At 36.1% G+C, this 59,703-nt stretch overlaps 4 protein-coding genes across 12 annotated transcripts; 1 reads left to right on the forward strand and 3 right to left on the reverse strand.

The window, feature by feature from the left end:
- Positions 1–4,538: 4,538 nt before the first annotated feature.
- Positions 4,539–15,591, reverse strand: LOC143031402 (uncharacterized). Of its 3 annotated transcripts, XM_076195173.1 has the most exons (3): positions 15,450–15,465; positions 15,277–15,327; positions 4,539–6,252 (listed from the first exon to the last, which is right to left on the reverse strand). In XM_076195173.1, exon 3 carries the CDS (start codon positions 5,867–5,869, stop codon positions 5,003–5,005), a length of 867 nt encoding a protein of 288 aa, XP_076051288.1. In that variant the 5' UTR covers positions 5,870–6,252; positions 15,277–15,327; positions 15,450–15,465; the 3' UTR covers positions 4,539–5,002. The 3 variants fall into 3 exon arrangements, with proteins under 3 accessions (XP_076051288.1, XP_076051287.1, XP_076051289.1); XM_076195172.1 differs by lacking the exon at positions 15,277–15,327 and having other exon boundaries at positions 15,450–15,591; XM_076195174.1 differs by lacking the exons at positions 15,277–15,327; positions 15,450–15,465 and adding an exon at positions 15,328–15,346.
- Positions 15,592–21,893: 6,302 nt separating this feature from the next.
- On the reverse strand, positions 21,894–43,917 carry LOC143031404 (uncharacterized). Of its 7 annotated transcripts, none has more exons than XM_076195176.1 (4): positions 43,756–43,917; positions 34,196–34,274; positions 33,900–34,042; positions 21,894–23,387 (listed from the first exon to the last, which is right to left on the reverse strand). In XM_076195176.1, exon 4 carries the CDS (start codon positions 23,366–23,368, stop codon positions 22,187–22,189), a length of 1,182 nt encoding a protein of 393 aa, XP_076051291.1. In that variant the 5' UTR covers positions 23,369–23,387; positions 33,900–34,042; positions 34,196–34,274; positions 43,756–43,917; the 3' UTR covers positions 21,894–22,186. The 7 variants fall into 7 exon arrangements, with proteins under 7 accessions (XP_076051291.1, XP_076051290.1, XP_076051295.1 ...); XM_076195175.1 differs by having other exon boundaries at positions 43,752–43,917; XM_076195180.1 differs by having other exon boundaries at positions 43,880–43,905.
- A 4,192-nt stretch (positions 43,918–48,109) lies between these two features.
- On the reverse strand, positions 48,110–49,023 carry LOC143031405 (uncharacterized). The gene has a single exon (XM_076195183.1). It carries the CDS (start codon positions 48,871–48,873, stop codon positions 48,364–48,366), a length of 510 nt encoding a protein of 169 aa, XP_076051298.1. The 5' UTR covers positions 48,874–49,023; the 3' UTR covers positions 48,110–48,363.
- A 4,374-nt stretch (positions 49,024–53,397) lies between these two features.
- LOC143031406 (uncharacterized) lies at positions 53,398–56,354 on the forward strand. Its single transcript, XM_076195184.1, has 2 exons — positions 53,398–54,305; positions 56,046–56,354. The coding sequence occupies exons 1-2, from the start codon at positions 54,267–54,269 to the stop codon at positions 56,352–56,354; spliced, it is 348 nt and encodes a 115-aa protein (XP_076051299.1). The 5' UTR covers positions 53,398–54,266.
- The last annotated feature ends 3,349 nt before the right edge of the window (positions 56,355–59,703 follow it).

Genomic DNA, 59,703 nt, shown 5'->3' on the forward strand with positions numbered 1-59,703 from the left:
CTTTTCAGTAGTTTTGCATCATCTGCAAAGAAGCTCATATAGCTTTCTATTCCTTCATCCATATCATTAATATATATAGCAAACATTATTGGGGCCAGTACTGTTCCCTGCGGAACACCGCTTATTACTTCATCCCATTTTGAGTGCTGGTTTCTTATCACCACTCTCATTTTTCTTTCTTGCAAAAAGTCTTCCATCCAATTTAGTGGTTTTCCCTGTATTCCTCCTTGAGTTTCTAATTTCTTAAGCAACTTCTTATGTGGTACTTTGTCAAAAGCTTTCTTTAGGTCTAGAAATGCACAGTCCGCCCATCCATCTCTTTCTTGTATTATATCTATTAGCCTTGAATAGAAACATATTAAATTGGTGACGCATGATCGTCCTTGTCTGAATCCAAATTGCCTTGGATTTAACACTTTGTTTTTTTTTCTAAATATTTTACCCATCTAATTTTGATAATTCTTTCACAAATTTTTGCTATTGTACTTGTTAGAGAGACTGGTCCATAGTTTGTAGGTTCTTCTTTATTTCCTCCTTTATATATAGGTACTATATTTGCTTTTTTTCCAATCTTCTGGAACTTTTCCTTCTTTCAAGGAACTGTTTAGTATGCTATGTATTTTGTCTGCCAGTTCATTCCTGCATTCTTTCAGAATCCAGTTTGCTATATCATCTGGTCCATGCGATTTTCTGACATCAAGATTACTCAAGTGTGTTAATATTTCATTCTTTGTTACTTCTATTTCTTCCATAGGGGGGACTTTCTCTTTCCATTCAATCTCTTCAGGTTGTATGTTCTCCCTTGTAAACACTGATTTAAAATGTTTGTTCATAATTTCCGCCATTTCCATTTCCTCAGTGTATTCAACTCCCTCTTGTCTTAATTTCTCCAAGTCTTGTTTGTTTTTCAGTTTATTATTTACAAATCTGTAGAATAGTTTTGGTTGATCTTTACATTTTTCTATGACATCTTTTTCATATTTTCTCTTTTCCTTTCTGCACGTTTGTACATATTCATTTCTATAACCGGTATATATTTTCCATTTTTCAGGTCTTCTGTCTTTTTTCCATCTGGTCCAGGCTTTGTCTTTGTCTTTTAGCTCCCTACAACTTTTGTTGTACCAGCATTTTACATATTCTTTTTCTTGTTTTTGTCTTGGGACATACTTTTCCACTCCTTTTTTGTTCATTTTTATCAAAATATTCCATTTCTCTTCCACTGTTGTTTCTTCTTTGTATATTTCTTCCCAGTTTTCTTGTTGAAAGAATTCTCTTATTTTATCAAAGTTTGTTTTCTCATACATCATTCTTCCTTTTCTATATTGCTCATTTCTTTTCATTAAGTTCCAGTTCAATCAATATGTGGTCACTTTTACTTATTAGTGTTTTATATTCAATTTTGTCCACTATTCTAGGTTCAGATGTAATTATTAAGTCTAGTCTCGATGGTTCTTCTTCATTTCTATACCTGGTGTTCTCCTGTATCCATTGTGTCATTGTATGGTCAGTAATCATCTCAAGTAGAGCGTTTCCCCATGAGCCGTCTCCACCCTTTACTGTCATTTCTTCCCAGCAGATTTCTTTGCAATTAAAGTCTCCCATTATAACTATTCTTCCTCCATCTTCCATTATTTTATTTAATGTTATCTTTGTGTCCTCTAACATACTTTTATGTTCACTCTCCTCCCATGAGGCTGTTTTCGGAGGCACATAATTTATCACAAATTTTCTGCTCTTCTTATCTCTGTCTTCCACTTCTATCATAATCATCTCTACTGTATTCTTTCCATATATGACACCCTTCACGTTTATATCCTTCTTAGTCAGGAACATAACTCCACCCCCTTGCTTTTTCTCTCTGTTTTTAATCCAATAATTATATGCATCCTGTCCTACACTGTTGGGTGGTAGTGGACCTTTTAATTTTGTTTCTACAATTCCCATTATGTCCGGTTCTTTTTCCTTCAAATAATCATTCAGTTCATTCAATCCTGTTATTAATCCATCTATATTTGTGTAAGACACTCTTAGTTTTCTGTCACTTTCATTGTGTTCTCTGTTTCCCTTTTGTTTTTCTCTTGTATGTCGAACTGCCTTAGTTTCATATTCACTACTCTCCAATAGAATCTCTCTTTCTCTGACTCCATTCTGTTCTCGTTTTTTGTCTTAGCTTCAAGTCTTTTCTGCTTTTCTTCCTCTCTTTTCTCTTTATTCATTTCCCTTTTTATCCATACCTTTTTATATTGTTCACTTGTTGCTAGTTTCCCTGTTTTGGATAAGATATTCTCTGCCGTCGTTTGTGACCTGAATTTAATCTTAATTGGTCTGGTCTTATCTTTACTATACTTTCCGAGCCTGAATTTTTCCTCAATTTCCTTCATAATTTCTGGTTCATCTTCCTGAACTAATTTTAGTAAACTGCTTACTTTTTCATTTTCCTCATTGGTTCTTGAGGTTCTATCTGGGTTATGTTTCTCTTCCATTCCTAATATAATTATACATTTCTTTTTGTCAGCTAAGTCTCTTACTATATTCTCCTTCTGTCTCATCACTTTAATAACTGAGTCTTCAATTTGTTCTCTCATTTGCTGTTTAATGATATCAGTAAATGCAACTTTACTGTTTTCTTTTATCGACTTCCATCCCTCTCTGTTTTCTTTACTATTCCTTTTCAATTCCTCATTTTCCACCTTTACTTCTTTTAACTGTCTTTTCAGGTTTTCTATTTCATCAGTTCGCCTTCTCTAGTTCTTCCAATTTTTCAATCCTTCGTATAATATTGTTAACATGACCGAACCTACGCTCCAAGTCCTCGATCATCTTATCGACCTTCTCTTCTAGTCTTGTCAGTCGGGGGGGGGGGGTTTGTGTCCCCCCCACCCTCTTTAAATCCCTGGAAAATATTATCATCACTTTCTACTGTATTGCTCTTATCTATACTTCTGATCTTTACATTTTTATTAGACATTTCATCGTCGTCGGGGGGCCTTTTGTTTACCTTTCGCCTGTCTGTCTGGGCCAAGTCTACTCCTTTCTCATTTCCTTCCATTTCCCTCAGTAATCCCTCCCCTTCTCCTCTTTCCCTACTTTCCTACTACCCCACGAGCAATTTCCCCCCACCCTGTAAATACAATAGGCACTTCTCTTTGCGTTGGGATCCACAATATTTCATTTTTCTTCAGAACGTCTTCTAAGCCGTCCGTTCGTTGAAGTGTGTGTGTGTGTGTATTTATCTAGTTGTATTTACCTAGTGTGTATTTACCTAGTTGTATTACATGGGAAGGGAGCTATGGTCGTAGTGACCCGTCTTTGTATCTTTCAGCATCAAGTTTTTTCTTAAAATCTTGAATAGTATTTGCACACACTGTTACTTTGTCTAAGTTATTCCATATATCCAGCACTCTGTGTGGGAAGCTATTCTTTTTCCAATCTCTTCTATAGTTATCCTTTTTGAGTTTCTTTTCATGACCTCTTGTTTTTCCATTGTCATTGTTTAGTAAATCATTCCTATTAAGGATTTCCATTTCTTTCATGATTGTATATATAGTCAGTAGATCACCTCTTTCTCTTCTCTGCTCTAGTGTTGGTAGTTCCAATGTCGATAATCTTTGTTCGTATGTCAAATTGGAAAGAGCTGGTGCCAACTTTGTTGTTGCTCTCTGTATTCTTTCTAGTTTCCTTATATTCTTTTTAGTACTGGGTGTCCATAGTGTCACTGCATATTCCAGCTTTGGTCTAATTAATGTAACTAATATATTTTTAAAATAATTTCTTCATCCAAGTAGTCAAATGCCACTTTCATTGACCTTAATAGGTTGTAGGTTTCACCAACTATTTTGTTTATATGTTTATCCGGTGTCATGTCTTTGCTGATTAATACTCCAAGGTCCCTTTCTGAGTGCACTTTTTTATTTCTCCTTTGCCAATTTTGTAATTTTTTGAAATTCTGTTTTTGCTTTTTCCAAACTCCTTTATGCTACACTTCTTGATATTGAAGTTCACTTCCCACTTTTGAGTCCATTTCCAGATTTTGTCTAGGTCTGTTGTAAATATCCTCACGGCTTTACCAAAATTTCCTCCTTCAGCATTAATAAAAGTTTGTCACTTCATCTGAGCCATATAACTACACTGTAGACTGGTATTCCAAGTACATACCTATTTTAATCCTCAGTCTCAACTGTTTTCATATGTGTTGTTGGTCATCATGTTGTACTTTCTCATTTGACTTCAAATACTTATTTGCAAGATCAAGAGTAACCTATGGCACACTGTGGAAATAGCGTGTTATTCTGATAAAGAATCTTAAGAATGATTTCTTCACCTCATGCCTCTATCTAAACTTCCTCAGTATCAAACTAGAAATTCAAAGTTAGTGCATCATCCAAAATATGTAACCACACCACAGATTAATATTTGATGGATATACCTCTTGGTCTCACTCCCCATTTTCATTTGTCCTTGGTAATGTTAATGGCCACCATCACCATGATGTTATGGTCTCTCAAGGTAAGAACACATACAACTGGGTTTAATTTTTGGATATTTTTATTGTCTACTATTATAATATAACCATATAACCCTTTTTTTTTTTCTTATACAAAGTATCATATTTTCTGAAATGCCACAAAGTGACACTGATAGGTGACTGAGCATACATGTAGCCACCTATATCGCTATCATGGGTATTACTTAATGATTTAGGTGGTGTCTAATAATATATTCATATACTTCATGTAATGAAACTACAGAGATCATATTCATTAGGTTTCTCCTGTGGAATTCTTTAGTGCTTTCTCCATTTCATACTAGGAAAACAAAGATTCACAAAAGCCACATACATGAGGCTTATCCCCTCTATGAATTTGCATAAAAGGAATTGCAGATTACAAACTGGGAAAATAAAGCTTCACAAAGAGCACATTTCTTCTCAAGTGCATACAAATCATCAGTGCAGCAGGAGAATGAGAATAGTAAGCTTTGCAGAGTATATTTATGATGTTTCTTATGTGTGTGTTTGCATATGAGATTTTAGATGAGCAGATTGAGAAAATGAAGTCTCACACACGTCACATTTATACGGCTTTTCCCCTGTGTGAGTCCGAGTATGTCGAGTCAGACCACCAGAATCGGAAAATGATTTTTCGCATAAATCGCACTTGTAAGGCTTTTCCCCTGTGTGATTGAACATGTGCGTCTTCAGGTAACGAGACTCGGAAAACGAAGCGATGCAAAGTGTGCACTTGTACGGCTTCTCCCCTGTGTGAATCCTTCTGTGCCTTCTGAGTGTTTCGTGGCGGGTGAACGAAACTTCGCACAGATCACATTTGTGCGGCTTCTCTCCCGTATGAGTTCTCATGTGGATTCGTAGATGACAAGCTTGCGGGAATGCAAACTTACACAGACTGCATTTGTACGGCTTCTCTCCCGTGTGAGTCCGCATGTGGATTTTCAGCGTGTAAGACAGCGGAAAGGAAGCCTCGCACAGGCTACATTTATACGGCTTCTCCCCCGTGTGGGTGCGTAGGTGCCGATTCAGAATCCCGGAACTAGAGAATGACGCCACGCACACTTCGCATTTGTATGGCTTTTCCCCTGTGTGAGTGCGCATGTGCTTTTTAAGAATCCCAGAATTAGAAAATGCCGAATCACATAAATCACATTTATAAGGTCTCTCCCCTGTGTGAATACGCATGTGCCTATGCAGAGCCTTAGTTGTCGCAAATGAAGCTTTACAAAGGGCACACTGATGAGGCTTCTCAGCAGTGTGAAAATGCATATTATCATTCAACTGAGTCACACAAGTACATGCAGCATCCCCACATTGAGTACATGTAGAGGATTTTTCCCCTGTATAGCTTTGCGTCTCCATTTTTTTTACACCAGAATTATGAAAAGGATCGATCAAGGTTACATTTCTGAAGCTTCTCTGTAAATAAAAACGATAATTCAAACTATCAGTCTGATCATAAGGTTAACAAAGACCTCACTTTTTATAAGTTCTCATCTTTGTAGATTAGTAAGTATATTTGTTTTTTCACATTTGCAAGTTTGTCCTTACACATACGGACATAGGAGTAAGAAAGTTTTGTATTTTCTGAATCTTGGTGCTTTCTCTACACTACTCTCACAAAAGAAAATAAGATGATGAGTCAGTCTTTCTTGTCCTCAACTGCCTTGGTTTCATCTTTCCCATTCCATATTTGGAATAATCCTTGTAGGAGAATCCAGCATTGCTATGCATCTTCTTTCATCCTGAAGAATACATGAATATATATAAATTCAAATTTATGAAAAGACATATGGTATTTAAAAAAATAATAGTCAATCAAATTTTTAATAGATAATGGTTTCCATTTATTAGAAAAAATATTTGGTGTGGGCAATTAGCTACGTTTCTGTAATTAATCTTGGATATTGTGTATACTGATAAGGCTGCTCTGTAGGATGTATTTACCTAACTGTAGTATACAAAACAGGAACAATGCTCATTGCATCCCATCTCCTATTCTCTAATATTCTGACATACCTAGATTCAAATTCATGTACACTTCCAACTTTATCTATACCTTTGATTTCAAATTATATTTAGATCTGAACTCATGTATTGTTTGAGCTTGGGCTATATCACCTTCTAAGCTATTCCACATATTTTTACATCTATATGAAAAACTGTATTTCTTCACATCTTTTCAACATGCAGTGTTTCTAAATTTACTTTCATGACCTCTTAAAGCCCTCCCATCTTTCATAAGGAGATCTTTTCTATCAATACAATCTATCCCCTTTTGTGACCTCTTTCTCTTTGATCTTTTAAAGTTGGTAGACCCAGTACTTTTAGTCTTTCCTCATATGATTTATCTGCCAGGCTGGGGACCAGCTTGGTTGCTGCCCTTTGTATTTTCTCAATCTTGCTTACGTCCTTCACTCTGTGTGGGGATTGTACTACTGATGAATATTCCAGTCTTGGTCGTATCAGGGTTTTGATGACTTTTTTCATCATCTCTTCATCCATGTAATGGAAAGCCACTTTAACCTTCTGAAGTAGTCCATATTCTCTACCACAACCCTCCTGATATGTCTGTAAGGTGATATGTTGTCTTGTATCAACACTCCCAAGTCTTTCTCCTCTTGATTTTGTATTGGGTTTGCTTCCCGAGGAATAGTTTAAGGATGGTCTTTTGCAGCTACCAACAATTTCCAGTATTTTGCATTTTTTTTTTCGTACTGAACTTTGCAAAAATAATATCTAGATCTTTTTTGCAATGTTCTACTGTTCCTCCTTGTTTTCACTTTTCTCGTGATTTTTTGCATCATCTGCACATATTTTGACATAGCTTCTTGTTCCTTCCATTACGTCATTAACATTGACAAAAAACATTATTGGTGCAAGCACTGAACCTTGTGGAACTCCTCTCCAGTTAGACATCTTGTCCTTACTGGTGTTCCCATGTACCTTTCTTTCAAAAAGTCTTTAATGCATTCTAGTAGTTTGCCTCTCAGTCCTCCAACATGCTCTAATTTGTACATAAGTTGACTGTGAGGTACTTCATCAAATGCCTTCTCTAGATTGAGGCATATGCAGTCCACCCACCCCTCTCTCATTTGCAGTACATCAATCACTCTCTAGTAAAAGCTTAAATGTGTATTTACCTAGTTGTATTATATGGGAAGGGAGCTATGCTCATAGTGATCCATCTGTATCTCTCAGCATCTAGTTTGTTCTTAAATTCTTGTATGGTTTTTGCACATACTATTTTTTCATCCAATTTGTTCCAGACATCTATCACTCTGTGTGGAAAACAATTATTTTTCAATTCTCTTCTATAACTATACTTTTTTATTTCTTTTTTATGTCCTCTTATTTTTCTTCTGTCCCAGTTTAATAAATCTTTTCTGTCAAGTACTTCCATACCTTTCATGATTCTGTAAATGGCCAGTAGATTTCCTATTTTCTCTTCTTTGTTCCAGAGTTGTTAGTTCCAGTTTGGACAATCTTTGGTCATATGTCAATTTTGAAAGTGTTGGTGCCATCTTTGTTGTTGCTCTTTGGATTCTTTCTAATTTCTTTATATTCTTTTTTGTGTTGGGTGTCTATAGTGTCACAGCATACTCCGATCTTGGTCTTATCAGCATGACTAATATTTTCTTTACCATTTCCTCATCCATGTAGTTAAAGGCCACCCTTATTGTTCTTAGTAAATTGTAGGTTTCTCCGACTATTTTGTGTTTATCTAAATGTTTACCTATTTGCAGTGTAATAGTTTGAAGGAATGCTCATGGGGTCCCATCTCTTTTTCTTAATTTGTCAAACCTTGCCATGAATTCTTTTGTAGTATTGACTTAGGTTATATTTTCATCTAATTATTCCACAAGTATTTACCAAGTTGTAATATATGGGAGGGGAGCTATGCTCGTGGTGACCCGTCTTTGTATCTCTCCGCATCAGGTTTTATCTTAAAATCTTGTATAGTGTTTGCACATACTGTTTTGTTGTCTAATTTGTTCCATGTATTTATCACTCTGTGTGGGAAACTGTTCCTTTTCAACTTTTTTCTATAACTATATTTTTTCAGTTTTTTTTGTGTCCTCTCGTTTTACCGTTGTCCCACACTAACAGGTCGTTCCTGTCTAAAACTTCCATTCCTTTCATTATTCTGTAGATAGTTAGCAAATCTCCTCTTTCTCTTCTTTGTTCCAGAGTTGGTAGGTTCAATTTGGATAGTCTTTGCTCATATGTTCGGTGAGAGTCGGTGCTAGTCTGGTTGTCGCTCTTTGTAATCTTTCCAGTTTCTTAATATTCTTTTTGGTACTGGGTGTCCAAAGTGATGCTGTGTACTCAAGTTTTGGTCTTATTAGTGTAGTTAGTATTTTCTTTATCATTTCTTCATCCATATAAGCAAATGCCACTTTGATTGACCTCAATAAGTTGTAGGTTTCTCCGAATATTTATTTATATGCTCATCTGGTTTCATGTCCTTTCCAATCATCACTCCAAGATCTTTTTCAGAGTTTGCTTTCTTTATTTTTTTCCCCCAATTCTGTAATCTTTTGATATTCTGTTTTTACTCTTTCCAAATTCCATTATACTGCATTTCTTTATATTGAATTTTACTTCCCACTTTTGAGTCCAATTCCATATCGTGTCCAGATCTTGCTGCAATGAGTTGCAGTCCTCTTCCGTTTTTACCTTCTTAAGTAATTTTGCATCATCTGCAAAAAAATTCATATAGCACCCCACGCCTTCATTCATGTCATTAATGTATACGGCGAACATGATCAATGATCAATGTTGTCTCTCACAGGAAGGGGGGCTATGTTCGTGGTGTCCTGTCTTTGTATCTCGCTGTCTAATTTGCTCTTAAATTTGTGTATGGTTTTGTCTAGTATGTTCCATACATCCACCACTTTGTGGGGAAAGCTGTTTTTTTCAGGTCTCTTCTATAATTGTCCTTTTTGAGCTTCCTTCCATGTCCTCTTGTATTTCTCTTATCCCAATTTAGTAAGTCTTCTCTATCAAGGACTTCTATACCTCTCATAATTCTGTAGATGGTCAACAAGTCACCTCTTTCTCTCCTTTGTTCCAGAGTCGACAATTCTAGTTTTGACAATCTTAACATGACAGTTTTGATAGTGTTGTGGCCATCTTTGTAGTTGCTCTCTGGATTCTCTCTATTTTCCTTATATTCCTTTTAGTACTAGTGTCACTGTGCACTCCAATTTTGGCCTTATCTGTGTGGCTTGCATTTTCTTGACCATTTCTTCATTCACATAAGTATAAGCCAATTATTGATCTTAGCAAGTTATAGGTTTCTCCAACAATTTTGTTTATCTGTTTGTCATGGGACATATCCTTTGTGATGATTACTCCCATGTCTTTTTCAGATCCCATTTTCTTTACTGATATACTTTTTTTTTTACTTTTTCCAAATTCCATTATGCTACATTTCTTAATGTTGAAGTTCACTTCCCACTTCTGACTCCATTCCCAAACCTTGTGTGTGTGTGTGTGATTCACCATGGTCTTGGATCATGCATTAGACTCATGATCAACAGCTATTACCCTTCCAGAAGAGAGCTCAGGGTTCATTTATGACTGATCAGCATGTAATGCTGTGACCTTACATCTACACACATCCCCAACTCCTTGCCAACAAGAGTTGGAGTAACAACTCACAGCACAGCAATACTGAAATTATTTCAGTTCTGAGTGGGATTCCAACTCGGACTGCTGCAGTGGTGGACGCAAACGCTACCACTGCATTGTTGAGTCATGTGTGTGTGTGTGTGTATTTACCTAGTTGTATCTTATGGGAAGGGGAGCTTCACTTTTGGTATCCTGTCACTGTATCTCGCCATATCTAATTTGCTCTTAAATTCTTGTATTGTTTTTACTCACACTATTGTTTTGTCTAGTATATTCCATACATCCATCACTCTGTGGGGAAAGCTGTTTTTTCATGTCTCTCCTATAACTGTCCTTTTTGAGTTTCTTTCCATGTCTTCTTGTGTTTCTCTTTTCCCAATTTAATAAGTAGTCTCTATGAAGGACTTCTACACCTTTCATAATTCTGTAGATGGTCAACAAGTGTGTATTTACCTAGTTGTATTTACCTAGTTGTAATATACGGGAGGGGAGCTATGCTCGTGGTGACCTGTCTTTGTATCTCTCCGCATCAAGTTTTATCTTAAAATCTTGTGTAGTGTTAGCACATACTGTTTTGTTGTCTAATTTGTTCCATGTATTTATCGCTCTGTGTGGGAAACTGTTCCTTTTCAAGTTTTTTCTATAACTATCCTTGTTCAATTTTTTTCTGTGTCCTCTTGTTTTAATGTTTTCCCACACTAATAGGTCGTTCCTGTCTAAAACTTCCATTCCTTTCATTATTCTGTAGATAGTTAGCAAATCTCCTCTTTCTCTTCTTTGTTCCAGAGTTGGTAGGTTCAATTTGGATAGTCTTTGCTCATATGTTAATTCGGCGAGTGTCAGTGCTAGTTTTGTTGTCACTCTTTTGTAATCTTTCTAGTTTCTTAATATTCTTTTTGGTACTGGGTGTCCAAAGTGATTCTGTGTACTCGAGTTTTGGTCTTATTAGTGTAGTTAGTATTTTCCTTATCATTTCTTTGTCCATATAAGTAAATGCCACTTTGATTGCTCTCAATAAGTTGTAGGTTTCTCCGAACATCTTATTTATATGCTTATCTGGTTTCATGTCCTTTCCAATCATCACTCCAAGATCTTTTTCAGAGTTTTTTTTTTCTTCCCCAATTCTGTAATCTTTTGATATTCTGTTTTTACTCTTTCCAAATTCCATTATACTGCATTTCTTTATATTGAATTTTACTTCCCACTTTTGAGTCCAATTCCATATTGTGTCCAGATCTTGTTGCAATGAGTTGCAGTCCTCTTCCATTTTTACCTTCTTAAGCAATTTTGCATCTGCAAAAAAATTTATATAGCACTCCACGCCTTCATTCATGTCATTGATGTATACAGCGAACATGATCGGGGCCAGTACTGATCCCTGCGGGACTCCGCTTTTTACTTCTTCCAAGTTGGAGAATTTTTCTCTAATTACAACTCTCATTTTCCTCCCAATCAGGAAGTCTTTCATCCATTCCAATAATTTTCCTCTGATGCCACCTTTTGACTCTATCTTAATTATTAGTTTCCTATGAGGTACCTTATCGAATGCCTTTTGCAGGTGTGTGTGTGTATGTGATTCACTCCAGTCTTGGTTCCCCTTTGTATTCTATCAATCTAGCATATATCCTTCATTCTGTGTAGATATACTACTGATGCATATTCTAGTCTTGGGTAGATCAAGGTTTCAATGACTTTTTTCATCATCTCTTCATCCATGTAGTGAAAAGCCTTTTTAATTTTCTGCAGCAGCCCATACATCTCTCCCACAATCCTGCTGATGAGTCTATCAATTCACAGGTTGTCTTATACCCAAATCTTTCTCCTCTTTTGCTTTTGTAATGGTTTCTTTCCCTAAGGAATAGTTTATGAATTATCTTATGCTGCTGCTACCCATTTTTTTTTTTTATTAAGCTTTATTTCCCATTTTTGGTTCTATACAAAAATGTCTAGATTTTTTTTTTTTTTTTTTGCAATAGTCTACATTCCTCATTTTTCCATCTTCTTGTGAATTTTCCATTATCAGCACACATGTTGGGATATTTTGTTATACTTTCCATCATGTCATTGACATGTATTTCTCAAATGTAGGATACATGACAGAAGCATTGCTTATTGTGTCCTGTTTCCTATTCTCTCTTTCTCTCTCTCTCTTTTTTTCTTTTTTCTTTTTTTTATCATATCTAGCCAGTGGTAGATCCAGGATTAAAAGGGGGGGGGGGGTGGTAACCTGAATTTTGTCAATGTAGATGATGATTTGGGGGTTAACCTGAATTTTGTAAATACAGATGCTTTTAATGAGACATTCTATGGCATGAATACAATGGTTTTGAATGTAAATTGAAGTCTATGTTCTCATTTTAGTTTTTTCAGAATATTTGGCAAAACTAATATTTAATCTTATATTTTAAAGATTTACTCTCATTGATGTCTTGAATATATTTCTGCCACTGTTACACTGCTATATGTCATGTACCGGTGTACACATGGCAGATTTCTTGACCTCTACAATGTGGTAATTAAAGAACAAATTTGGGGTGGACACTTAAGAGGAAAAAAAAATATGTTCTTGCAAGATCTTTTCTGGGGGCCCCAGGAAAGGTCTAGATGGCAATGATTAATTTGTTAAACAAAGGATTACAAAGGATTACACAGGCGGAGCATGCCGACAGGAGACCTTTTGGTCCATATCAAGGTCGGATGCTAAAAAAAAAAATCATAATAATAAATAAATTAATAAACAAAAACTATAACAATGTAAATGATGAATGAAATACATAAATAAATGCATAGGTATAGTTAAATGATAAACAAACAGGTAAATAGTAAATAATGGTAAATTGACATATAACTAATAATAAATGAGAATCAAGCAAATAATGATAAACAGACAACTGATAACAAAACAAATAAAACAATAATATAAAATAAATGATAATCATCACAGCATCTTGCTTAGGTGTTTATCTAAATGATTCTTAAAGCTTCGAACTGAACTACATTGCACTGCATCTGCAGGAAGTTTATTCCATTCATTAACTACATGGTTGGCAAAGTTGTTTCTACCCACTTCCACATTAAATCTATTTCTGGACAGTTTGAGGCCATTGTTTCTTGTCTGATTCTCATTCAGTGTGAAAATTTGGTCAATTTTGATGTTGTCAATTCCCTTTAGAATTTTAAAGATCTGTATAAAGTCACCCCTGAGTCTATGCTTTGGAAAACAGATTCATATGTTTTAGTTGATTTTTGTATTATTTATTTTTGATATTTGGAATCAGTTTTGTGGCTTGCCATTGTACTTTTTCCAATCTGTCAATGTCTTTAATGAGATTCAGTGACCATACGGAAACAGCATATTCCAAATGTGGACGAACTAACGATTTATATAGATTGTTAATGAGTGATGGACTTTTGAAGTCAAAAGATCGGGCAATCAGTCCTAGAATCTTATTTGCTTTCTCAGAGGCTGAAATACATTACTTGGATGATTTGAGATGGTTACTGATAATTACACCAAGATCCTTTTCACTATTCACTTTTGTTAATGAATTTCCTAATAACTTGTAATCACACTTACTGATATTTTTACCATGTGCATTACTTGTGTTAAATTTCATTAGCTTTTTCAGACCATTGCTGTAATTTATCTAAATCTTCTTGAACATCTAATTGGTTTAAGTGATCATTTGCCATTCTGCACAGTTTTGTATCATCAGCAAATTTGGAAACAGTAGATTTTAGTCCATGGTCTATATTATTTATATATACTATGAATAGAAGTGGCCCAAGAACGGAACCCTGAGGAACTCCACTTGTAAAAAATTTCTATCTAGAAGTTTTTCCATTTAAAACAACTCTCTGTTTTTGATCATTCAACCAATTACCAGTCCAACTTAATAGGCTACCACTTATTCCATGTGAAGCTAATTTTGTAAGTAGTCTTTCGTGTGGGACGGTATCAAAAGCTTTTGCAAAGTCTAGATATATCAAATCTATATTGTTTCTTTTGTCATAATGAGAGATAACTGTGTTGTAGAATTTGAGTAAATTAATTCAGATAATTCATAATATTTACATAGAAATTGTATGTATTAGCATGTAAAATCACAATTTGAATAGTTTTTTATACATTGATAAATCCATCACTTAGGACACATGTGTATGGATTCCCTTCATGAGGACCATCGTCTTGAGACGATGGAACCTAATAAAAGCATGTGCATTGTCCCCTATGAGCCAGTTTGCACTTCAGTTGCAAACTCACAGCAGGAGCGGCAGCTTTAGCTCTAAATTGGGCCCTGACTTGGTTCTGATCTAGGGTGGACAGCAGAAATTATCTCTAACCTAGCAGCAGTGTTAAGGGTGCACTGAGTGATATTTGGGACTGTCCCTAGGTTGTGGTTATGGACAACCACTAGTGACATATTATTTACTTTGCAAAATCCTTCTGAATCCAGTGATACAAACATGTGGTTGTCACAAATTAGGAAACACGACAGTTTAAGAGAACTAACCACAGCCATTATCTATATTTTCATTGGAGATAAAATTATATCAGAGAAGTACTACCACAGACATATCTTAGAGGCTGATACATCACACATAATTGCCAACTACAATTTTAAACTTTTATAGTCATGAGCCCCCCTCTTCTAGGGCCTAGCCCTCTCAGCACCCCACCCTGGATCTGGCACTGTACCTAGCCTCAAATTCATGTGCAGTTCTGTGTGTGTGCGTGCTTGTATTTACTTATTTGTAGTATCCAGGAAAAGAGCAATGCTTGTGGGGTATAATCTCCTACTCTCCAGTTCATTGTACCTAGCTTCAAATTCATGTCTAGTGCTAACTTGTTCCATGTCCTTAATTTCCAATTATCATACATAATCTAAATTCATGTATTTTTCCAGCTTGAGCTGTCATCTTCTAACCCATTCGAACTATTTATGCATCTTCTACTATATATGGAAAACTATTTCTTCTCATCCTTTAAACATGTAGTCTTTCTACATATGAAGCACATTATAATTGGTGAAACCACTTAAAATGAACTTAATAATAGAAAAAAACAAATTGGCAGGGAATTTGGAAGGGTGGGGGAGGTTGGGTGCCTTGTTTGGACAGCGAATAATTACCCTGACCCAAATTTGTCTGGTCACCATTCGGTACTCAAACGATATCCATACCTGTAAGTTGTATAATTTTTTAGAATTAAATTGGAGACTGCTGAATGGATAATGACAGAAAACAAAATGTATACGAAGTGAAAAGAAAAATATATACAGAATAATAGGTCTCCTTTACGTACGCCATTGATGTAGTTTTCGCTGGCTTGAAGGATTGATGTTCGTTTTTGTGAGCATTACTTGTCTGGTCATCTTGAGTTACGATATAGGTCGTTTGAGCGAGGATATTTTTTCAATAACTCAACCCAATTCATACATGAATGTTGGTTTGCCTTCCACCTGCGTAGGAATGACTAGATCGAAAACCATTTAGTAAATATGAATGTGAGATCAAGGTAAGTTTTATTTTAATCAATAGCAATTTAAAGCCATAGTCGCCATTTTTGTTCGCGTGAACAATATCAAAACAACTGGAGCTGTTTTGCAGAAGTGACGTTCGCTAAAACGGACCTTTGTTCCATAAAATGTCACTATCAATAGAGGGTATTTGGGGCCAATCACGTTTACTGGAAACTGTCATATATTTTAACGAATATGTAAGTTGTGAAATCATATATCGCAAACAATTGTCGTACACCACCTTCTCCCAGCAATCTATAACTGACGCGGTGTGTGGTCTCATGCCTTACACTTTCATTTATGGCCTTTAGTAGAGTTCATCAAAAGAAGCTATTTTAATTAAGAAAGTGCAGATTACTGGTGGATCTAGGAGAGCGGGACGAATGGTTCTTACAGGATTTCTTACCAGGATGAGCTCCACTGGGATGGAGCTTCAAACATACACGCCATTGCGTGAGATGACTGGTAATGGCATATGCACGAATAAAGTAACGTGGGGGGGAAATTTAAAAATTTAGTGCATTATCATATGTGTACAGATTGATATTGATGGTCTATCACCCAGGTCCAAGTGTAGCCTACAGCAAGTAAACACAAATCCAGATAGAGCGTCAGTGCAATCGCAGAGGGTAAGGTCACAAAGGGGTTCTAGAGGTTGATATATATATATATATATATATATATACATATATGTATATATATATATATATTATATATATATATATATTATATGTATATATTATATGTATATATATGTATATATATATACGTATATATATATACATATATATATAATATATATGCTTATATATACACATACGTGTATATATATATATATATATGTATATATATATAATATATATATATATATATGCAAGCAATCACATCACCGTGATACAAAAATGCAAAATAACCACAGGAGAAAGGAAACTTGTAGACAGTAAGTACTTTCGTATATTACATCTTTAGACTAAATGACAGAGATACAGAGTTGGGTTCAAATATAAGGATCAGGTGGCAACCATAGGGGGGAAGGGGGGAGACAATACAATGTGAGGAGGGGGGATGACCTTACCCCTATCGACCCAACCACATAAGGGTCAATCTGGCAGAAAGATCTCGGTGACCATTTGGGTTATCAATTTATCACATTTAAAATGACCATAGCTCAAGTTTATATTTTAGTCAAACGTGCCTGATATTAAGCAAGATTCTATTATATTTCTTGCAGGCTTTTTCCTTTAGCTAAAATTGTTGCCTTAGACCAATCAATATGATGGTTGTATAATGCTTCATGTTGGAATAACGCATTGTTTTCCTGGGCAGATCTCATACTATATTTATGTTGGGAAATCCTTGTTTCCAAGTTTTTTCCAGTTTGTCCAATATAAAATTTATTACAATCTTGGCAAGGAATTTTATAGACCATACCGTTGTTGTTAGGAGGGCTATTCTTAATTAAAAAAGTAGCTTTTAAATATGACCACACAATAAAGAAAACTTTAATCAAGAACAGCCCTCCTAACAACAATGGTGTGGCCTATAAAATTCATTGCCAAGATTGTAAATAAAATTTATATTGGACAAACTGGGAAAAACTTGGAAACAAGGATCTCCCAATATAAATATAGTGTGAGATCTGCCCAGGAAAACAATGTATATGGCAAACATAATTGGAGCCAGCAAAACCCTTGTGGAACACCACTTATCATTGCTTCCCATTTCAAGTATTTGTCTTTAATTACTACCCTAATTTTTCTCCCAGTCAGGAAGTCTTCCATCCATTCTAATAATTTACCTGTGATGCCACCTATTGATTCTAATTTACTTATTAATTTCTTGTGTGGTACTTTGTCAAATGCCTTTTGTAGGTCTAGATAGGCACAGTGTGCCCATCCATCCCTCTCCTCTATTATATCTATTAGTCTCGAGCAGAAGCAGATCAGGTTTATTGTACATGATCTTCCTTGTCTAAATCCAAATTGGTTTGGGTTTAGTATAGATTTTTCTTTGAGGTGTTTTACCCATCTACTTTTGATCACTTTTTCACATATTTTTGCTACTGTGCTTGTTAGGGAGACCAGTCTTTAGTTAGTTGGATTTTCCTTGTTTCTTCCTTTATATATTGATACAATGTTTACATTTTTCCAGTCTTGTGGTACCTTTCCTTCTTTGAGCAAGCATTTGATTTTAGTGTGTATTTTATCTGTCAATTCTTCTGTGCATTCTTTCAGTATCCAATTTGCATTTTCATCTGGACCATGCAATTTTCTGACATCAAGGTTTTTTTTATTTGGTCACTGATTTCCTTCTTTGTTACAGATATTTCCTTCATTGGGGGGATTTCTGTCTCTCTATTCCCTCACAGTTAGGTGTGTTCTCAATTGTGAATACTGATTTCTTGTTCTTCTGTATATTCATGACTTCCTTGGCACAGTTTTTCTATTTCTTGTTTGTTTTTTAGTTTACTGTTCACATATCTGTAAAATACTTTCAGCTGTTCCTTGCATTTTTCTATTATTTCCTTTTCATAATTTCTCTTTTCTTCTCTGCATATTTTTACATAATTGTTTCTTAGTTTGATGTATGTTTGCCAGTTGCTCATTTTTTTGTCTTTTTTCCATTTTTTTCTAGGCTTTGTCTCTTTTATCCTTAGCTTCACTATGTTTTTTGTTGTACCAGTTCTTTATGTATGTTCTTTCTTGCTTTTGTTGTGGTACATATTTGATCACACCCTCATCATAAATTTCTTTTAGTATATTCCATTTCTCTTCCATCCCTGTTTCTTCATTTAGGAATTTTTCCCAGTTTGCATTATAAAAGTTTTTTTAGTTTCTCAAAATTAGTTTTGTTGTACATTGGTCTTCCTATTCTATGTTTCTCATTTCTTCTTAGGTCTATTTGCCCTTTTAGTTCAAATTCTATTAGTACATGGTCACTCTTATCCTATTGGTGTTTTGTAATCTATTCTGTCAACAATTTCAGGTTCTGACGTATTAAATCCAAGGTTCCTCATTGTTGCTGTATCTGGTATTTTCCTTTATCCACTGAGTCATTGTGTATTCAATGATCATATCGAGTAGCATGCTGCCCCATATATCCTTTCCACCCCTCACTGTCATTTCTTCCCAACATGTTTTTTTTTTAGTTAAAATCACCCATAATTACTGTATTTCCTCTTTCAGTATATCAGTTAGTTCATGTTTAGTATCTTCTAACAATTTGGAATGATCATGTTCTGTCCAGGACTGTGTTTTGGGGGGCACATACACTACTACAAATTTTGTACTTTTCATGTGGTTGTTTTCTACTTTTATCATAAGTGACGCTACATTGTTTTTTGCTCTTGTTAACTTTGTCACATTTAAGTCTTTCATGGTCAGAAATAGTACTTCCCCTCCTTGTTTTTCCTTTCTATTCTTCATCCAGCAGTAGTAGAGGCCTTGTCCCACAGTGTTAGGTAGTAGATTACCTTTCAGTTTAGTTTCTACTATTCCCATTATGTCCAGTTTTTCTGATGCCAGGTAATCATTTAGTTCATTCAGTCCTGAGATCATTCCATCTATGTTGGTATAGGCTAATTTCATTTTTTTTTCTCGTCTTTTTCTGTCTACTTTGTTTCCTTTTTCGTGATATACCATTTTCTTAGCCTCAGGTCCACCAATTAAAAAAAAAAAAAAAAAAAAAAAAAAAAATCTTTTCAGTCTCGGGTTTTTTTTTTCCTGCTCCATTTCTAAGCTCCTTTTCTTTTTCTTCACTCATTTCTTTCTTTATCCATACATTTTTGTGATTTTCACTGTTTGCTAGTTTTGCTGTTCTGGATAGTATTTTCTCTGCTATCATTTGTGACCTAAGTTTTACTTTTAGTGGCCTATAGTGTCTTTTGAGTATCTACCTATTATATACAGGTATGTTTCCTTGATTTCTTTATCCGAGGTTTGATCCTCCTCTTGAATCTCCTTCAGAATCTCTTTAGTGATCTCTTTTTCATCTCTTCTCTCTGACACCTAGGAACATCATGCTTCTCTTTAATACCATAGATCACAGTGCATCTTTTTTTGTCCACTGTATCCCTAACCAAATTTCCTTTCTCTTAACTTGTTGTTCCACTATTTCCTTAAAAGATTATTTATTTACCTTCCTGCTCCACCTTCCACTGTTTATTTCTTGGAAGTAATTTTCTTTAATCTTTTCTTCAACTTTCTCAGTCACTGCCTGTATTTGATCCTTCATCTCTTTCTTTAATGCCTCATTCCTATTCATATCTTCATTTTTCAGTCTTATATTTTCTCCCTTTATCCTATTCAGTTCCATTTCAATTCATCTATTTCCCTATTATTTTCTTCATTGGCTTTTCTTAATATGGCTACTTCTTTATATATACTTTTGCATTAACTTTTCAGTTCAATTATTTCATCTAACAATTCATTTATTTCTCTATTTATAATATTTTCAAACCTGGGTTCTCTATCCATGTCTATCTCTCTATACATATTGCTATTGTCTCTATTGAACCCCGAGAAGACATTTCTATCAAACCTTTGGTATGTCTTTGGGATCTCGTTCAGACGCATTTTTTTTTTTCTTTAATTACACCAAGTGGGGACCCAATTGTACTTATGTCAAGACATCATTTTGCAGTTTTCTTTTCTCTAAATCCTTTGTTTATTTCATCCATTATTGGCACTGATTTTGCAAAAAGAATATTTGACCAAAGATACAAAGACTACATTTTCGGTAATATTAACTACGATACTCCCTTCCCATTTGTAAACGACCAGGCAGCGATTGGTTGGTTCTAAAATCGTTCCAAAATAGTTTGTTGGCAACTCGCTTAATAGCTGTTTGGAGTGTATTTTTGGGATGTCCTTCCTCAATCGCTGCTCGTATGTGTGCCTTTTTTCATGTGCTCATTCTCCCTAATTTTGGAACTTGGCTGTGGCCCTATTTGAAATTTGTATTTCTATTGGAGCTTCTCTGTAAATGGGCTGAATATTTTTCATTCATGATCATGTACATATTCAGATAGTGCAACACTGAGAGTACACATACCTTCAGATAGTTCAGCATTGAGAGCACACATACTTTCAGATATTCAACAATGAGAACACACACATTTTCAGATAGTTCAACACTGAGAGCACACAAACATAATCAATAAAGATCAGTAAAAGTGGCCTTTCATTACTTGGATGAAGTAATGTTAAAGAAAATATTAGTCACACTGATAAGACCAAGATTGGAGTATGCTGCAACACTATGGACACCCAGCACAAAAAAGAATGTGAAGAAATTATAAAGGATGCAAAGAGCAATGACAAAGATGGCACCAATAATTTCAAAATTGACATATGAACAAAGATCATCCAAACTGGAACTACCAACCCTGGAACAAAGAAGAGAAGGAGGAGATCTACTGGCCATTTACAGAATCATGAAAGGCATGGAAGTTTAAAAAGAAGATTTATTAAAGGGGGATAAAAGAAAAACAAGAGGACATGAAAAGAAACTCAAAAAGGGTAGTTATAGAAGAGATCTGAAAAAGAATAGTTTTCCACACAGAGTGGTGGACGTCTGGAACAAACTGGAACAAAAAATAGTATGTATAAAAACCATACAAGAATTTAAGAACAAACTAAATGCTGAAAGATACAAAGACACGTCACTGTGAGTATAGCTCCCTTCCTGTATAATACAACTGGGTAAATACAGCATATCTGGGATGAAGTGCCTCTGACAGAAGCTGGTGAGGGCATCTGGTTTCTTATGTAACTGGTGTTATAACCTCCTGAAAATGAGGGCTAAGTCTTCATTTGGGCAAAACATGTTAATGTGGCATGAAGAAGATTGACAGGTTTTGGAAAATGAGAAGCAGGAAGATCTCTGCTCTCTGTCTTACAGGAACCTCACTAACAGGTAATCATCATTGGTCCCAGTAAATCTATCTCGAGTGTAATTATTATATATTATTATTTTCATGTCACTATTTCCACTGTTGTATTTTCTGGAAACCATGACTTTATGAAACAAAAATTGCCCAGTATTAAAAAAAAAAATTAGCTTTAAGATTCACTTGGATAAATACCAAAGTTATATACTGTAATGTCATCAGTTAATTTGTTCACCTGAGCTTGCTTTGCCATTGTAACCATCCTAGGATCATTACAAATTTTTGGACCAAAGAAATAAAGGGCTACAGTTACTGGTTATTAAAAGACTGTTTTGAATTCTAACAATTTTATTTAATTTGGATGGTTTTAAATCTATAGTTTTTACTATTGGGTACAATGTTTTCCATATAATTGTTAAACTCAATTAAAACAGGTGACTTTGCTCCCTACGACAATAACATTGAGCTTAAATATAAGTACTCTTCAGTACTAGACCAAAGATCAAACTGTAACATGAACTTGGAATCAACGACATTGTAAGAACAAAGAGATTATCAGATTCAAACCACTTTTCTCCAAAGTCTCAAATTTCCACAATAAGAACCCTACCCTGTTTATTACCATATGTACTACTCCCAAACAGCCACCCGATCAGGAGACTGCTTCTCTTTCTTTACATTCACCACTGATTCCTCCATTTTGACATTCACTGTTGGTCCCTCAATTTTGGCTTTCTCCACCAGTTCCTCCACTATGAATTTCCTTGATGATTCCTTCATTCTAACCTCCATCAAATCAGATGCCACTACTGCATCTGAGATCCCATCCATGACAACCAAATTCTCAGGCACTTCCTCTTTGATCTTTCTTGGAATATACAATCCAGTGGTAGATGGTGCTTCCATTTTTACCTGATTACTGGACCCGCATGATGAATCAGAAACACTGGAACTTCCAGAGAGAACCTCCAAATTACAATTCTTGAAAATCTCATGATCACAATAATAATTCTTAAGTACTTCACCTATACTTGTGTGGGTCTGAAAATGAATTGTCAGTTGCGATATCTCAGAAAATGAAGCATTACACAGAGGGCATTTATGAACCTTTGTATGGTCCTCGGCCCTTTTGAGGGGTTTTTCAACATTATGTGTTCTGACGACATGCTTGTACAGGGTGCCAGACACAGCAAAGGAAGCACTGCAGTGGGTGCATTTGTAGGGCCGCTCCCCCGTGTGTGTCCGCATGTGTTTACTAAGACTACATGACAAGGAAAACGAAGCCTCACAGTGCGTACATTTGTAAGGTCGTTCACCCGTGTGAGTTCGAATGTGGATTTTCAGATCATGGGAGCGACAAAAGGAGGCCTCGCAAAAGGTACATTTGTGAGGTTTTTCCCCTGTGTGAGTCCGGATATGCCTTCTTAAGCAAGACGAGTCGGAATACGAAGCCCCACAAAGAGCACACTTGTGAGGCTTCTCGCCTGTATGAATCCGATGATGCCTATCCAGACTGCCCGACTGAGAAAATGAAGCTCCGCAAAGAATACATTTAAAAGGTTTCTCCCCCGTGTGGGTTAAAATGTGTCTATTAAGCCGAGAGAGGTGAGTAAACGAAACTTCACAATAAGTGCACTTATGAAGTTTTTCGGGACTTTTATAACCTTTTCCACCTGTATCTGTCTGATAATGAATCTGTAATGCTGAAGACTTGGGTGATGAATCCTCACATATGGCTGAAGAATTCTCACTAGTATGACTTTCCACATCCCTACTTACAGATGATGCCTCCTCAATGGATGACTCTGACATTCTTTAGTATCCTTTGTACCTTAGGGGGAAAAAGACACATATCAATACCTCCTAGGTAATTTCACTAACATGATCAAATTATCCTAAGAATAGATTTTAAAACAATCTCTTATACACACACACACACACATATATAATATATATATGTATATATGTGTATATATATATAATATATATATATATAATATATATATATATATATATATATATATATGCACCAAACCCAAACATTATTATTACAATTATAATTTTTCCTGACGGATTATGAAAGTATATCCCAACATATAAGAACAAATTTGGAATGTTATGGCAGTGTAGAACACTAACAAAATTAGACAAGGCAAAGACAATACATTAAACTATTAAATTCCACACGAGAAAATCCTTTGTAAACCAAATCATCAATCACCACACAAAATATATGTGCATAAACTAAACTATAAAAGAGTCTGGGTAGGAATTATATAATTTCCAAACAGAAGAGACAAGTGAGATGTATTATAGTACAAGGTGTGCCATCATTATTTGCAAATTAAAGAATTTTTTTTTATAAGAATGAGAAAAATATGAAACAAGCATAACTTCAAAACAGATATATCTGGTGTAATAAATGTTAGCCTACACAAAACCTTAAGCTAAATCACCCTATTCTCCACTCACATAATATGTTGTATCAGTTTTCTCTTGCAGGAAACTATAGTCCCAAGGTTGGCAATAGCTCCAAGGTTGGCCCAAAGTTGCTCAAAGGAGAAATTTTGTATTATTTGGACACTGTTAGTGTTGGGCAATGTAAAACTATGTGTTCTGTGTCATCTGTATGGTGCATGTAGTTTGGACAAACTGATTCTGCCATATAAAAAAAGAACACCCCCATGCCTCACACTATCAATTCCTAGAAAACAACATAGTATTTTTTTTTTCCTGAGTGACTCATTGGCCTGCACAGTGGCTGTTGCTGGTGATTTAGAAGATGCAGGTCTCCTGCAAAAAAGATCTTGAGCAACAAATTGACTGGATGATTCTATATTGATACTCTTTCAATGCTGGATGTTGACCTGATAGAAACCAGGTTAGACTTGTAAAAGGAGTATATTCAAGAGAGATCTTGGGCAACAAATTGACTGGATGATTCTGTATTGATACTCTTTCAACGCTGGATGTTGACCTGATTGAAACCAGGTTAGTAAGACTTGTCAAAGGAGTATATTCTTTCTCATGCACACATTTACACTAGCATAACAATTAAATAGAGCTATTGGAAAAAAAAAAAATTATACCTCATACACACCAATGGTCTTCTTTCCCTTATAATGGGTATGAATAAATTAAAGCACAATCCCATCACAATACTCCTTATTCACAGGCATGCAAATTCAGAGTTATTAGGGAAGACAACACCTACTCCAAGCTTTTTGTATTTGTATTTTATGGGATGGGAGCTATGCTTGTTGTGACCCATTTTCGTATCTCTCCACATCCAGTTTATTCTTGAAATCGTGTATAGTTCTGGCATTCACTGTTTCACAGTTCAATTTGTTCCAGACATCGATCACTCTGTGTGGGAAACTATTCTTTTTCAGGTCTCTTCTGTAATTGTCTTTCTTTAGTTTCTTTTCGTGTCCTCTTGTTTCTCTCTTGTCCCATTTTAATAGGTCATCTCTATTGAAAACTTCCATCCCTTTCATAATTCTGAAAATGGTCAACAAATCGCCTCTTTCTCTTCTCTGCTCCAATGTTGACAACTGTAATTTCTACAATCTTTGTTCATATGTCAAGTTTGATAGTGTGGGTGCCATTTTTGTTGCTGCTCTTTGGATTCTTTCTAATTTTCTTGTGTTTTCCTTTGTGCTAGATGCCCACATTGATATAGCATATTCTAATTTCGGTCTTATCAATGTAACAATTATTTTCTTAACCATCTCCTCATCCATGTAGTCGAAGGCCACTTTCATTGATTTTAATGGGTTGTAGGTCTCTCCAAATAACTTATTTACATGTTTGTCAGGTGTCAAATCACTTGAGATGATTACTCCTAGGTCCCTCTCTGAGTTTACTTTTTTGACTACTTTGTTTCCAATTGTATATTTTCCCAAAACTCTATTTTTGCCTCTTCCAAATTCCATTATGTTACATTTCTTGATGTTAAAGTTTATTTCGTATTTCTGACTCTATTCCCATACTTTATCCAGGTCACCTTGTCGCGATCTGCAATCTTCTTCTGTTTTCACTCTCTTGAGTAATTTGGCATCATCAGCAAAAAAGTTCATGAAACAATTTACTCCTTCATCCATATCATTTATGTATGTGGCAAACATTAAAGGAGCCAAAACAGCCTTGTGGGATGCCACTTTTTACATCTTCCCATTTCAAATTTTTGTCTCTAAGTACCACTCTCATTTTTCTCCCAGTTAAGAAATCCTTCACCCATTCCAACAGTTTGCCTTGAATTCCTCCTATTTTTTTCAATTTTACTTATTAATTTTTTTTGTGGTACCTTGTCAAATGCTTTCTGCAAATCCAAGAAGGCACAGTCTGCCCATCCATCTCTTTCTTGTATTATCTCAATTAGTCTCGAGTAAAAACAGATTAGATTTGTGGTGCACAATCTTTCACTTCTAAAACCAAATTGTTTGGGATTTATTATTTTGTTTTTTCCAAGTGTTTGGTCCATCTACTCCTGATAATCTTTTCGCATATTTTTGCTACTGTACTTGTGAGGGACAACGGTCTAAAGTTTGTAGGATCTTCTCTATTTCTTCCTTGATGTATTGGTACTATGTTTGCATCTTTCCAATCTTGCTGCACCTTTCCCTCTTTTAGTGAGAAGTCTATTATCTTGTGTAGTTTATCTGTCAGTTCATTTATACACTTTTTCAGTATCCAATTTGCAATTCCATCTGGTCCGTGTGACTTTCTGACATCTAGGCTTTTTATTTGGTCTTTTATTTCACTTTGTGTTATTTTTATTTCCTTCATCATGGGTGAACTTTCTAGATGTCCATCCTCCCAGGGTTGTGAGCTCTCGATTGTAAAAACAGACCTGAAATGTCTGATCATAACTTCTGTCATCTATGTATTCTTTGTCTCTTTCACGCAATTTTACTATATCATGCTTATCCTTTAGTTTGTCATTTATATATCTGTAAAAGAGTTTCGGTTGATTCTTACATTTGTCTATGATATCCCTTTCATATTCTCTTTTTTCTTTCCTGCGTATGTTTACATATTTGTTTCCAAGTTTTTTATATGTTTGCCATTTAGAGGTTTTCCTGTCTTTTTTCCATTTTTTCCAGGCTTTATCTCTCCTGGCCTTTGCCTCACTACATCTTTTGTTGAACCAACATTTTATATAAATCTCTTTTTGTTTCTTTTTTGGTACATACTTGTTAATTCCTTCTTTGTACTTTTCTTTAAACATGTTCCATTTGTCTTCCATATTTGTTTCCTCTTTAGAGAACCTATCCCAATTTGTGTTTCAGAATTTTTTTCTTAGTTTTACAAAGTCCATTTTGTTGTACATAAATCTTCCTTCTCTATGTTTATCATTTCTATCTATGTTGTTCTGTTCTTATAATTCAAACTATATTAGTATGTGGGCACTTCTTCCAATTGGTGTTTTATACTCCATTCTGTTCACAATATCTGGTTCAGAAGTTAATATTAGGTCTAGTCTCAATGGTTCCTCATTGTTTCTATATCTAGTATTTTCTTTAACCCATTGTGTTAGGGTGTATTTGATGGTCATATCTAGTAGAATGTTGCTCCAAAGTTCATCTCCCCTTTTAACCATCATTTCTTCCCAAATTATGTCTTTTGCATTAAAATCACCCATGATTACTGTTTCCACCTTCTTTCAATAACTTGTTTAGCACCTTTATTGTTTCTTCCAATAATTTGGAATTTTCGCTATCTGACCACGCATGGGTTTTTGGTGGTACTACCACAAATTTTCTGCTTTTCATCTTTTTGTTGGCAATTTTAATCATAATTATTTCTACATTGTCTTGACCTTTAATAATCTTTGTCACATTTAAACCTTTTTTGGTCAATATCATGAAAACCTCCTCCTTGCTTTTCAGTTCTATTTTTCACCCAGTGGTTATATAGACCATGTCCCACTATACTTGTTGATAGCAGTCCTTTCAATTTTGTCGCTACTATGCCCATATTAGGTTTTTCTATTTCTAGATAGTCATTTAGTTTGTTGATTCCAGAGATCATACCATTGATATTTGTGTATACCACTTTTATTTTCATTTTTTCTTTTCTTTTTTGGTTTAGGTTTCCATTCTTTTGATGTACTGTTTTTTCAGTCTCAAGTACAGCACTCTCCAAAAAAACTCATTTTTTCCCGTCTCTGTTCTCTTTTCATTCCAATCATTTGTTTAAATTCTGAGCACTTTGTCTTTCTCTTTTTCCTCATCACTTATTTCCTTTTGTATTTTTATATTTTTTAATGTCTCGCTATAAGCCAGTTTGACCGCTTTTGATAATACTTCCTCTGCCATCATTTGTGTTTCATTTTTAGAGGTCTATGATGTTTTTCTTTCGAGTATTTGCCTATCCTGTGTATTTCGTCGATTTCTTTATCGAGATTTTGATCTTCATCCTGTATTTCTTTCAGAATTTCTTTGACTAATTCCTTCTCCTTTTCTTTTTGGTATCTATACATATCATGCTTTTCTTGTATGTCATGGACCATAATGCACTTGCCTTTGTCAACTGTATCTCTCATCAAATTTTCCTTTTCTTTGATTACTATTATGTTTCTTTTGTATTTTCTTCCATCTGCTCTTTTAATATTTTTCTAAATGTATCCACCCAAATGTACTTCAACATTTCTGGGTGAAGGTGGGCTATGTCTATGTGGCATAAGAGAACACACTCTTGGTTCTAAGGTTTCCCTTAAGATTCCCACAAAATATGGAAAATATATATGCAACAGTGTGACAGGCTACAATGCACACCTGCTCATTCTGTATGAGTGTAGTGGTTAAAATCCACCCACTCAGAAATAGATCAAAATCAATGGTAAACCAATTATGTTCTTCACCTCTACACTCCGAGGCACATCGCACGTCTGGCAGCATTAGCTGCCCGACGTGCGATGTTGTGTCACAATCGCATGATAGAAAATAAAGTCAGTGCTCAATCGTTCGTTCTCTTTCACCCGTGAATTTTGATAACCATAGAAAATATAGTGAAGCCAGTTTAGAGAGAATGAAGGTTACGTAGGTGCGACTACAATAAATATAATCAAGACGCCGACGTCGGCATCATCGTGTACCCACTTGCTCCTCATGACGCCTACGTAGGCGTCACTGTATGGAAGTGGTTAATGTGTATGCTGGGATGGTTGACCATAAGAACATGAGAATGAAGGAGACTGCTAGAGACCATATGGCCTACACTAGGCAGCTCCGTATCCATCAACACCTGTCATCCCCATCCATAAAGTTGTCTAACCATTTCTTAAAACAACTGATAGTTTCAGCGCTTACTACATAGTTACTAAGTCTATTCCATTCGTCGACCACCATTAGTAAACCAATTTTTGCCTATTTCCTTCTTAAATCTAAACTTGCCCAGTTTAAAACCATTATTACAAGTCCTGCCCTGTTGTTTTAATATGATGACCTATTTGCACCCTTGTTAAAGCCTTTGATCCACTTGAACACCTCTATTAGATCACCCCACACTCTGCGTCTTTCCAGGGAATGTAAGGTGCCTAAGTCTCTCTTCGTAAGGCAAATTTCTTAGTCTATGTATCATTTTGGTCATTCTTCTCTGTACTGATTCTAGTGAGTTGATGTCCATTCTGTAGGACGGAGACCAAAACTGTACCACATAGTCAAGGATGGGTCTAACTATCACTAGATAGAGTTTGATAATTATCTCCGCACTTCTATTCTTTACTGTCCTAGCAATGAAACCTAATACTCTGTTAGCTTTATTCTTGGTGCTAATGCACTGTTTCCTGGTTTTAAGGTCCAGACTCACTAGAACTCCCAAGTCTCTCTTGCACTCAGTTTTCTCTAAAAGCATGTTATCTAAGCTGTATCTATTTTCGGGGTTGTATAGCCCTACATTTAACACACTACATTTAGAGATATTGAAGTTCATTTGCCATTTCACCGACCATGTGAACAATTTGTTAAGATCATCCTGCAGAATCTTTGCATCGTCTCCTGACCTAATTAGGCATCCTATTTTAGTGTTGTCTGCAAACTAACATCACTATCCCATTGTCTAAGTCATTTATGTACAAAATGAACAACAAGGGACCTAAAACCAAGCCCTGGGGGACCCCACTAATAACACTGCCCCACCTAGATTTTACTCCATTTATGGTGACCCGCTGCTTTCTGTTACTAATCCAAGCTCTAGTCCATTCTAACACTTTTCCTCCTATGCCATAGGCTTTGATTTTATTTAGTAGTCTCTGGTGTGGCACCTTGTCGAATGCTTGGCTAAAGTCAAGGTAAATAACATCGTAATTATTGTTGTTATCTGACGCCTTATATACTTTAGTGTAAAAGGATAGCAGATTAGTCACACATGACTTACCCTTGGAGAAACCATGCTGTGAATCGCGAATTAAATTGTCTTTTGATGTGTTCTCTGAGTCTATTTACTATTACTGATTCAAGCATTTTTACTATAACCGATGTCAAACTGATTGGCCTGTAGTTGCATATAGACGATCTATCTCCCTTATAAACAGAAATGTTTGCCTGCCTCCAAGCAATATGCACAAAACCAGTGTCTACCGATTTATTAAATATTTCAGTTAACTGGTTGCAGATTTCAAATTTACACTTCTTAAGCATTCTCGGAAAAATTTCGTCTGATCCCAGGGATTTTGTAGCTTTAAGTTTTTCAATCTGCTTGACTACTTCTTTACTAATGCTGATATTAGATAGACTACTTTCTTCATCCCCACTGAAAATCGGATCGCAGTCAGGTACTTTAACCTCTCATTAGTAAACACCGAAAGAAAATAATTGTTAAACTCCTCACTCATTTTTTTCTCCAATTCTATCATGACATTTTCATCATTTTTAATTGGTTTCTTTATTTTTTGTTCAATAGAGGTGAAAGAAACCCTTTGGGTTGGATCTTGCTTGACTGGCAACCTTAATTTCATAATTATGTTTCACTGTATGTGTATTCTTTTTAACCAGCTTTGCCATTTTGTTATATGTTGACCTAAGGTGTGTTTACCAATTTTAAATTTTTATGTTAAGTCCTCTTTTCATTCCAATCCCATGTTTCAATCTGTCCATCATCCATTTAGGAGTATTACTATTTTTCCGTATCGACTACAGGGGTATAAATGTATTTTGTGCCTTAATAATTATATCAGATTGCTATACATTTCATATAAATTGCTGACCTGTCTGTTGAGCCCCCACCCCCGAGTGACCTGACCCAAGGTATGCATATTACCCTCCGTGACCCGACCCCTGGTCTTGTACCGAGACCTGACCGCATCAACAATGTTCGAAACGTCTGTATAACATTTCATATTCAATTTCAAATAGGCTTTTATATTGTCAAAGTTTGCTCTCCTGAAGTCTGGTACTTGGACATTATTCATACTTTTTAATTCTTCCCAAATAATATTAAATCTTATTTCTTGATGATCGCTAGAGCCTAGACCAGAGGTGGGGAACCTGCGGCCTTAAGGCCGCATGTGGCCTTCCGGGCCATCAAGTGCGGCCTTTGATATACATATTATTTTTTTAAGAGACCTTGAATATTTTTTAAGTCTGAAATCATTATACACCTGAAACTTATAATATACACCACACACATAGACGAAAGCAAAGTTAACCGTGTTCAGTGATGTCACTCCCAGAAATTGGAACGATTTTTATACATATGTATATTTTTAAAATGAAAAAAAAAAAAATTAAACTGAATTTTTAGGGAGGGGGGTGGAAAACTTCCACCGTCCCCTAAAAAGGGATAAAATAATTGAAAAAAAAAAATAATAATAATTTGTTCAGTGCGGCCTCTATGTGGGACAATGAATTGTAAGGTGGCCTTCATGCACAAAAAGGTTCCCCACCCCTGGCCTAGACTATCTCCCATTTTTACATTACTCATTAGGTGCTCATTATTAGTTAAAAGTATATAGGTAATGGAAATATTATCTATACTCTGAACATTTAGGGACCTTCAAATTCAAGTTTGATATAAGAAAAAGTAGGATGTTACTTTGATTTAGCTCTGTAAAACTTCTCTAAATACATTTGAATACAAAGTAAAACATATTGGGTGGACTTGGAAGCTCTTAGAGTGGATGTTTCTTGGGAGGAAAATGAAAATAACCTGTAATAAACCTTGTATACACAAATGGCTATCTCTTGTATAAGGAAGAAAAAGCCCCTCGTATATACAGAGAATGCACAAGTCACAGAAGGTATTGTCAACTACATGAATGTGTTTGCGATTGAGGCCAACGTGAAGATAAGAATAACAGATAAGAGCTTATTAAGAACCTTGTATATACATATATATACCAAGGCTTTTTCCCCCTTATAAGGGGGGTAGCCAAAAAGAAAAATGCATAAAATAATTCCCACCCATTCCATTTCCCTGAATACACTCCACACCCCTCCCTCTTATCTTAGCACCTCTTGGATGACGGGTTATCCCTGCACCTTGTCCACTGCCCTGGGTCAGAAGCAGTGTCGCAAGACACAGCACATCCACAGCAAGGCCGCTTCATTAAATTGGCGACACCCCCCCCCTCTCCATCCCCCCATGCATAAAAGGAGAAGACGGGGAGAAATCCCTTCAGGCTGTGTCAAATTTTGCTCACACATACTACCTCACCCCCCATTCCACCTCATGCATCACAACATCATCCATATACAACCATTCTCCATTCACCCCTGTCTTCTGTCCTCTCCCGTCCTTCCTCAACAGACATTCCCCTCTTCCCCAAAGCCCCCTTCACCCCATCCATCCACCTCATCCTAGGACGTCCCCTCATGTTCACTCCCTCCACATCTGCCTTCCACACCTCTTTTACTAGTCTTTCCTCACTCATTCTTTCCATGTGTCCAAACCATCCAAATACTCTTTCATCAACCCTATCTCCCAGCTCCCTTTCCACCCCCATTCTCCTCCTCACCTCCTCATTTCTCACTCTATCTAGCCTAGTAACCCCCATCATACTTCTCAGACACCTCATCTCAAACACATTCAATATCCTTCTCTCTTCCTCTCTTATGTTCCATGTTTCTGCCCCATACAGGGCTGTTGGCACAATCACTCCTTCATACAGTCTCCTCTTAGCATCCATTCCCAAATGTCTATTCCTCATCATAAGAACCTTGTAGTCAAATTGAAATAAAATTTATGAATAGATGGAATTAGAGCCAAACTTTATTTTCATGAAAATAAGTTTCTTTAGGTTAGTCTCTTGCAGAAGATCTGTGACCATAGAAAATGGTGCGAGACCATACAGCTGCCAGAAGGATGACCTACACCAAAGATTATCAACCTATTATGTATCACATACTTATGTATAGCTGTCCTTTAATCTCCGGAAGACCACTTCAACACTGAATTAAATTGTTATGCATACACTGACTACTGCTTCTTTTAGGTTGTGACCCTACTTATGAACTTCTTTGACCCTCTGAGGATTCATGGGACCCAGATTGAGAACCACTTATCAACCCCCCCCCCCCAATGTTGAGAAATCAAAACAAATGAGTTTGAAATATGGGGAATATATATATGTGTGTATGTGTTTTTTTAAAGTCTAATTCATTCCTATAGAACTCACCCAATTAAATACATAAAAAAGTTAAAGTGGATAGTATTGAAAGCAAATTGTTGCAATAATTGGGAAATCTAGGAGGAAAATACCAGTAAACTGAGATCACTCTGAATGGAATGTGATAAGTGGAGCCCTAAAAGTATTGATACAAGATCAATCTTGTTCCTCATATATATAAATAACCATAATAAACAGTACATTAATTTAAATCCATCTGTTAGTGTACCCCAAATTCAAACCAGACAGCCCATGCTGACTACCACTTGCCCTAGTAGACCAAACATAAAGGCAATGGCTTCAGCTGCAATTAGGCACCTCTCAGCATACGTTCTTCACCAATGATAACAATTATAGACTGCATGTATGTTACTTCAATGCACACTAACATAAGAGGGAGGTATCTAGTTAATTAGGTCATGTGCCTAAAAAGGAAAATAAAATATTCCCGACATACTGAATTCGAGGGGACTACCCTGTGTCCTTGTAGATTGGAAAATCTTGAATTATTTTTAATAACCATGCCCACAAATGGTTACAAATAAACTTGAAGTTCATATATACCAATATGATTCAGCACTGAACAAAGTATCTTGACATGCAAAGATGAACTAATACAACAGAAGAGCAGGATAGTTGGGTCATGACACTTCAATGACAAGACCAAAATTGAATACAAATTATAAGATTAAAAGGCACATAATATAGAAAAATAAATGTGGTTAAAAAAATTACCTATTTCAGATACTGAAGTCCATTAACACATGGCAATAATAAATGCACTACACATCAATCCAAAGAACTGTAGCAAGTCACTTCATTATGATGTATTAATGCTTTACCAGCTACCAATATGTCACGGTGACACAACACATAACCTGTTATAAGAAAAGAAAGAAAAAATAAATGCAGTTTTAATTCATTACCTCAACTACGCCTATCATATATCATTTATTGCAGTAATATACAATATATTTTCATAATACTTTGGTACAATGTATGTGTTTGAGATGCTCAGGAGAACCACCTACCTAGTAAATTTGGTCTATTAGGTTAGGTTTGTAGCTCTGCTACAAGAGAAAAGTTGTCTTCATCTAGGTGTACAGAGGTCTGTGAAAAAAAGCCATATAGATTTCAGATGAGAATAGAGTATACCTCATGTCAATACTTATTGCAACAATCATACTACAGAACTCAAAATTTCTTGATCAAATCACATTATAGAAAAATAATGTCTCCCCTACTTTCATATATTTGATAAACTCTTACTTGCAATAACACTATGGAGGGCACAAACACCTTCAAAATCTCCCCCCCCCAACTTTTTTTTTTTTAGATTCCGTATTGGATTTCAGGGTCGAAAGTCCTGCAAAGTGTCATCACCCTTCCTTACCTAATCTTGAAGTTTCACTTCCATACATTATTCATCTAGATTTACTTAAGTTTGTTTTCTAAATCAATACTTTAGTCACATCTCAATAACAAATGCACAAAATCTTCACAAACAAGCATACATTCAAAGACTTACTTAAGTTTACATTTTGATGAAATCCATTCTTTTTGTACCATATACACCAAAGATTATGATACATAAGGGGACACCTTAACATACAGTACATGTACACACATTGTAACAAAAATGTGTTCCTTTGTCCATCATATAATATTCCCATTGATGGCAGTTCCATAGATTTTCTTGTCTACTGCTTGGCAATTTACTTTAAAGGAAGCTCCCTAATATTTGTGGGTTACAACATATTCTGCCTAACTGCATAAGGCAGCAATCATTGTGTAGATTTCCTGGCACCTGCCAAGCAGTCTTATTCAGCTGAAGAAAATCAAAATGCCCATTATTTGAGGGACAATCTGCTCTCTTAACATTCTATATAAAGTATACTAAGGATGCAAACCTTCCAGAAAGAAAACAGTACAATATTCTAGGTGGATATGAAAATCTATGAAAAAGAGAAATCTTGCAGTAAAAGTCTGTCATCAAACTTTTATATATATATATATATATATATATATATATATATATATATATATACACACACACACACGAACAAAGATTGGAGAAATTACATCTATCAACACTGGAAGAGAAAGAGGTGATTTGTTGACCATTTACAGAATTATGGAAGAGATGGAAATTCTTGATAGAGACAACTTATTAAAATGGGACAGAAGAGAAACAAGGGGACACGAAATGAAGCTAAAGAAGGAAGAAGGTCAGTTACAGAAGAGAAACAAGGGGACACAAAAAGAAGCTAAAGAAGGACAGTTACAGAAGAGATTTGAAAAAGAATAGCTTCCCACATAGAGTGATTGATGTCTGGAACAAACTAAATGGAGAAACAGTGAGTGCCAAAACTATACATGATTTTAAGAATAAACTGGATGTGGAGAGATACGAAAATGGGTCACTATGAGCATAGCTCTCATCCCGTAAAATACAACTAGATAAATACAACTAGGTAAATACACACACACATCAGAACCTGAAATTGTGGACAGAATATATTACAAAACAACAATAAGAAAGAGTGACCATATACTAATAGAACTGAAACTAAAAGAGCTAATGGACCTCAGAAGAAATGAGAAACATAGAATAGGAAGACCCATGTATAACAAAACGAATTTTGAGAAACTTAAAGAATTCTTTCGTAATGCAAACTGGGAAAAATTCCTATAGGAAAAAAAGATGGAATGGAAGAGAAATGGAATATACTAAAAGAAATTTATAATGAGGGAGTGAACAAATATGTACCATAACAAAAGCAAAAAAGAGTATACATAAAAAGCTGGTACAAAAAATGTAGTGAAGCTAAAGATAAAAGAGATAAAGCTTGAAAAAAAAAAAAAAAAACAGCAGCAAATGGCAAACATACATCAAACTAAGAAACAATTATGTAAAAATACGCAGAGATGCAAAGAGAAACTATGAAAAAGAAATAAAAGAAAAATGCAAGGAATATCCTAAACTATTTTACAGGTATGTAAATGGTAAACTAAAAAACAAACTAGAAATAGAAAAGCTGTGCTAGGGAAATTATGAGTATACAGAAGAACAAGAAATGGCAGAAGTTATGAGCAATCATTTCAAATCAGTATTCACAATTGGGAACTCAAATGTGAGGAGATAGAGAGACAGAAATCCTCCCCAATGAAGGAAATAACTGTAACAGAAGGAAATCAGCGACCAAGCAAAAAATCCTATGTCAGAAAATTGCATAGTGTGGATGGAATTGCGAAGTTGGATACTGAACGAATGCATAGAGGAGTTAACTGATAAAATATACAATATAATCAAATGCTCGCTCAAAGAAGGAAAGGTACTACAAGACTGGAAAAATGCAAATATTGTACCAATATATAAAGTAGGAAAGAAGAAAAATCCAACCAACTACAGACCAGTCTCACTAACAAGCACAATAGCAAAAAATATGTGAAAAAGTTATCAAAAGAAGATGGGTTAAACATCTAGAAGAAAAAACTATACTGAATCCAAATTAGTTTGGATTTAGACATGGAAGATCATGTACAACGAACCTGATCTGCTTCTATTTGAGACTAATAGAAATAATACAAGAGAGGGATCGATGGGCAGACTGTGCCTATCTAGACCTACAAAAAGCATTTGATAAGGCACCACACAAGACACTAATAAAAATAATAGAATCAATAGGTGGTATCGGAGGAAAATTATTGGAGTGGATGGAAGACTTGCTGACTGGGAGAAAAATGAGGGTAGTAATTACAGATAAATACTCGAAATGGGAAGAAATGATAAGTGGTGTCCTGCAAAGTTCAGTACTGGCTCCAATCATGTTTACCATATACATATATGACATGGATGAATAAGCAGAGTGTTATATGAATTTCTTCACAATGACACAAAAATACTAGAGTAAAAACAGAGGAGGATTGTGAATCATTACAGTTAGACCTGAACAAAATCTGGAAATGGACTCAAAAGTGGGAAGTGAACTTCAATATCAGGAAATGTAGTATAATGGAGTTTGGAAAAAGTAAAAACAGAATATCAAAACATTATAAAATTGGTGAAGAAGTAAAAAAAGTGAACTCAGAAAGAGACCTTGGAGCAGGCGCGGATATAAGGGGGGGGCCCAGGGGGCCCGGGCCCCCCCCTTTTGGCTTTGGCCCTTTGGCCCGATTTCATTTCAGTTCACTATTTCATTTTTATAATCCATGTTTAATCCATGTTATAATCCATTTTTATTATCATTGTATCATTTATGGAACCGCCGTCTTCTCTTTGCTTAGGCTGCAGTGTGAATAATCCTTTCAGTGTAATAACCTTTGCATGTTACTTTTAAGGCTACTATTATAGGTAATATCATAAAGTATAATGCTTACTGTCTTATATATATATTCTACATTTAAATTGAGGTCTAATGTCTCTAGGTCTCTAGCTATTAATTTCTTACTTTCAATAAAGTTTTGATAAGATACAAAATTCCTCTCTCATTTGAATCCGAAGAGAAACACTGGCACCTAGAGCAGATGGTTATGCCCATTCATTTAGGTCAGTCCGCCAGTTATTAACAAATAAGAATCCCGTGAGTGGAGAAACGGTAATGCTAATGCTCGTTAAACAACCGAAAATTCTGCCGTCGGGCCCCCCCCCAAACTTTGTTCCTAGATCCGCGCCTGCCTTGGAGTAATAATCAGCAAAGACATGACACCAGACAAACATATCAATAAAATAGCTGGAGAAACCTTCAACCTATTAAGATCAATTAAAGTAGCATTTGACTGTTTGGATGAGGAAATTATTAAAAAAAAATATTAGTTACATTAATAAGACCAAAACTGGAGTACGCAACACTATGGACACCCAGTACTAAAAAGAATATAAAGAAATTAGAATTAATACAGAGAGCAACGACAAAGTGGGCAACATCTCTTTCCAAATTACCAACCCTGGAGCAGAGAAAAAAAAAAGAGATCTACTGACTATAGAATCATGAAAGGAATGGAAATCCTTGATAGGAATGATTTACTAAAAATGGGACAATGGAAAAACAAGAGGACATGAAAAGAAATTCAAAAAGGGTAACTATAGAAGAGATCTGAAAAAAAAAAGCTTTCCACACAGAATGATGGATACCAGGAATAATTTAGATAAAGAAACTGTGTGTACAAACACTATTCAAGATTTTAAGAAAAAACTTGATGCTGAAAAATACAAAGACGGGTCACAACAAGCATAGCTACATTCCTGTATAATACAACTAGGTAAGTACAACTAGGTAAATACACACAAAATCAGGAAATGGACTCAAAAATGGGTAGTGAACTTCAATACCAAGAAGTGTAGTATAATGGGTATCAAGAAATTATGAAATTGGTGAAGAAGTAAAAAAAGTGAACTCTGAAAGAGACCTTGGAGTAATAATCAGCAAAGACATGACACCAGACAAACATATCAATAAAATAGTCAGAGAAACCTTCAACCTATTAAGGTCAATGAGAGTAGTATTTGGCTACTTAAAATGAGGAAATTATTAAAAAAATATTAGTTACACTAACAAGACCAAAACTAGAGTTTGCAGCAACGCTATGGACACCTAGTACTAAAAAGAATATAAAGAAATTTAGAAAGAATACATAGGGCAACGACAAAGTTGGCACCAACTCTCTCCAAATTAACATACAAACAAAGATTGTCCAAATTGGAATTACCAACTCTGGAGCAAAGAAAAGAAAGGGGAGATCTGCAGAATACTTATAGAATCATGAAAGGAATGGAAATCCTTGATAGGAATGATTTACTAAAATGGGGCAATAGAAAAACAAGAGGACACAAAAAGAAACTTAAAAAGGATAACTATAGAAGAGATCTGAAAAAAAAACAGCTTCCCACATAGAGTACTGGATACCTGGAATAATTTAGATAAAGAAACAGTGTGTGCAAACACTATTCAAGATTTTAAGAAAAAACTTGATGCTGAAAGATACAAAGACAGGTCACCAAGAGCATATCTCCCATCCTGTATAATACAACTAGGTAAATACACACAGTTGGGAAACAACAGATACACCTAGAGAAGAGACAATGAAGATAAAATGGGTGGAGGGTTAATATTTGTTGTGAGAAGTGAAGTAGTTGGAAAATGCATATCTGATTGAAGACAAGGATGAAACAATTCACCTGAAAAATAGAACTAAAGGGCAGAACAACAGAGATGTTATGGTGGCATGGTATATGTATGTATGTATGCTTACAAACACACTCAAAATTACTATACAATAGTTCACACAGAAGCAATTTTGAAAGAGGTGTAGTAAATACAAAGATAAACCAAAACTGTTTTATAGGTTTATAAATAGTAAATTGAGACCCAGGGAAATCACCAAGTTAAAAGTGGGTGGCGAAGTTTTTGAAGAGGCCTCAGCTCAGGCAGAATAATGTATGAAAGTTTCCAATTGGTCTTTACAAGAGTTTTTTTTTTTTTTTTTTTTGAGAAAAGCAAGAGGAGCACAAATTCAGGTTTAAAAGATATAAATGTAAAAGTGAGGGAAGTGTTCAATCTTTTGAGCTCATTGAATGTGACAAAACCTTCAGGATCTAACAGGATCTCAAACTGGATACTTAAAGAATGTGGGGAACAACTCGCAGACAAGATCCCCAGTCTTATTAAATGTTTATTGAAAGAAGGCATAGTGCTGCTTGATTGGAAAAGAACAAGTATTGTGCCAATTCACAAAAGTGGAAGTAAGGAGACACCACTATATTACAACCCAGTATCACTGATCAGCACAAGAGTGAAATTATGTGAAAGGATTGTGAAAGATCAATGGAGCAATTTTCTTGGAAAAGACCATTGTGACAGACAGACAGTCAGTTTGGCTTCAGGTCTAGAGGGTCATGTGTGGCAAACCTTTTAAGCTTTTACTCAAGATTGGTTGATGTGCTGCATGAGAGAGGGGTGGGTGGACTATGTGTACCTCAACCTAGAGAAAGTTTTTGATAAAGTACCTCACAGTTGACATTATTTTGTGGACATTGGAGCAGCACACTGGAGGACTGAGAAGTAAACTAGAATGGATAAAAAAAAAAAAGAAATTGAAGGGAAGATACATGAGGACAGTAGTAGAGGATAGATGTCAAGTTGGGAATCGGTAATGAACGGAGTACTTGTACCAATAATGTTTTTTGTCTATATCAATACCATGATGGAAAGTACAAGCTACACTAACATTTTTGCAGATGACACAAAAATCATATGAAGAGTGAAAAAGGAGGACTATAGACTATTGAGAAAAAAAAAAAAAAAAAATCTAGTTTTTTTTTTTCCATGGAGTTAAGAATGGGAAATGAAGTTAAACTATCCCTTGGGAAGTAAACCCATTAAAAAATCAAAAAATCAAAAGAGGAGACAATTTGGGAGTGTTGATGAAAGACAATCTGTCACCTGATAAACATATCAGCAGGATTGTGGGTCACATATATAGACTGCTGCAGAAGATTAAAGTGACTTTTTATTATATGGATAAGGAGATGATGAAAAAACTTATCAAACCCTGATCTGCCCAAAACTGAAATATGTGTCGGTAGTATGGTCCTCACACAGTGACAGATATAAACAAGATCAAGAGAATACAATGGGTAGCAAAAAAACTTGTCCCCAACCTGGCAGATAACCAAATGAGTATAGACTAAAAGCACTGGGCCTGCCAACTTTGAAAGACTGAAGAGAAAGAGGTGATATGATTACAGTATTTAGGTCACTGAAGGGGATAGATTGTATTGACAGAGATCTTTAGATTAAGAATGGGAGTGCTTTAAGAGGTCATGGAAGCAAATTATGAAAGACCACATATCTAAATAATGTAAATAAATACAGGGATCATGTCAAGATTAGTGAACCCAACATTTTCAAAACATTCTAAATTTTATCGCTGTATTAAATCTTTTATAACCTGCAAATAAAGTTAAATTACCTAACCCTACCTAACCTAATTTAGTAAGGATAAAATTTAGAATATTTTTAAAATGTTGGGTTTGCTGATCTTGACATGATCTGAAATACATAAATACTTGGAATTGATTATAAGGTGACATTGCCCAAGCTCAATACATGAATTGAAATCTAAATATGATAATACAAATCAAGGACATAGATTGAGTTGGAATTGTACTAGAATTTGAGGATACATATATTAAATTGGAGAGTAAATGGGACCCAACAAGCATTGTTCCTTTCCTGTTTTACTACAATTAGGTAAATACAGGTAGATTGTACTGTGAACAGTCCTTTCTTTTGTGGGAAACCTTAGAGGATATTCTCAGGTGTGGGTTTTGTTCTCTTCTGCCACACAGGCATGACTCGCTTTCATCCAGACATGCCGAGAAATCACATTACATGGATAAAGATATGATAAAAAACTAAAATAAAATAAAAAATAAACTAATTCAAGACAAGCTGGAATCTGCAGTAATGGTATGGTCCCTTCACAAAATAAAATATATAAGCAGGATTGAGAGGTTAATAAGCAACCAAAAACTTTCTCAGCCTTGCAGACAAGCTACATGAGAAGAGTAGAAAACACTATTCCTGCCATTATTGTATACAGTCAAAGAGAAAGATGATTTGATTGTGGTGCTTAGATCAGTGAAGGGATAGAAAAATTCAACAAAGAATATCTCTTGACTTTGGGTGGACATCATGATTCAAAGGGGTATTGAAAAAGATTATAGGTCTGGAATCCTCTCAAAAAGATATAGGTGTAACCATATATTAATCCTGACATAAGCTAATTGGAGACAAGGAGACAGGACCCAGTGAATTATTTTTTTTTTTTTCATATACTACAATTAAATACAATCCCAAATTCCACCAGGATGTATTGCCCTGATTGGTACTTGTTCTCCTGAACATGCCTAAATCTTATTCTTTCACAACAGACACAGTTACCTGAAATTTGTAGTTTTATTCATTGTTACTACACAAGAGGACATGGAAAGAAAAATAAAAAAACATAGCTATAGAAGAGAACTGAAGAAAAACAGTTTCCCACATAGAGTTTTGGACACTTGGAACAAACTGGATAATGATATAGTATGCGCAAAAACCATTCATGAGTTTAAAAACAAACTAGACACTGCGAGATACAATGGTGGGACATCACGAGCATAGCTCCCCTTCCCGCAAAATACAACTAGGTAAATACAACAGACACAGTTACCTGAAATAGGCAGTAACCCTTGACAAGTGAGGTGATGCCAAGGAAACTGGAAATGCATGCATGGCACCACAAAATAAAAGGAAAAATGGTCCCTAGTAAGGAAGGGTCAACTGAGACATGATACAACCATTTGCTACTGAAAAGGTGATGGAGATGAACAAAATAAACTAGCAACAACCACAATAAAAAGTGCTACCCAATACAGAGGGGTTAACTGAGGTAAACTACAACCCTACTGTTAGTAGAGGGGTCCCACAGAATTAAATACAATAGCCTGGCATTTACACTGGTGATGTCTCATCATTTTATTTAGTGCTAGGGGAGTGTGGGAAATTCTGGAAGAAAACGGGGTCTAAAATAATTGTGAAACTATTTGGTCAGTTTGTCCCTCAACCAAATAAACTTGAATAAAAAAACAGTAATAAAATCTGTAATACCATTCCTCATATCAAGAACCTATTTTCTCTCCAGTTTATCTCAGCTGAATAAAACTGTAAATATGTAAAAGCAAAATGTGTAAAAGCCACTGAACTGAACAGTTATCATTACCAAGTTACATACAAGATTCATTTCATGCCATGTGACAGTATATTATTATATGCAATAAATCAAGGTATCAATTAGCTTTAATTAGTATTCCTGATCATGATTTGGAAAGGTGCAGGAATCTGTACTAATATAAGTAAATTTTCAATTAATATTCATATAGTTATCATACTTGTAATATTTAATATGCAGTTTCCATTCTCTCATTTGTTACCTACAGCATTTCATGTAATATTTATCCACCAGAAACACAACTATTGTTAAAGTTATTACCAAAATTGTGGTGGAAGACAATCAGTATTTCGAAGTCAGGTTACTAATAATACGAAAAATTAAGTAGGGCCAGTTACGTATAATAATAATCTCTTCGAGTTCAACGCCCAATTACAACTTTGAACTTAAAATTTATATCAAAATCTTTAGATCAAATTTAATAGGTAAACTTTGAAAAAAAATAGCAAGCAAATTTTCATTGCTGCCCTCCCCATAATATAAATATATAAAATACGAGAATTCGTTAAATCGTCTCAGTCATTTGTGTCTAGGAAAGACAAATGTTCAAGATACAAATACTAAATCTAACGAGTCAACATAACCTACCTTTCTTTTTCTGCCTGAAAACTATGTTTATGCTTTATCATTATTTACATCTTCTATTCGTTGTTTTATTCATTGTTACTACATATAAACCCCCAAAAGACAATGAATGCTCAATGCCAATTATGATGTAATTTTTTAAATTTTATTTGGTCTATTCTCTGCAGGTTCCCAAAAAGAAAGTATCACCAAGACCAGCTACTTCATAAAATTAAAATCCTGCACTACCTGCCGTAAGAACACTTCTCTGTTATAAAGTTGCGTTTATTTGGAAACGAGTTGTTTTCTTTCACCCAAGAAATATAAAACTGTATAGGTACTAGAAACAATTGGGCGTATTATACGAAATCCTTGACCTGGTTTTTAGTTCGTCAAGGAACCGACAGAGACCGCCACTGTCGATGCATACAGAGGATCCCAGTCGTCTGTTGTGCCTCTGGTATCCCCGGGGCTAAACTTAAACCAATATGTGTTAAAACTATATATGAAATTTGATTATGTAAAATTCATGGCAGGGGAACGATACCATAAATGTGCCGAACTCATACTATCTTTATTTTCATCAAATTGTTGTCTAAAGTCCACAAAAGGTAATCGACTTCGAGAAAGTGCTTAGCTCCTGATAAACACATTAATTCTGAGGTAGAGGAGCGCTCACAAACTCAGCCTCTGTATTGCTCTGTTCAGCCATTAAGAGCACAATGGTTATCAAGGGATATTATTTGCTTCGAACTCTGGGACTGAGACAGTGGAGTGTCATTGTTCCATTTCGCTTCAGCGGCTGACCTAATGTGGTTTCGGCCTTGGTAGCCTAGATTTATAAGCCGATGACGATATCCCATAGGCAAGACTGTTATTGAGGTACTCGTAATCGAATACCTGGAAGAATGAAGCGAAGCCAACAGGACTTGAGACCAATTACAACCAAATTCTAAAGGGCTGGGTTATTTCGAACATTATCTGGTGCTATGGAAATTATACGTCATTTGAAGAAAATATATACGTCTGGTGTAAATTTATTCTGAATGTACAATTCATGTTAGTCATGTGTCAACCCTTACACCGCCAGGGTAATTTTGAGTTTGTTTTATTACATATAAACGATCTGAAGTATCCTAGACATGATATTTCCACAATAACACACAAACGTGTGTGTGCCGTGGAATTTTGACTTCTTTTCCAATCGCGTAAAATCGATTCTTTTGCGTCGTACGAGATATTAATATACATACATGTGTAAGTATATATATATATATATACATATAGTTATATATATATATTATATATATATATATGTGTGTATGATTATATAACATACATATATATATATATTATATATATGTGTGTGTGTATGTGTATATGTATATATATATATATAATTGTATAACATATATATATATTATATATATGTGTGTGTGTATGTGTATATGTATATATATATATATATATAATTGTATAACATATATATATTATATATATATATATATATATATAACATATATACATGTATGCACACATGTCTTGCCACTAATTACCTCAAAATCTAATACGGCTTACCAACAGTAGGATTATACTTGGTCTAAGGACTAAGATTTTTTTTTTTTTTTTCAACTGTATATCCTCCACCTTTTCACATAACCACCAACTGGTAACTACACCTCCCCTACTACAAAGAAAAATCACATACAAAACAGACACTTTAAAGATTCTTCCCAGAGAAATATGTATAGGAAGGCCAAAGGGATAGTGCCTGTCACTGTGTGTCTATGGGTTCCAAGTGAAAGAAGAGATAACAATGGCCATCAACCAATTGTTCCATTGCCCCGGGTGTATCTTGTAAAAGACCAGTAGTACTCGGATAATCAGCAATGACAATTGTTTCCTTGCCCCTGGTTTATCCTGTTAAAAACCTGTGGCACCAGTAATGGCCTCCAATGGTCATATTGAAAGGTAGTAACTATAGAGTGGTTGCACTGATGTCACAACTCGTCAGCTAACCCGGATGAGTGGTCATATTGGAGATATTGGAGCGTAAACAAACAGATCAGACGTGTATGTTACAGGCAAAGCTTTTTGGAAATTTAACTGTGTTATGATGTTTATAGGAAGACCATGTTTCAGCCCTGGCTTTTTAATTAGTTGGCCTGTCTATGAAAACCTCGAAACAGTCAATAATTACCACACACTTAGTTCCAAAATGTTTTCTAAATTCCATTGGCATTGTTTTAGCAAGTGTATCCCTGGATGGCCAAAAAACTAAAGGTTTCATCCTGACGTACATCACATCAACAACATCAAACAAGATCCTGCATACAGTTGAGTGAGAAACAGCAAATTCATAAGATAAAAATAAAGCTGACACATTCAGTCTTAACCTCATCATTGTCATAATCAACATCTGAAATTTGCTCATAGTTTTTTTTACAGGAAGGAAAGGTTCCAAATAAACAAAAAATTTCCACAAAATCTGGAATGTGGGAAATCCTGTGTAATATAACACTTTCTCATCTTTATCCTTAAATTCATCTACATCATACATATGTGACTGAGCTTCAACTTTGGCTCAAAGCTCAACATTTTCATATCTAAAATTTTGCAATTCCTCAATCATTGAAGACATCACATCTTCTGTCAGATCTGTCTGTGTTCCACTTCCTGGAGTAGTAGGTTGGACCTCTGTTGTATCCTTAACTTTATTAAGTAATAATAATGACTCGGCTGCAGCATAATCCTTTTTCTTTTTAAATCTGTCTTTTCGTCATTTAAACCTTAAGATTTCTGGAGAAGCAACTGGTGGTTTTGCTTTTGAACCAAGCATGTTTACTGAGGGTACCCAATTAGGACTGTCCCTTTGATACAATTCTGCCCTCTTCCCTGTAAAAATAAATATAATGAAAAAACAATAATTCTAGACTAAATATGACACATTTTCATACATATATACATATACCAAGGCTTTTTCCCCCTTCCAACGGAGGTAGCCAAAAAGGGAAAGGCATAAAAACACTCCCACCCATTTCATCCCTAAATACACTCCACACCCCTCCCACCCTCCCTCTCATCTGAGCACCTCCTGGATGATGGATGACGGATCATCCCTGCACCCTGCCCACCGCCCTGGGTCAGAAGCACTGTCGCAAGACACAGTACATCCACAGCAAGGCCGCTTCATTTAATCGGCGACCCCCCCTCTCCGTCCCCCTTTGCATATAAGGCGAGGATGGGGAGAAATCCCTTCGGGCTGCGTCAAAATTTACTCACACATACTACCCCACCCCCCTGCCCATTCCTCCTCATGCAGTCACAACATCATCCATATACAACCACTCTCCACTCACCTCTGTCTTCCGTCCTCTCCCTTCCTTCCTCAACAGACATTCCCCTCTTCCCCAAAGCCCCCTTCACCCCATCCATCCACCTCATCCTAGGACGTCCCCTCATGTTCACTCCCTCCACATCTGTCTTCCATACCTCTTTTACTAGTCTTTCTTCACTCATTCTTTCCATGTGTCCAAACCATCCTAATATTCTTTCATCAACCCTATCTCCCAAATCCTTTTTCACCCCTGTTCTCCTCCTCAATAATTCTAGACTAAATATGACACATTTTCATAGCACATATTAATCGAGACTTTGTTGATGAACAGATAATGTGTCAATTGTAAAATGTAAAGGTTAGATTTTTCACTAATTGAAATTAGAAGAAATAAACAAAGTTATTATAATAGTTATTAATAATTAATTTATCAAAACATATTATTATTTTTCATTTATTTTTTTATTTACTGGACTTATTTTATTTTTAGATTAGAATGTCAAACTTACTCAAGTCTATGCACACTGTTAATGCAAAATATTTGTTGTTCCTTTGTGCTTCCTGATAGAATATGGGTCAGGCATAATACAAAGATAATAAAATGGCCTAGAAAGATGAAACTGAAAAAATGTCAGGTTTAAATATTAGCAGCAGCAGAAATAAAGAACTAGATTTTAGTGTACCTACTGCCTAGGCCTAGTATCAAGGTTATATGATTATCTATATATAACCTTGGCTAGTATTTATTGCCTGTCCTCCACTGTTTCTCAGATTCAGTGCCAGCTAGGCCCTACACCATATTTATTGCCTGGACATGTTTTAATTAATAGGCCATAGCCTGACCACATTTCAAACCTAATGTATAAGTTATGAACAAACCCGTTATTAAAAATAGACCTGGGCCTACTTACCAGAAATAAAGTGAGCTGAACAGATTCTAATATTGTCCAAATTCTTTCCATCAAAGTTCTGCTGTAAGCTCGCCAACCATAAGCGTCGTCAATCTTCACAAAGCTTTTTCCATTCCAATCCTTGATTTTTGATAACTTTAGGAAGTGTGTAAGACTGCAGTTCTATCTGACCTATTATGGCATCCCACAACTCTACAGTAATTCACCATTATTTAAATTTATCACAAAAGACACAATGAATAAATTACAGGTGAGCATGATAAACAGGTCGGACAAGCACATTTGTTTAGACGACAATGCCTCCAACATGTCCGGGTCCCAGTTTGGTGACGTCAAGTGAAACCACACTATATAGGTTGACCAGGTTTTATTGTTATCCAAATAAAATACAAATATCTTTTGAAGTTTATCCTAACATAACCATGTGAATTAAGGCTCCAATTTCATCCTCTCTCAAAAAGATACAAATTTAAATTCTGCCTCTGCAATTATTTTACATTTAGTCCATCAATGTATATGTAATCAGTAGGACACTATCTGAATGACCAAATCACACATTTCACACTCCTCTGAAATACTTCAAGCATGTCAGTCTCTGCAGTAATATGAGTCATCAGTTTTGGTTAAACTCATGCTCCTCTACTTTGATTTCTACCTCTTCAAGTTTTGTAAATCTTGCCATGTCACCTGAACTTGGATTCATGTTCAACGGACTGTCTGTTAACTTCTTTACTTTTTCCTGCTCATGTGATATAATGACAGGTGGAGATAAATGTCTGGACATGTTATGCTTTTTGAGACGACCCAAATCAGAGAATGATTCCCCACAAAATGCACATTTGTATGGTCTGTCGCCTGTGTGAGTTCGCGTGTGCCTCCTAAGAGTAGCAGAAGTAGAAAAGGAAACTTTGCAGACACCACATGTATAAGGCTTTTCCCCTGTGTGGGTGCGGGTATGAATCTTCAGCTGCGTACTTCCCACAAAGGAGGCCTCACAGAAGGTACATCTGTACGGTTTCTCTCCTGTGTGAGTCCGGATATGGATCTTGAGGGCACCAGAACCAGAAAAAGAAGCTTCACAAAGACTACATCTGTACGGCTTTTCACCTGTGTGTGTCCGCATATGACCGTTAGATTACCTGATCGAGAAAATGAAGCCTCACACAACGTACACTGAAATGGTCTCTCACCTGTGTGAGTGCGGATATGGAGTTTTAGTTGTGCTCTCTCACAAAATGAAGCTTCGCACTGATCACATTTATGAGGCTTAACACCTGTGTGAGTCCTAAGATGTGTTTTCAGACTATTGTGATAAGCAAATGAAGCTGGACAAAGGGTACACTTAAGAGGCCTTTCCCCTGTGTGAATGCGAATGTGGATCTTCAAATTACTAGACCGAGTGAAATGCGATTCACAAAAAGCACACTTGTACGGTTTCTCAGCAATGTCAGTCTGTGTTTCCCTACTCGTGCTGCTCATATTAGTCTGAGAAAAGAAACTACTCATAGCTTCATCTTTGAATCATATTATAAACGCTTGAATGAGATCAAAACAAACAATGCTGCATGTGTACTTCTCACATCAAACATTGGACTAAAATACAGGCTTCAACTTTCGATATTACAAAGGCCTTCTGACAGGTTGCAACTCCTCTCTAATTCTGGTCTTGTTTCCATTCATGGATATTCCTTTCCCACTGGGTGCATCCAATGCTGCGAATCTTCTTTCACCTGAGATAATCAAACAAATTAATTAACAAGGAACAAAATAAATTTTTTTTTCTAAATATTTTAACAATACAAGTGGTGACAGACACAATAACCCATGGACAGAAGCAGTTATTTCAGTGCAGCCTGACATTAAATTGCACTATCAAGGTAATCTGGTGCTATATGCAATTTCTACACCGATAACAGTAAACATATTTTTGCAATAAATTTTTAAGTTATGATCTTCCTAAACAGGATGACATTGTATCTTTGGGTCTCTCAACAGAAATTCCATATCTGGCTCCCTATATGCCAGTAAACATCTTTAATTGCAACCCTTCAAGAATGGAGGCCCTGGAAATTTTTGACACTACATTTGACCTTTCAAAGTCCCCTTAGCTGTTAAAACAAAATATAAGAAGTTTAATATTTTACAGTAATAGCACTTTGGGGACAATAATGTGGAGATGGAGCAATACAGATGGTGAAGGGTTTCAGATGGGCTATAGATCAATCACTTCATTCCCCCCAAGTCACTCTTGTAGAAGACCCACAGTTCCCATGTAACTAGCAACAGTCACCAGATTGGCCTCTATCATGGAAAAGATACTGTGTTGTCTGAGTAAGATGGTATAGGATATGTTCAGTGTCTCCTGTGTGTTCACTGGATGTTTACTTCTGTTACCAGTGTATCCATATACCATTACCATTACAATGATCCATAGACATACAAGAAGGTACTAGCTTCTAGCAATACCTCCAATCTCAATGACCTGCACATTTCCATCTGACTCAGATAATGCAACACATCATAACAAAGCTACATCATGCCATCATCCAACAAACCAACACAAGTCCCTAAAGTCACCAGACAGTTCATTAACCTTTCCTTTACCTACCAAGTTACATTATTGTAACTCCAATATATACATGTCTAGCCACACACACAAATAATGTTACTAAACCCATTACATTGCAACTACCACACATATATATTATCACAGACACATTCTCTATGATACAACCTACACCAAACATGCTTAAGTAGGCCTATTCCTTTTTATATATGGCGACTGTGTCGCCAGAGATAGAGGAGAATAGGGGAGACACTCTCCCGTAGACTCGGTAGGGGAAATTATATTTCCAAGCTGTAAATACCTTCAAGTACCTGCCAGCCCATTGTGTAGTCCAACCTAAAGGGTACAACCAAGCCATTACTGTGTTGATACTGGATAGTAAACTAAACATAGTCTTGCCAGTATATTTTTTTATATACGTTAGTAATCTAGAACCTCAATAGGTTTTTATATACGTTAGTAATCTTGAACCTCAATAGGGAAAGGATTAACCCCTCTATTTTGGCCTCTAGGTGATATGAGATAGTCATCTACTAAAACTAAGGTTAACCAAGTTGGCTAATGAGTTGGCTTCAGTTTAAGTTAGGTGGAGCCAGGCTCAGTAATGGGCTTTTCTATTTTCATCATATCATTTGTGGTATTTTCTTTCCCTTTAACATGGGACTTAAGTTATTCTAAAATTATGTTTAGTTATGTATAAAATCAATCTTCATTTGCTACAATCTCCTCTGACTAATGATATAGCATAAGGCTGTTTAAAACAGGTTTTCAAAAAGTGTTACCTAACCCTAAACAAAACAACCATCCAAAATGTTACACGAAATGAACAACCAAAAATCCAGGACAAGAAAAAAATCATGAGTGAAATTTATAATAAATATTTATAATTAATTCTTCATTTTCTATCTGTAAGCTATCAGTGTTCTCCATATGACTTCTGAATTTTACATTCTGCAGTTCAATATATTTGACGTTTCCTTCCTACGTCCTTGTTTCAGATATATCGACACTCCTTAGTCACGACAGGAAATACGGAAGTAAACCCGTCTTTCCAATATGAAAATGAAGTGCTTGACAAATTATGTTCCCATTTAAAAAAGAAAACCTACTTGCCATATTTACATGCAAACGTATGCTTCCATGATACACTATTAATTTTGAATTAATAAAGGTCTCGTTTGTTGTCGGATCTGTGTACACCGATGTTTATTGTGTTTCGGTGTCCGTGTTGCACCTGCCAATTATGATATACCGTACTAATTCTTAAGACATTTATTTACTTTACATTACCCGTCCTCTTGTACCGTCTTCGGCGTCGAAGGGAGTTTTCTGTCGCCGGTAAATAGCTAATCCATTAGAGGGGGTTTATACGGTCTAACGGTTCGTCAAACGCGGTTTTATTCACAATGAATAAAAATCTAACTTTAACATATACGAATGCATGGGCACTGCCAATTTCACCTTTTTTTATGCTCGCATGCTAGGTATGCAGCGATCATAGATACGAAACTATGTTGAAGTACGTAGGACAGAATGAGTGGAAGGGTGGTGAGGTAAACACCAGGAACCGTTGGAGTTTTTATTTCTAACACTGAGGAAATCCTTTCAGGACGAAACGTTAGAAATAAAAACTCCAACGGTTCCTGGTGTTTACCTCACCACCCTTCCACTCGTACGAAACTATGTTCGCGTGCCACAGAGTTTTATATATTACTTGGCCAGGAGTTCTCAAAATGAAATTAAAACACTGTCTCGCCAAAGGAACCATTGCCTCCCAAATTAATAGGTAGTGAATTTTATCTAACCTAACCTCACGTTCCTGTAAGTTTGGTTAAGCTGGTAGTAATTTCTATCCTTTAAAGAATATCAGAAATCTATGTTGTATAATTTTACTCATGGAAAATAAAACAAAATAGCGATTACCGGTAGAAGTAAATATTAGATTCATAGGGAACATAATATAGTCTCTCCTAATGTAGATTGCTACAGACAGCTGTGAGTAACGTAATGGAATACAAATACGACGCCATATTGGGTGACAAACCACGAGCTAGAAAGATTAGTGATGCTGGTGATTTCCTGTTTATCATACATAAGAGGCCATTAAAAGGATAAAGATTTATTTAGAAAAATATCAGGTAACGAAGCTTCATTGATGTTAGATTGGACTTTGTGTTTAAGTGACATAAAAAAAAAAGTGAGTCTACGAAGACTAAAACTGATATGTTTAAATAGCAGTTTACCATAGGGACAACCGCAAGATGGCAATTGGTGATCCAGTCATCATCCAGATATTAACTGAGAGAAGACTGTTTATCTAAGTTATTCACCAGTTTGATCACACACTTTGCCAGTGTGTACTCGTATACTGGTACTAGTTCCGAAGAAGTTCAAACTGCATTCTCAGGTTAGAACAGCCAACAGAGGCTTTGATGCTTTGTTCAAAAAGTATGATTTAATATTTTTTTCTATCAATTAAGGGACAGTTTCATTTAATTATATGAGTGTCCTTTTTCTGGTGAAACAAAGCCTGGTTCAGAGTAGTTCCATGAAAGTACATAATTAAATTATCAATCCAACTCATAACCAACCTAAATAAACCCTCAACTCTGCTAAGCATCTTTCTTGCTACTCCTTTCATCCAGGGACACATTATTTACCCACAGTTAGGTAAGTACATTACTGACAATAGTAATAGTTCTCCATGGGAACTGATAAACAAGTCCCAGTCTTTCCTTAGATCAAATTAAGAGACTATTTTGTCCCCCATTGCATGTATTTTTACCATTTTGCTCTTAAAATATCTTTCTAGTGAAGCCTTAATTAATACAAAACCACCTCTAACAAATCATAACTTCAAATGCAAACCAGAATACAATTCAGGCAGTATGGAGATGCCTGAGGGATACCAATGAGTGTCTGCCAAAAAGATCAGAATTTGCAAAGAGTATAAGTCTTAGAGATATGTAGGATCCCTAAACACATATTCTAAATTGTAATTCTGCAGTAATCTTGAGTAGTTACATACCTAGTTAGATTAGCTGCTGGCCCTTGTATTCACTCGCCTTTTGTGCTGTACATTGTAGGACCTAACCGAACCAAAATCTAGCAATGAAGAGGTAGGGGTGTGTATGTCCAGTGCCCCATCTGTGTACTAGTGAAAGAAGAAAAAAAAAAAAAAAAAAAAAATCCAAAGTAAAACAAGTTACACAGTTTATCATGGACCATGCCATCTATTTTATATCCTGCATAATTATAGCATGATGATCAATTGTTATAAAACTATAAATTGCAAAAAAAAATCATTAGGAACATGGGAAAGTAAATAAAAATTGGCAGAATGGTTTTCCCTTAAATTTTAGTATTTTGCCAGATTATCACAGCATGTAATTTCATTCTTCCCACCTCTTCACAGGGCTGCAATCCATTCCCCCTGGGCACTGAGTTCCTTACATTTTCCTCCCTGGATGGTTAAAACAGAGGGGATCCTGTAGAAAGTTTTCTTTTCACTATGCTCCACTCTGTTTGAGCAGCCTATGACTGCTTAAAGTTCACCATGATTACAATTCTCCAACATTCTAATTGCCCTCTCTTCTCGCTCTTGGTTTGTCCTCCAATATGGCAGCATAAACATAAATCCCATGACCCCTGATGTCATGCAGCAGCAGCAGTCTGTTGTCCAGGTTGGAGACAAATGACTACTTGAAGATGAACAAGCCTGATATTTTGTGCTTAGTAGGAACCAAACTCCCAAAAAACTTTAATCTACAGTTGGGAAACAGTAGAGACATATGGAGACAAAGAAGATGAAATAATTGGAGGGGTCATTGTGGTGGTTGTGAGAAGTGATATAAAGGTGAAAGAAGCAAATCCGAGTGAAGGCAAGGCCATAGCAATCCACCTAAATATTAGAACTAAAGGGCAGAATAGCAGAGACTTCATGGTACCATATGCATCCCCCACCCCCAAGACAAGAGCTTGAAATGAAGGTGAATATCAAGAAATTGTATGGGACACATCTCTTCTACAGATAACTATTAAATTTAGTAGCAATTCAATCATTATTGGAGATTTAATTGCATTGAAATAAAGTGGGAGGAAGGGGAAGCAAGTAGCAAGGCAGATTCCTGTTAAGTAGAGCAGTGGAGAACACAATGACAGAGTGGGTAAAGGAAGTGACCAGGGTAAGAGTAGATGACATTTCCACAACATTAGATCGGCTACTACTAGTTGTATGAAATTGACAAAGTCGTTTGGGGGCCAGGGGGAAGTTGGTTATCTCCTTATTGGTTTTGTCTCTAAGGAGCTCTATTACCTTATCAGATGAAACACATGTGAAGAGGCTTTTTACATCCAGAATGGCCAACTTGTTGCAGGCAGTGATATCTTGGATTCTGTCCAGTAGGTTTCCTGAGTGTTTGAGATGTGCTCCACTGATGGTTCCCAGGAGAGGGGACAGATGTCTGGCCAATGTACCTGCTATTCTGTAGGAGGCACTCCCTAACCCTGATGTTATTGGTTTCATTGATATATTACTTTTGTGGGTTTTGGGTAGACCATACATTGTAGCTGTACATGGGAGTTTTGGCAATAGCTGAAGGAGTTTCTTGCCTGCATCAGAACGTTTGAATTTTTTTCTTACCTTATATGTTAAGTTCTTCATCATGTCTACTTCTGATTAGGAGACTTCACATTATGTATTGCTATCACTGAGCAGGTCTTCCATCTTCTGTGTGTAATATATGCTGTCCATCACTAATAAACCTCCCTTGTCAGCGGTGGTGATTCTGACGGAAAAATCCTTTCATAATACCTCCAGAGCTCAAATGTATCTTATAGGTATTGTTGGGTTGGGATATTCACTGAGAGTTAAGGTCAGGAGCCCTTGTGTATAGCCTTGCATGAATTCACTGTTGTGGTATTTGTAATTTTTTGTGATCAAATAGATGTTCTGATAAGGTAATAGAGCTCCTTAGAGACAAAATCAAGGAGAAAATTGACTTCCCCCTGCTCCCAAATGACTTTGTCAATTTCATACAACTTTGTGTGGAATTCAACTATTTTAAGTTCCAGGACTGCTGTTTCCATCAGAAACTTAGCATGGTCATGGGTTGTCCATTGGGTGCAGTCCTCGCCAATATGTTTATGGAATTTTTAGAAGCAGGACCATTTTCTGACATCATTCCTGACCATGTGACCTGGTGACTGCCATATGTGGACAATATCCTACTCATCACACCCAAGCCATTCAATTGATTTATTATGTTTTCTTGAAATAAGAACATAGGTCCACAACTTGCCAATCTTGCATCACCTTTTTGAGTCAGATGAGATGAACTGAAAGAATCTTCCTAGTGTAGGTCATGTTTAGATTTGGGTCTTGTGAGCTCAACCATTGAATAATCGAGTTGTATTGAAATTGGAGTCATTTTGGTTATGGTGTCAATATGCATGTAGCTATTAGGTGTTTTTCAGTGCATATGTAATGAAAAAATAGAGTGTACCATATAACACCACATCTGTTAGTGCTACTTATCCTAGGTTAAGGAATGACACACACATAGGATCTGTTTACAGTCATCTACAAGACAGACCAAGGGCAATGGATTGATTGATTTAGGTACAAAGAGATTGTGTATCAAATTATTTGTGAATGAATATTATGTACACCTGTTATTACATGATTTCAAAGAGTTAGAAGTTGATCTTATAAATAGACTTTTTTTCAGGACGAGAATAACTATCAACATTTCTTCAGAAGAGCTGTTCCTAGATTCCATTTATCCATCATACAGCAAAGAGAATCTGGTGTGACATCAGCAGCACAGCTGTCTTACATGATGACCCACACTGAAGAAAAGCCTTTCCAGTGTAACCTGTGCAATGCAGCTTTCTCAAAAAAGAGTCATCTTAAATGTCATGAACTTACCCACACAGGAGAAAAGCCTTTCCAGTGTAACCTGTGCAGTGCAGCTTTCTCAGCAAAGAGTAGTGTCAAACCTCACATGACAACCCACACTGGAGAGAAGCCTTTCTAATGTGATCTGTGTGATGCCACTTTCTCACAAAAGAGTCATCTCTGATGTCACATGATGAACCACACTGGAGAGAAGCCCTTCCAGTGTGATGCAACTTTCTCAAGAAAGAGTGATCTCAAATCTCACGTGCATACCCACACAGGAGGGAAACCTTTCCAGTGTAACCTGTGCGATGCAGCATTCTCAAGAAGGAGTGATCTCAAACCTCACATGATGACCCACACAGGAGAAAAACCTTTCCAGTGTGATCTGTGTAATGGCACTTTCTCTCAAAAGAGTCATCTCAGACATCACATGATGAACCACACTGGAGAGAAGCCTTTCCAGTGTAACCTGTGTGATTCTGCTTTCTCTCATAAGAATAGTCTCACACGTCACATGATTAACCACACTGGAGAGAAACCTTTCCAGTGTGACCTATGTGATGCTGCTTTCTCACAAAAAAATGGTCTCACACGTCACATGATGATCCACACTGGAAAGAAGCCTTTCCAGTGTGACCTTTGCAATGCAGCTTTCTCACAAAAGAGTCATCTCAAATGTCACAAGCTTACCCACACTGGAGAAAAGCCTTTCCAGTGTAACTTGTGCGATGCAGCTTTCTCAGCAAAGAATAGGCTAAAACCTCACATGATGACCCACACTGGAGAGAAGCCTTTCCAGTGTGACCTGTGTGATGCCGCTTTCTCACAAAAGTGTCATCTCCAATGTCACATGATTACCCACACTGGAGAGAAGCCTTTCCAGTGTGACCTGTGTAATGCTGCTTTCTCACATAAGAATAGTCTCACACGTCACATGATGATCCATACAGGAGAGAGGCCTTTCCAGTGTGACCAGTGTGATGCAACTTTCTCACAAAAGAGTGATCTCAAATCTCACATGCTTACCCACACAGGAGAAAAGCCTTTCCAGTGTAACCTGTGCGATGCAGCTTTCTCACAAAAGAGTAATCTTAAACCTCACATGATGACCCACACTGGGGAGAAGCCTTTCCAGTGTGACTTGTGTGATGCCAGTTTCTCACAAAAGAGTAATCTCAAATGTCACATGATGATCCACACTGGAGAGAAGCCTTTCCAGTGTGACCTGTGTGATGCTGCTTTCTCAAAAAAGGATCGTCTCACTTGTCACATTTACACCCACTCTGGAAAGAAGCCTGTGTGATATGTGTAATGCCACTTTCTCACAAAAGGGTCATCTCAAAATTCATGAGGTGACTCACACTGGAGAAAAACCTTTTGAGCGTGGCCCCTGTGATGCAGGTAACTCACAAAATGGTCATCAGAAATCTGACATGCTCACCTGCACAGGGAAAAGCCTTTCCTGTGTGACCTCTGCTCTGCTGCTTTCTCAAAGGTCACATGTATGCCCACTCTAGAGAGAAGCCTTTCTAGGGTTACCTGTGTGATGTTGCTTTCTCACGAAAGTCTTTTGAAATATCATGTGATTACCCACTCAGGAAAAAAGCCTTTCCAATGTCACCTGTGCAATACAGCTTTATCACATAAAGGTAATCTCACAGGTCACACGGACACCAACACAAGGAAAAAAGCCTTTCTAGTATGACCTATGTGATCCCACTTTCTCACAAAAGAGTAATCTCACACATCACATGGACACCCACTCTAGAGAGAAGCCTTTTCAGTGATACCTGTGTGATCCCCTTTTCTCACGAGTCATCTGAAAGATCACATGACTTACACTGGAGAGAAACCTTAACAGTGTGACCTGTGCAATGCAGCTTTCTCACAAAAGGAGGCTATCAAATATCATGTGGTGATCCACACCATAGAAAATCCTCTGAAGCACTCAGACCTGTGATATTTGGACATAACAAAGAAACTTATACTACAGTATACAAACAATGCATATGCTCCATGATGAAATATCAAAGCCCTGTATGGGGCCCTAATCTCACTGAGACACACCACAACACCTTTCAGGCCATACAAAACGAGGCCCTAAAGACAATTTAATTCTCTACAAATACAACATAAAACAAAAGTCCTCAAAGTCAAGGATCACCTTAACAGGAGAGGCAAGCATATTATGATATGGGTGTTGGGATAGTTTTGACACCTGGAAAGAATGAAGAAAGATTAGTAAAAGAGGTGTAGAAGGCAGAGTTGGAAGGAATGAACATGAGGGGGCAACCAAGGGTGAGATGGATGGATGGGATAAAAGCAGCATTGGGAAAGAGGGAATTCTCTGTTGAGGAAGGGAGGAGACACAAGATAGGAGTGAGTGGATAATTGTTGTGTATGGATGATGCTGTGATGCATGGAAGGGAGTTGATGGGTGATGGGGTGGTGAGAGAGTATGTATGAATGATATTTTGACACAGTCCAAAGAGATTTCTCCCTGTCTTCTCTTTTTCTGCATGAGGGGATGGAGGGGGGGGGGTGCCCATTAAATGAAATGGCCTTCCTTTGAATGTGTTGTGTCTTGCTACATTGCTTCTGACCCAGGGGGGCACTGGGCAAGATGCAGGGATGACCCGTCATCTAGGAGAAGCCAAGAAAAGAGGGAGAGACAGGAGGTGGATGTGAGTGGAGTATGTGGGGATGAATTGGGTGGGAGTGGATTTATGCCTTTGACTTTGGCTAAGGGGGAAAAAGCTGTTGGTATATGTGTGTATGTTTTCAACACTTTAGTAAAATAAAATCAGTTGTAGCTGGTCTTACTTGACAACAGTTAAATCTATGATTGGCACCTTTTATGTATGATTTAACACTTAAGATTAACACCTATGCAGCTGAGGTGTGAAATTGTTAATCTCAAAGAGAGTTGACACTTTTCATGTGTTGAGACCTTTGATGTGTTAACACCTTTGATCATAAGCAAGGGATTAGTAACACCTCATAATATTCACAGAATTATATATGAAAATTATATACATTATCTGTCTTTTATTCATTATGAGTGCAGACTAATAACATGTACATATTATGAATCCTTGTGTTTTAACAATAAAGTGATAAATGTATATTATTTGTCTATTCATTACCTTTGCAGACAAAAAACATGCATGTTTTATGAATATACACAATTTAATAAAGTGATAAAAATCTTTGTTTATTTATTATATATGCAAACCAAAAAATTATGTACATTTCATTAATATAGTATGAAAATTATATACATTATCTGTCTTTTATTCATTATGAGTGCAGACCAATAACATGTACATATTATGAATCCTTGTGTTTTAACAATAAAGTGATAAATGTTCATTATTTGTCTATTCATTACCTTTGCAGACAAAAAACATGCATGTTTTTATGAATATACACAATTTGATAAAGTGATAACAATCTTTGTTTATTTATTATATATGCAAACCAAA

The sequence above is a fragment of the Oratosquilla oratoria genome, chromosome 12 (assembly GCF_046742065.1).
Source record: "Oratosquilla oratoria isolate Oo_2021 chromosome 12, ASM4674206v1, whole genome shotgun sequence".
Classification (NCBI taxonomy): Eukaryota; Metazoa; Arthropoda; class Malacostraca; order Stomatopoda; family Squillidae; genus Oratosquilla; species Oratosquilla oratoria.

Excerpts from the sequence above, each read along its gene's own strand:
- LOC143031404 (XM_076195176.1), bottom strand. The coding sequence starts at position 23,368 with ATGTCAGAGTCATCCATTGAGGAGGCATCATCTGTAAGTAGGGATGTG.
- LOC143031402 (XM_076195172.1), bottom strand. The coding sequence starts at position 5,869 with ATGGAGACGCAAAGCTATACAGGGGAAAAATCCTCTACATGTACTCAA.
- LOC143031405 (XM_076195183.1), bottom strand. The coding sequence starts at position 48,873 with ATGCGGACACACACAGGTGAAAAGCCGTACAGATGTAGTCTTTGTGAA.
- LOC143031406 (XM_076195184.1), top strand. The coding sequence starts at position 54,267 with ATGCATCCCCCACCCCCAAGACAAGAGCTTGAAATGAAG. Across the intron at positions 54,306-56,045 it reads GACAAGAGCTTGAAATGAAG|GACGAGAATAACTATCAACA; the intron begins GTGAATATCAAG and ends ACTTTTTTTCAG.